Source organism: Triticum urartu, chromosome 3, assembly GCF_003073215.2.
Source record: "Triticum urartu cultivar G1812 chromosome 3, Tu2.1, whole genome shotgun sequence".
In the NCBI taxonomy this organism is placed as follows: Eukaryota; Viridiplantae; Streptophyta; class Magnoliopsida; order Poales; family Poaceae; genus Triticum; species Triticum urartu.
In genome coordinates, this window is record NC_053024.1 from 202,371,247 (window position 1) to 202,443,335 (window position 72,089).

The window sequence follows — 72,089 nt, forward strand, 5'->3', positions numbered from 1 at the left end:
CAAGCAGAAGCCTAGCGAGGTGTCGGCCACGACCTGACTAACCACACAAGTCTCTCATCCAGGTTTATCGCCTATTCGGGTTCCATCCGCAAGGAGATCTGGCCGGGGTGTCGCTCACGGCCCCAAACGATGTGAGCAGGGTTCCCAAGCCCACCATCCGGGTGCCACTTGATACACCGTGCCACTGTGCCTAGTCTGTCCCAAGCCCACCTGGCCGGGTGCCACTTGGTAGACTACTAACACTACCTACACACACCAGAAACTAATTGCAACTCCTGGACAGAGATCAAGTTGGCTAAAAAGTCGAGAGGGGCACTTAAACAGTCCAATGTGTGGTAGTAGCTAGTCATTGGACAACATACACAGAACTCAGTGCTTAAGGACGGTTTAAGTGAGACAACCCACCATGTACCCCTACATGGCCTCTCACTACTAGCTTTACCAAATCATGTTCACACGCTTAACTCTCAGCACCAGAACATAACGTAACACTCCAATTCATTCCCGATGAATCAGACCCGACATACTCTAAGCAATAGCAGGCAATGCATGGTAGGAACACAACATGGCTCAATCAACTCCTACACATGCTAGTGGGTTTTAACTATTTACCGTGGCAATGATAGGTCATGTAGAGGAATGGGTTCAACTACCGCAGCATAAAGTAGCAGTTCAATCGTTGTTGTCCTAATGCAATAAATGAGAGCAGGAGCGAGAGAGTAGGATTGTATCGAAATGAACAAGGGGGTTTGCTTGCCTGGTAGATCAACAGGGGGGCACTGCTCCTCTGACAGGTACTCTGGATCGGTCTCCGGAGCAGGACCTATCGAGAAGGAACGGTGTCGACAATCAAACACAAGCATATGCAACAATATGATGCATGATCATGGCATGAGTATGTGATGTTTGTTTGAGTTAATGCATCTAACATTCATTTGCATGAAGTCCATTGGAGCCAAAGTTCCAAATGCAACTCTAAAATAAGCCTTTATAAATGCAATTCACGTGTTTCCTCATATACAGCATGTATAAGTTGGTTTTTCATGCATGAAAATGGTACAGATGGATAGATTGATTTTTTCTGATAATTTTTCATATATAAATTATTTCAATCTGAGCTACGGTTGAATTTCTATGAATTTTTGAAGTTTATATCATTTTTTGGAATTTCCTAATTTATTTTAATACCAGAAAAGGATATATTGTGCCAGCATGACAGCAGCATTGCGTCAGCAGGTCAAAGGCGGCTGACCAGGTCAAACCTGACGTGTGGGGTCCACACGTCAGTGTCCGTGGCTAATCCTAAATTAAATTAAACCTAAACTGGTTTTGTTAATGGGGTTGGACCCATGCGTCAGTGACTCAGGGATTTAGTTAGATGGTGATTGGCCTTAAGGTAATCACCTGACCCATGGGGCCCACCTGACGGGCCGGCGAGGTCAAAGGGTCAAACCCCACCGGTGTTTAGCCGCCGGCGAGGCCGAACGCGACGGAGGGGCTCGGGATCGCGTTTCAGGCGACCAAAAGAGCCGCTGAGACCTCGGGCGAGGAGCCGGGGCCTGTTCGCGTCTTCTGGAGTAAGTGGGAGAGGCGGGGATGACCGGAGCTCACCGGAATCGAGTTCGAGGCGGCGGCCGGAGCACGGCTTCGAGCGAGAACGGGCTACGGGGCACGGCAGGGGCTGCGGAAGGCGTCTACGGCCTCCTGGCGTTGCGCTGAGCATGGTGGCAAGCTCGGGCGCTAGCTACGGTGGCCCTGGACACGGTGGCGACATGGCCGGCGGCGAGGCGCTCGCGGTTGCGACGGTAGCAGGGCTACAACACGTAATCGAGCACGGGGAAGGAGGGGAAACGGAGGAGAGCTCACAGCGGTCTCGATGGCGTCAAGCGCGAGCTCGGGGGAGGTCCAACGCGCGCGGAACGGCGACGGCGATCTCCAGCGGCCGGAGGTGAAGAAGACGGCGGTGACGGCTCCACGGGGCGTCCCCGATTGCTTGGCTTGACAAAGACGGAGAAGGCGACGTGGAGGAGCTCGTGGACTCGTCAGAGGGGCGAGGGAACGGCAGAGAGCGTGTGGGCGGCGACGGCAGCGCTTCGGCTGTCATGGGAGAGGTGACAGAGGTGGGAAGGAGGACGGGAGAGAGTGAGAGAGGCCTGGGGGGGTCGCATAGCGACGTTCGGGACGGCCAGGGCGTTCGAGGGAGAGGCCAGGCGGGCAGGTGGCGTGGCGCCCATGCGCGTGGGCGGCGAGCGCGTGCCTCTCGTCCTCCTGGCGCCAGGGGGACGACGACTGGCGTCGGCAGAAGGTGCGCTGAGCCAGCCTGCTGGGTCTGAGCAGATGGGCCGCCAGGTTAGTTGGCCCAGGTAAGCGCAGGTAAGTGTTCCTCTAATTTTGTTTTCTTTTCTATTTTTCTGACATTTGTTTGGTTTAATAAGAATACTAAACCATCTTATTTTTTTATGCCAATTTTTTTAGGGGCTGGTGGTATTATTCCAGAGCTCCTCAACTACTGGCATAATTTTTGGACAATATTATATATATATATAATAATAATATATATCCAAAGCAAATAATTACTGCATTAATTCCAAATGCCCAAAATAAATAATTATGAGCTCCTAAAAATGTTGGTTTGATTTTTATCTCTATGCAATATTTTTAGAGGGCAACATGAGCATTTTCTTGGACCTTTTGGAGCAATTTTTTTATTTGGGTCATTTCCAGAATGATTCTGAGGGTTTCACAAATCCCCATTTCAAATTCCAATGAAATTTAAACATGATGCAAACATGAAGGCTAGCCTAGGTCATACCAGAACTAGGGATGTGACATCTGGATTCCAATGCCAAGGCAATTGCACCAGTATGATCACAAAAGATTTTCATTGGACCCGATGCACTAGGTATGACCTAGATCGGATATGAACTCCTTCATCCAGACTCCTTCATTTGCTGCTTCCGAAGCAGCTATGTACTCCGCTTCACATGTAGATCCCGCCACGGTGCTTTGCTTCGAACTGCACCAACTGACAGCTCCACCGTTCAATATAAATACGTATCCGGTTTGTGACTTAGACTCATTCGGATCAGTGTCAAAGCTTGCATCGACGTAACCATTTACGAGGAGCTCTTTGTCACCTCCATGAACGAGAAACATATCCTTAGTCCTTTTCAGGTATTTCAGGTATTTCAGAAATGCACACATCAGGTCTGGTACACAACATTTCGTACATGATAGAACCTATGGCTCAAGCATAGGGAATGAATTTCATTTTCTCTCTATCTTTTGAAGTGGTCAGGCATTGAGTCTCACTCAACTTCACACCTTGTAACACAGGTAAGAACCCTTTCTTTGCTTGATCCATTTTGAACTTCTTCAAAACTTTATCAAGGTATGTGCTTTGTGAAAGTCCAATTAAGCGTCTTGATCTATCTCTATAGAACTCGATGCCCAATATATAAGCAGCTTCACCGAGGTCTTTCATTGAAAAACTCTTGTTTAAGTATCCTTTTATGCTATCTAGAAATTCTATATCATTTCCAATCAACAATATGTCATCCACATATAATATTAGAAATGCTACAGAGCTCCCACTCACTTTCTTGTAAATATAGGCTTCTCCAAAAGTGTACAAAAAACCATATGCTTTGATCACACTATCAAAATGTTTATTCCAACTCTGAGATGCTTGCACCAGTCCATAAATGCATCGCTGGATCTTGCACACTTTGTTAGCATCCTTTGGATTGATAAAACCTTCTGGTTGCATCATATACATCTCTGCTTCCAGAAATCAATTCAGGAATGCAGTTTTTACATCCATTTGCCAAATTTCATAATCATAAAATATGGCAATTGCTAACATGATTCGGACGGACTTAAGCATCGCTACGGGTGAGAAGGTCTCATTGTAGTCAACTCCTTGAACTTGTCGAAAACCTTTTGCAACAAGTCGAGCTTTGTAGACAGTAACATTACCGTCAGCGTCAGTCTTCTTCTTGAAGATCCATTTATTCATGGATCCCATCTCAGATTTCATGGCCTCAAGCCATTTTGCAGAATCTGGGCTCATCATCGCTTCCTCATAGTTCGTAGGTTCGTCATGGTCAAGTAACATGACCTCCAGAACAGGGTTACCGTACCACTCTGGTGCGAATCTTACTCTGGTTGACCTATGAGGTTCGGTAGTAACTTGATCTGAAGTTACATGATCATCATCATTAGCTTCCTCAAATGTTGCCATGAGAGTAACTCTTAAATATCAAGAGATTTTTTTAGGACCCCGATAACGAACTGACATTCGGTATGGGGAGGTGTCACCCCGAACAATTTTGTTTGGACCCCAGCCAGTTGGGATGGACCAAATACCTTGCTAGGAGTTGTTCGCGCTACCGCGCTTTCCACCCGAACGGCCAGCCAGCTGGGCTCGGTAGTCCCGCGTCTTCCGAGCTGGGCCTCCTGGTAAACCTGCAAAAACACATTCTCCCTCCCGAACCACCTGCTCCCTCCCTCCAGCAGGCCAGCCCAATGGTACCAGCCCAAAAACATGATTGCCTTCAAGAACTAAAAAACTAAAAGAAATACAAAATTCTAGGCCCGAAACTGCTTCTGTCCCAACAAATAGAGAAAATTCAAAAAGATCAAATTCCTACGATTTGATTAAGGGGATAGTATCTGAGTTATGAGTTTGGCAATCACTTAAGACTATGTGGAATCATTTCACAGTTGACGCCACCTGAAACACCACAGTGTAATGGTGTGTTTGAACGTCGTAATCGAACCTTATTGGATATGGTGCGTTCTATGATGTCTCTTGCCGATCTACCGCTATTGTTTCGGGGTTATGCATTAGATACAACTACATTCACTTTAAATAGGACACCATCTAAATCCATGGAGACGACATCGTATGAACTATGGTTTGGCAAGAAACCTAAGTTGTCTTTTCTTAAGGTTTGGGGCTGCGATGCTTATGTCAAAAGGCTTCCGCCGGAAAAGCTCGAACCCAAAGCGGACAAATGTGTCTTCATAGGATACCCAAAGGAGATGATTGGGTATGCCTTCTATCTCAGATTCGAGGGTAAAGTGTTTGTCACTAAGAACGGGTCCTTTCTCGAGAAAGAGTTTCTGTCGAAAGAATTGAGTGGGAGGAAGATAGAACTTGATGAGGTTGTTGAACCTTCACTTCAACCAGTGAGTAGAGCAGCGCAGAAAGATGCTTTCTATGACACCTATGCCAGTTGAAGCGGAAGCTAATGATAGTGATCATGAAGCTCCGAATCAAGTTACTATCGAACCTCGTAGGTCGACAAGGATATGTACTACTCCTGAGTGGTACGGTAACCCTGTCTTAGAGGTCATGTTGTTGGACAATAGTGAACCTACGAGCTATGGAGAAGCGATGGTGGGCCTGGATTCCAACAAATGGCTAGGAGCCATGAAATCTGAGATAGGATCCATGTATGAGAACAAAGTATGGACTTTGGTGGACTTGCCCGATGATCGGCAAGCCATTGAGAATAAATGGATCTTTAAGAAGAAGACAGACCCTGATGGTAATGTCACCATTTATGAAGCTCGACTTGTCGCAAAGAAGTTTCCGACAAGTTCAAGGAGTTGACTATGATGAGACTTTCTCACTCATAGCGATGCTAAAACCTGTTGAAATTATGTTAATAGTTGTTGTATTTTCAATTACGAAATCTTGTAGATGGATGTCAAAACAAAGTTTCCTTGACAGTTTCCATGATGAAAGGTTGTATGTGATACAACTAGAAGGTTTTGTCGATCCTAAGGATGCTAAAAGGTATGGAAGATCCAAAGATCCTTCTATGGACTGGAGTAAGCATCTCGGAGTTGGAATATATGCTTTGATGAGGAGATCGAATCTTTTGGGTTTATAAAATGTTTGCAAGGAACTTGTATTTACACGAAAGTGAGTGTCGGTGTTCTGGGAACGGGGGTACTCAGCTTGCCTGCCTGCGGCCCATGGTGTGGCTCCATCGACGGCCTGGTACGACCCAGCTTCAACATCGACAACTCAAGACCCTCGCGAGGGGCCAAGCTGTCGGTGGATAATGACACCTATGGGATCACAAGAATCCCTACTGCGGTTGCGGGGCACGGGGTTGAGAGAAGAGCGGATCTAATAGAGAGCACGCGGTTCGTTTATCCAAGTTCAGGCCGCGAGGATGCGTAAAACCCTAGTCCTGCTTTGGTGGATGTATTCTGAGTTCTTGAACTAGCTACGGAGTGTAACGAGCTCCAAAAAGCCGAATCCTTCTCCTCGTCTCCTTGGGCCTCCTTTTATAGAAAAAGGGGTTGCCACAGTGGCACACAGGAGGTGGAAAGGCAACAGTTTGCGAGGTTATCCTTCGTATTATAGGACAAGACGCATTTAATGCATCGTGCATGTGTCCCTTTGCTTTATCAGGGATGGGGGTGAGGCCCGTCCCATCCGTCGCCGCTCTTCTTGCTTCGACACGCGCCCTGGCAAGTGATGCGTGCGGCGCCATGTAGGCAGGCTGGCAGCTGAGGTGGCGTGGTGGTGGAGCCATCGCGAGGATCTGCATGCCGCCACGCAGGCGCTTGATGGGTTGGCCTGGGAGCTGCATGTCGCCACGCAGGCGCTTGATGGGTTGGCCTGGGAGCTGCATGTCGCCACGCAGGTACCTGCCCAGCTGGTTGGGCTGGCAGCTGTATGCGAACGGTGGTGGAAGCTTGGTCGCCGGCGGACCTGGCGGTGGCCCTGCTTGCACCCTTGGTAATGGCCTTGCCGGGTGGCCCGACAAGGGTCTTGTCCTAGCACGCCGCCGTCCCCGGAAAGGGTCTTGCCGTGGCACGCCCTCGTCCCCGGCAAGAGTCGTCTTCTAATCCTTGTCTATCCTTGGATATGTCTTCACAAAGATCTGCATGCCACCTCGGAGGTGCCTTCCCGAGCCCTGGCTCCACGCGGATGATGGCGTTGGGGATCGTGGGCTCAAGGGTGGCTCACTCTGTTGGTGTGGGGCGAGCTGCCCCGACAAGGATCTTGCCGGGGCTGCTGGGGGAACCTGCTTCGTCCCTTTGGTCTTTGTGGCCTTGGCCTTGGTGTTGCTCTGGCCATCTTGGGCTTCGGTCTTACCTTGGCTCACCCCCTCGCTCTGCTTGGTGTGGTCGCGGGCGCGGCTCTAACTACCCGTGCACAGGTAAAGAGGTAGAAAAACGTGCCCCTAGTTCTGTACACTAACAGGAGCCCCCGGGTCTGGGCCACAAATAAGCGTGACACGTTGTTGGGTCAGGCCCAAAATGGTGCGCGGGCAGGCGGGGCGGTTTTTACCGTAGTAAGATTTTTCGCGCGCTGTGCTTCCCACGACCCGCGCGCGCGGCGCAACATGGAGGGGCGTGCGTGACGTGGTCGGCATGCGTGGGGCAGTTTTCACACGCATGCGTCACATGACAGTAAAGAGGCAGCTCGCGCCTTCCCCGTAAAGGGAGGGAGGCGTGGAGGCACGGCCCATTTATTGAATGGGGCCGGGGCGCGGTCTTCAAGGCATCCACTCCCCATGATCACGGGGTGGGGATAGGTCGCCTCACCTGTCCCCTCGGTTCTGCACGTCTGCCACGCGTCTTTCATGCGCTCGGGGTGGCAAACGGTGGAGGCGGGAAACTTGGCCATCGCTGGTTGGGGCAGCAAGTCGGTCCTGGTTCCCTGCGCCTCCTGTGTCTTGATTGGCCGAGCGGGGCGTCCGAGCCCCAACCCCATTCCTTTATAAGGATGGGGAAAGGGGGATGGCGTCCCACACTTTTCTGTTGTCTATCTCCTCTTGCTTCTGCTTCTTCCTCTCACCCGCCATGGAGAAGGGGACTCCTGGTCCCTCGACGGTGGCGGCGAGGGTCGCCGCTCAACAGCGCGTCCCTCCTCCTCCTCCTCCTGAGCCCGTGGTGGTGGAACCGACCGCGAGGGGAAGGGGGAGGGGGCGAGGCCTTGGGCGAGGCCGGGGCAGAGGCCGCAGCGCTCGGGGAAGAGGAGGACGGGGTGGTGCGCCGGCCTCGCCCCCGCTAATGATGCCCTTCCCGATGGTGGGCCACGTTGAAGACCAGCCTTGCGACTTCTTCATCAGGCTCGGCCAGCCCCCGCATCATCGTCTTCGTCTCCCAACCCCATTCGCTCGCATGATGGAGCGTGCCCCGCCCCAGACCCTCAGGTCACACATGAGGGGCTGCGGGAATGGAGACACGCGGGTTGACATCGACTTCCCGGCTCCTCGAGTCATGTACCTCTGTCGTGGGTGGAAGACGTTCGCTCGCATCCACAGCCTGACGGCGGGGCTCGTCCTCTACTTCAATTTAGTGGAGGATGGCCTGCTCTCCGTCAGTGTCTTTGGAGAGTTTGGAACTCGCCTAAAGTGCTGCGTGGAGAGCTCCTCTGATGGAGATTCTGACGATGGAAGCTCATCCTCGAGTGAGAGTGACGGGGAGGACAGCGACAGAGACGATGGGAGTAACAGGCGGGCGGATGACGGGTCCGACTAGGTGTCAGATCTGCCGTCTTGGGGCTGCGTCGGCAGCAGTAGCATCTGCACTGGGCCCCTTGAGCCTCTTGGGGTCGCCTCCTTGGGCGGCTGGCGTAGGAGGCCCGGGGAAGGCGAAGACAACGGATGGCGGGCCGTCAACTCGGAGTACGTGGGCACCGACGCCTTCGTCGCGTACTGCCTGTCCTGCCGCCTCGTCTTCCAGCTCTTCCCCCATCATCATCATCACTAGCCTCTCGTCGGGGTGGCCACTCGGATGTTCTCTTGGTGACTTCTGCCGTTCGCGCCTCGCCTAGGCGCCCCTTTCGCCCTTTCGCCTCCTTGACCTGCCTCCTGAGGAGAGGACAAGAAAGGGATTACGGGCATCTTATCTCTTTTTTTGCTTGTAAGCCTGCGGGCCTTTGTTGAATTTAAAACTTGTAATCCCCTTGTTCATGTTTTTCATCTCGCACAAACTATACCTGTATGGGATGTTTTTTTAATGAAATAGGGATGTTTGTCGGGTTTTTCGTTCGCGGGTAAATCCTATGACAAGGAGCGAATCCTTGTTATTGTTTAAGATAAACGTTTTTCGCCCGGCAACAGGCCTTGCCGTCCCCCCCCACTCCACTCGACCGTCCTCGCGCTCTTGGTGGAGGCAGGGATGAAGTGGGCTTCAGGCTCCTCGTCCCACCTCTTTGCCGCCGCGGCTACAACCAAATCCGGACCCAGGAAATAATCCTTAGGTATAGGAAAAAGGGGAGCACGGCAGCCTAGAGATAGAGACGATGTTTCACATACCCCAGTCCGGTTCCGAAATGCATGACAAAGGATAAAAGACTTATCTGGATCTGCAGCCCCCGGCAATCTTATCTGGATCCCTGTGCTTGCAGCCCCTAGGCAACTCTGGTTTGCCGGGGCCGGGGCGTCGGTCCGTTTCCTTCATTCCGAGTAGCTCAGCAGAAATGCTCATGTGCCCTGCAAACCAAAGGAGGACAGGAAAGGAACAGATAGATGCGCACACGACCTCTAGGCTAGGGGTTAGTCGCCGCTAAGCACTATCAACCCTAACCAAGGACGAGACTCAACCTAGCATGCATGCTATAACTTAGGGCACCAGCGCTTCATTTACTTATGCTAAGGGTCTGCGCCTGGCTTTGTACAAGGCCACATGCCTTGTCGGCAAAGCTCGTACAAAATATGGCTTGCCGGGAGGCTCGGCAAGCCGTGCCTTATGGGTAAAACTTTTGAAGATGCTCGATGTTCCAGGAGTTGCTCACTGGTACGGCATCCTCGGTCTCCAGGCGGACTGCACCAGGCCTGGTGACTCGTATTACCCGATAAGGGCCTTCCCACTTCGGCGTCAACTTGTTGGAATTCTTGGCTGACTGAATGCGCCGAAGAACAAGGTCGCCTTCCGCAAAGCTTCGGGCATGAACCTTGCGGCTATGGTAGCGGCACAAGGCTTGCTGGTAGCGTGCCGCTCTCACAGCCGCCCAAAGACGATCTTCCTCAAGGAGCGTCGCATCATCTTGGTGCAACGGCTCTTGATCAGGCTCGTCATAAGCGAGCACTTGAGGTGACCCGTGTATGAGTTCCGTGGGGAGAACTGCTTCCGCCTCGTATACCAGGGCAAAAGGTGTCTGGCCGGTGGCTCGATTTGGCGTCGTCCTGATCGACCAAAGAACCGCCGGCAACTCATCAATCCAGTGCCTTCTACTCTTGTGCAGCTTGTCAAAGGTCTTCATTCTCAAGCCTCACAACACTTCAGCATTTGTCCTCTCCACTTGGCCGTTGCTCCGTGGATGTGCCACAGAAGCAAAACAGACCTTGCTGCCGAGGTCTCGGATGTACTGCATGAAGGTTTGGCTTTTGAACTACGTGCCGTTGTTGGTGATGACTCTATTTGGCACACCAAAACGGCAGACCAGTCCTTTGAAGAATTTGACGGCTGACTGAGCAGTCACCTTCCTCACTGCTTCCACCTCTGGCCACTTTGTGAACTTGTGGATTGCAACGTACAAGTACTCAAAGCCCCCGACAGCGCGGGGGAAAGGGCCCAGTATATCAATCCCCCATACCGAGAATGGCCAGGAGAGAGGGATTGTTTGAAGGGCTTGAGCTGGCTGATGAAGCTTCTTTGAATGGAACTGGCACACTTCACACTTGGTGACTAGTGTCGTTGCATCCTGGAGGGCGGTGGGCCAAAAGAAACCTTGCCGGAACGCCTTCCCGGCAAGGGCCCTTGACCCTATGTGGGAGCCACATATGCCTCCATGTATCTCTGCCAACAGCTCTAGTCCTGCCTCCTGGGGGATGCACTTGAGTTTCACACCGTTAGGCCTTCTCCGGTACATGACGTAATCGACAAACTGGTACAGGGCGGACCGACAGGCTACTTTCTCCGCTTCTTCCTGCTCCTCAGGAAGTTCCCCTATTTGGAGGAATTGGACGGTATGCTGCGCCCATGCCGGATCCTGAGGCTCGACGGCAAGGACCAAAGGCATCTCTTCCGCCATGGGAGCAGCTGTCTCTATGGCCAGGGCCAGATGCCCCGCCGGAGCTAGTTGCTCTTGGGCAGGTTTAGCGTCCGCGGCAGTACCCTTGCCGGTAGCCCCGGGGGCTCAGTAGGAAAGTACTTGCCAGGACCTGATTTTCTCTGCCTGCTCTGCCCTGCTCATGGATCGACGGATGGTTGAGTTAACCGGGGCAAAAAGGTACGTGGTTCCACAGGTAGCTTGAATGCGGCACGCTTTGACAAGTAATCGGCGATGTCGTTCTCCGCTCGGGGGACGTGCTCCGCCTGGATACCATCAAAGTGTTCCTCCAGCTTTCTCACCTCATCTACGTATGCTTCCATCAGTGGGCTCTGATAATCTTTGTTGACTTGCCTGACAACGAGCTGCGAGCCACCCTTGACGATGAGCTTCTTAACCCCGAGGTCTGCCGCGATCCTGAGACCGGCAAGCAATCCCTCGTACTCGGCGGTGTTATTGGTGCACATCTCCCTAGGGAAGTGCATCTGGATCATGTACTTGAGGTGCTCTCCAGTGGGTGCGACGAGCAGCACACCGGCACCGGCGCCTTGCAGCGAGAAGGCTCCAACAAAGTACATGATCCAGTTGTTGTCTGCTTCCTTGCCGGGGAGAGTAGTCTCCTGGATTTCTTCATCAGGCATCGAGGTCCATTCCGCGATAAACTCCGCCAAGACTCTGCTCTGAATTGTGGAGGTACTTTCAAACTTTAAGCCGAAGCTGGACAACTCCAAGGCCCATTCCACAATCCTTCCGGTTGCGTCTGGGTTGTGCAGTATCCGTTGCAACGAGAGGCGGGAGACGACAGTGATCTCGTCTGCCTGGAAGTAGTGACGCAGCTTCCTCGAGGCCATAAGGAGGCCGAAGAGCAATATTTGCACACCGGAATACCTTGACCTAGCCCCCTGCAAGAGGGAGCTAACAAAGTAAACCGGGTGCTGCATCATCTTTTTCTTGGGCACCACTTCACTCGACCGCGCGGGCATCGCCTTGGTGGCACCAGACTCTGCCAGGGGCCGCGCCTTCTCGGCGCCAGGCCCTGCCGGGGGAATCTTCGGCTTGCCATCCGCTGGTCCTGCCGCCATTGCTGCCTCCTCGTCGACCTCCCTCTGTGGCACTAGTGCGACGCTGACCACTTGATTCGCTGCCGCCAGATACAGCAGTAACGGATCTTGTGGTTTAGGCGCAACTAGTATTGGCTTGGAGGAAAGGTATTTCTTCAGGTCCTGTAGTGCAGACTCGGCTTCTGGGGTCCACTCTATTGGGCCCGCCTTTTTCAAGATCTTGAACAAGGGAAGGGCGCGCTCAGAGGACTTGGAGATGACCCAGCTCATGGCGGCAACACAGCCGGTGAGCCGACGCACATCCTTGATCCGCTTGGGCACCTCAATCTGCTCAATAGCCTTGATCTTGTCTAGGTTTGCCTCAATCCCGCGCTGTGAAACGAAGAACCCGAGAAGCTTGCCGGATGGGACGACGAAGACGCACTTCTCGGGGTTCAACTTGAGGTTGATCTTGCACAGGTTGGCAAATGTCTCTTCTAGATCTTGCACAAGAGTCGTCCCGTCCTTGGTTTTGACCACTATATTTCTATGGAGCTGAGGTTCAAAACCAATTTGGACTGCTCTTGCAAACGTTGAGCCAGCACTCCTCAACCCGAAAGGCATCCGTAAAAAGCAATACGTACCACATGGGGTGATGAATGATGTCTTCTCTTCATCTTCTCTTGTCATGAAGATTTGGTGGTAGCCTGAGTAGGCATCGAGGAATGATAACAGATCACACCCGGCCGTGGAGTCAACAATCTGATCGATGCGCGGCAATGGGAAGGGGTCCTTAGGACAAGCCTTATTGATATCTGTGTAATCAATACACAACATCCACTTCCCATTCACCTTGCGCACCACCACCGGATTGGCCAACCACGTCGGATGGAGCACCCCTCTCACCAAACCTGCCGCTTCTAACTTCCCGATCTCCTCTGTGATGAACTCTTGCCTCTCCAGAGCCTGCTTTCTGACCTTCTGCTTGACGGGCCGTGCGTGGGGGCAGATAGCTAGGTGGTGCTCAATCACCTCCCTGGGAACACCGGGGATGTTGGACGCTTGCCATGCAAACACGTCGACATTTTCCCACAGGAAGGTGACGAGATTGCCTTCTTTTTTGCTGTTGAGGGAGGAGCCTATAATGAAGGCCCCTCCTGTGCCGTCCTCCACGACGGCCACCTTCTTGGTCTACGGCGACTTGGCTCTGGACCTCTTGCTCTTGTTGGCAGAGCTCTCTGGCACGTCCTCAACGGTAGCACAACACCCCGAGGAGGTGCACTTGCCGGAGTGGGTGCGAGAGGTCTTGCCGGGCTCCTTCTTCCCTCCTGGGCCTTTGGCGGCAGGAGCAGGTGCCTTGACGGCAGCTGCTGCAACCGCTTCCTGGTAGAGTTGGTCAGCACAGATTAGCGTGTCCTTCTTATCAGAGGGGACAGAGATGATGGTCAACGGCCCGGGCATCTTTAGCATGTTGTAGGCGTAGTGTGATGCCGCCATGAACTTGGCTAGTGCCGGGTGGCCAAGGATCCCGTTGTAGGGCAAGGTGATCTCGGCCACGTCAAAGAAGATCCTCTCCGTCCGGTAGTTCAACTCTCCTCCAAATGTCACGGGCAGTGTGACCTTTCCCTTTGGCTAACTTCTCCCCGGATTGACCCCCTGAAACGTGCCCGTTTCCTTGAGGTCTCCATCAGGGATTTGCAACCTGTTAATCATGATAGGCGAGACCAGGTTCAGGCCGGCCCCGCCTTCAACCAACATCTTGTTCACCCTGAGGTTGCATATTGTTGGCGAAACCAACAATGGCAAACACCCGACCGCGGTAGTGCGATCAGGGTGGTCCTCGACGTCAAAGATGAGGGGCGTGCTGGACCACTTTAGTGGCTTCTGAGCGTCGAACGACGGCTCTGTTGCTGTAACCTCTCACGCCCACTGCTTGAGCTGGTGGTGAGAGGCATGCAGCGAGGCACCGCCATCGACGCACATGGCCTCCATAGCCTTCTGGAACCCTTGCTCACCGGACTCGTCGTCCTCGTCATGATCGTCGTCTTCTTGTTTCTTATCGCGGCCCCGGGCGGGCCTCTCTTGCTGGTTGTCCTTGCGGGGCGGCCTACTTGGCCACCACGCTTCTTGCCTGACCCCTCAGCACCATCCTGGTCCTTCTCCTTGTCCCGCCTTTCATACTCAGCCTTTTGCTTCTCAGCAAGAAGCTCGACTTGTCGGCAGTTCTGGAGATCGTGGCCCTTGGTGCGGTGGATCTTGCAGTATTGCTTGCCGGAGCTTCCTGGCTTGTCGGTAGCCGCCAAGGCCCGGCAGGCGGCGCACCCGGCAATATCCTTGCCGGGGGTGTCTGCCTTGACCTTCTTGCCAGCACCAGTATCGTTAGATCCCTCAACAGCAAGCACGGCCTTGCCTTTGCGTCTCCTGTTGCGACGCCGGCCCTTCTTTGTCAGGGCGACGGCGTCCTCATCGGTAGAGTAAGTTTCCACGCCGGCGTCTTCGTCGGGGTACCTCCTTCCCTCTTCAGCCCGGGCGCACCTGTCGGCCAGAACGTAGAGCTCGGCCACATCCTTATCCTTGGTCATCTCTAGCTCCTCATGCATCCTGCGATTGCGCATGTTCTGATGGAACGCCCTAATCACAGCAGCAGGATGAACATCGGGGATGTTGTACTGCACCCGGCTGAATCACTGGATGTACTTGCGCAGGGTCTCCCCTTCCTTCTGGGGAATGATATGCAAATCACTGGCCTGACCATGAGCTTGGTGGCCTCCTATGAAGGCGCCAACGAACTCATGGCACAGATCTGACCAGGAAGAGATGGAGTCCGCCAGCAAGTGCATCAACCAAGACATTACATTGGGCTTGAGCGCCAGCGGGAAGTAGTTGTCAAGCACCTTGTCGTCGCGAGCCCCAGCGGTCTGCTTCGTGATGGTGTAGATGCTGAGGAACTCGGAGGGATGGGTCTTGCCGGTGTACTTCTCGCCAACGTCGGGCTTGAACGTGCGGTGGGACGGCCACTAGAACTGCCACAGCTCACGGGTAAAAGCCGGGCAGCCTACCTCATAAGGTAGGCGACCGGGGCCCCCCCGGTGCCGGGTGGTCCGTAGCGGGTCCCGCCCGCTTGTCCGACTAGCGGCGCGTTTCGCGCCGGCGCTCGATGGTGGTTCGAGCGTCTTTGTGAGCTCGCTCCCGAAGGACTTGGCGCTGGTCGCGGAGGGTCCATGGATCGGACGACGCTATGGAGATGTTATCACCAGCGTCATCGCGATGGGCCGACGCCCACGGCGGCTGGCGAGGAGGAGGAGAGTGGACCGTGGCCGCAGCTCCCCCGGTCCTCCTAGCGCCAGCATGTGGTGGTTCGGTGGAGTGCCAACCCGAGGGCCCCACCGGTCGTGCATCGTCTTTGTTCGCGACGGCGACGAGGCTCCGGATGGTGGCCCTCCACTCATCGAGCTTCTCTGCAACAGGGGGGAAGTCGAGGAGCAGCTGCGCGCGCGCCAAGGCTTCCGCTGGCGTGGGTGGCGGTGATAGCTGAGTGGATCGCGGCGCGCTTCGACGTCTAACTATGTTAGAACGAGCTCTGTCACGAACCATCGACTGCGTGCCATTTTCACCAGTGCTTCGGCGAGCGTGTTGAACTCCTTCGTCTTGCTGACGACGCACAAGGCTCTTCCCACGGCGGTTTCCAGGGTCACCAACGTGGTGACGCTGTTCGGCATGCACACCATGGGAAGAACACACGATGGTCGCCAGTGTATGCGTCCTGTAGGTCGCCACGCCGCCCGGAGTTGGCACAACGACAACCCCGGAAGGCCTCGTGCCGCCGACAGAGGGCCCAGCTCCGTCTTTGGGTCTGGTGGCGTGGGGCCGATCATCTGGTGCACGAACGACGCCGCTCTCCAGGCTCCGACTGCCTGGGTGGTGCTGGTGTTTGCGGGCCACGGCCCGAGTCCTATTCACGACCGGTCCGCTGCTCGTCCGCACCGGCACGGGCCGGTCGGCCCCCAATGAGCCGATCGCCATGGCCGTCTTCTTATTAGGGGCCATGGCGACGAAGAACCGCTAGGCTAACTACTAGACCAGATTCTCAGAAACGCGTCCCCTACCTGGCGCGCCAAAGATGTCGGTGGATAACGACACCTATGGGATCACAAGAATCCCTACTGCGGTTGCGGGGCGCGGGGTTGAGAGAAGAGCAGATCTAACAGAGAGCACGTGATTCGTTTATCCAGGTTCGGGCCGCGAGGATGCGTAAAACCCTAGTCCTACTTTGGTGGATGTATTCTGTGTTCTTGAACTAGCTACGGAGTGTAACGAGCTCCAAAAAGCCGAATCCTTCTCCTCGTCGCCTTGGGCCTCCTTTTATAAAAAAGGGGTTGCCACAGTGGCACACAGGAGGTGGAAAGGCAACAGTGTTGCGAGGTTATCCTTCGTATTACAGGACAACACGCATTTAATGCATCGCGCAGGTGTCCCTTTGCTTTAGCGGGGATGGGGGCGAGGCCCGTCCCATCCTCCGACGCTCTTCCTTGCTTCGACACGCGCCCTGGCCAGTGATGCGTGAGGCGCGATGTAGGCAGGCTAGCAGCTGAGGTGGCATGGTGGTGGAGCCATCGTGAGGATCTGCATGCCGCCATGCAGGCGCTTGATGGGTTGGCCTGGGAGCTGCATGTCACCATGCAGGTACCTACCCAGCTGGTTGGGCTGGCAGCTGTATGCGAACGGCAGTAGAAGCTTGGTCGCCAGCGGACCTGGCGGTGGCCTGCTTGCACCCTTGGTAATGGCCTTGTCGGGTGGCCCGACAAGGGTCTTGTCGTGGCACGCCGTCGTCCCCGGCAAGGGTCTTGCCGTGGCACGCCGTCGTCCTCGGCAATGGTCTTTCCGGGGGTCGTCGTCTTCTAATCCTTGTCTATCCTTGGATATGTCTTCACAAAGATCTGCATGCCACCTCGGAGGTGCCTTCCCGAGCCCTGGCTCCACGCGGATGATGGCGATGGGGATCGTGGGCTCAAGGGTGGCTCACTCTGTTGGTGTGGGGCGAGCTGCCCCGGCAAGGGTCTTACCGGGGCTGCCGTGGCTGCCCCTGGCAAGGGTCTCCTGCCAGGGGAACCTGCTTCACCCCTTTGCTCTTTGTGGCCTTGGCCATGGCGTTGCTCTGGGCATCTTGGGCTTCGGTCTTACCTTGGCTCACCTCCCTCGCTCTGCTTGGTGTGGTCGTGGGCGCGGCTCTGACTGCCCGTGCACAGGTAAAGGGGTACAAAAATGTGACCCTAGTTTTGTACACCGACACAAGCCTTGCGAGGCGGACGACATCAAGACCTCTACATGGGGCGGCCTCCCCAGGCTGGCTCCCGAGGAGCGGAGATATCTATGCAAGGTGCACCTCGCGAGGTTAAGATGGCGTGAGCCATGACGACCAAGGCCAGGCAGGCGCCAGCGGGCGCAGTGTACTAGTTTCCTCTTTGGTGCTAAGGAGGCAAGTGCAGGCGCGGAGTCGCGACGAATCAAGCAAAGGTTTCCATTCCGGTGCAACAAGACCAAGACCGCTAGTACGGTAGGACGGAGGTCATCACCGAGCCCACCACAGCGTCACCACCAGAGACTTTTGCAGGCGAACACTACTTTTGTCAGGATAGCATGTACTAGTTGTCTCCCTTCAAATTTGGGAAGAGGACCAAGGCCCCTATAAATAGGACCTAGCCACCACCATAGAGGAAGGTGATTCAGATCATCCTGAGAGAGGACAGGTCATTCAGGTCATCCTCACATCCATCAGCTCATCGAGCACAAGAACGCCTCTCCTCCTGAGGTTGTTCTCCATGTACTAGTTCATCCTTAGTGCGTCGAGGCCAATCCACAAAAAAGCAGGAGTAGGGTTTTACACCAAAAGGTGGCCCGAACCTGGGTAAACTGTTGTGTCTCTTGTCCATTCAGTTCGTCGAGCTAGGCCATGAGATTAGCGAGCAGGCAGACTGGGGAGGACGAGTTCTTCGCACGCACCCCAGAGTTCAAACCTCTCAAGGGTCCGCGGAACCCGAAATCCGACATTTGGCGCGCCAAGTAGGGGTGCGTGGGAGCCTCTCTTCCGCCGGTCGACTCGCCACCACTCCACCGCTTCCATGGCTGACGCCCGTCGAGCCCATGCTGAGCGTTGGGCCGTCCTTGCTGCTCACGTCGTCCAGACAGCAGGCCTCCTCGTCGTTCTCCATCACCTGCTGCCAACGCCGCCACCGGCCCAGCGGGGAACGATTAGCAAGCATCGTCGCTGCACCCTTCTATGCGGCATGATGGGCGCATTGCCACCCTGTCGCTGACTCGCTCCGGTTCATCGTCCCATGCTCGTCGCGGCCCGGCAGACATGCAGGCTGCGCTGCTCATGGCGCGTGATCTCCTGTGCTACCGCTCTGTCAACGACCTCTACGGAGACTGGCTGGACTGCATCGCCGAGCTCGTCAGCTCTGCCGGGGGCTCTCCTGCACTATCTCCCTCGTTGCTTTGCCCGTCGCCTGCTGCGGGTGACGTGGCCCACGCAACACCTCCTCCACCTCCCCGTCAAGAGGCCATCGTCGAGCCAAGGCGCAAAGTCCTGCGGTGCGACTCGCCGCGCAGGGCGCCGACGCGTGAAGAAGAAAACTGCTAGGTGGTCCAACGGCCGCATGAAGATGCCTGAGTACTCCCAGCGCCGCCACGTCAAGACAGCGTGCCGCCTGCGGAGGTGGCGCATGAGCGCCAAGATCAAGCTCCACCTCCACGATGGGCCCCTGTGACCACAGCGGGCTGTCGCGCCTTCACTCTGGAGTTGTGCAGCATCGTCTGGCCGGGGAAGTTCAAGGCGGACCTGCCTCCACACTACGATGGCACCCCCAACCCTGCTGAGTTCCTGCAGCTCTATGAGCTGAGCATCGAGGCGACCAACGGTGATGAGAAGGTTATGGCGAACTGGTCTCCCATGGCCCTCAAGGATGGCGCGCGCTCATGGCTCCTGAACCTGCCCGTGGGGTCGATCTCCTCCTGGGGCGAGATGCGCGAGCGTTTTGTCACCAACCTCTAGGGCACCCGTGACTAACCGCCAGCTGTGAGTGACCTGCGGCGCATCAAGCATTAGCCAGGAGAGACCCTACAGAAGTACATCCAGCGCTTCAACAATGTTTATCTCAAGATCCCCAAGGTGTCGGACGAGGCCATCATCTCCGCGTTCGTTGATGGCATCCGCGACGTCATGATGAAGGAGCAGCTCGCCATACACGAGAATCTGTGCACGGCCCTGGAGATGTTTAACATGGCGACCAAGTGTGCAAGAGCTAAGGAAGGACGCCTCTCCCTCCTCGAGCTCCCGGAGGCAGATCCAGAGGACAAGAAAGCCAAGGCCAAGGACGTGAAGCGCAAGGGAGCAGCCATGCTCGGGGCCGAACCAGAGATGAAGCGCGTCTGCGACCACCCGAAGACATCCAAGGGCAGCCGCCCGTTCCGCGTCTGTTGGTGTTCTAGGAACGGGGTCCCCAGACTTGCCTTCCTGTGGCCTGCGGCATGGCTCAAGTGGGGGCCCAGCGCGGCCCAGCTATCAGCTCAAGCTCAAGACCCTCGCGAGGGGCCAAGCCTCGCGGGGCGGACGACAGGAGCTTCCTCAGAAGTAGCCTCATCAGACGGGCTCGCGAGGAGGCGGAGAGATCAAGGAAGGGGTGCCTCGCGAGGAGCCCGTGACGCAAGCCATGACGGTCGAGACCAGGTGGGCGCCAGGCGGGCGCTGGCCTGCGCAGTGTCCTTGTTTCCCCTTCGGTGCAAAGGGGGCAAGCATAGGCCAAGGCATCGGGCAAAGGTTACCATTCCGGTGCAAAGAGACCAAGACCAACAGAGCAGAAGAACGGAGGTCATTGTGGAGCCCAAGACGGCGTCATCACCAGTGCTTTTGGCAGGCGAAGACCACCTTTGGTCAGGATAACTTGTACTAGATGTTCCCCTTCAAAGTGGCCAATTGTTGGCGCCCTTCCCGCTCATTATTTGGGGAGAGGCCCAGGCCCCCTATAAATAGAGCTAGCCAACAGAGAGTAGAGGCATCGGATAGAGCCAGAGAGAGATCTAAGGAGAGAGACCAAGACCAAGTAGAACACACCGCACCAGCTCAAGAACACCTCTCGCGAGGCTGTTCTTCCCCTGTACTATTCATCATCAGCCCCTGAGGCAATCCACCACACCACACACTAGAGTAGGGTATTATACCACAACGGTGGCCCGAACCAGTATAAATCTTGTGTCCCTTGTGTTTTCGTCTTTTCCAGCTTAGATCACGCGAGGAGATCGAACCTTAAGGGTGTGCCGGAACCCGAAATCCGACATTTGGCGTGCCAGGTAGGGTTGCGCCGGAATCCTTCTTCCTCCGCGTCGCGTTCCGTCGCCTTGCCTTTCAGATGTCAAGCGACCCGGCTACCAATGCCGACCGCTGGGCAGCGTGGCCCGCCCACGCCGTGCCGCCGGCCCAGGGCGACCTCAACCTTGCGCCTCAGGCAGCCCGCGCTCCGCAGGGCGCTGCGGGGCGCGGGCGACGCGGCCAGACGCCGCCTGCCCTCACGCTGCGACATGTGCGGGCCGCAGTGAGGGACTCAAACCATGCCGCGGCCACAGCGTCGTACACCCGACGGGAGCAAGCGAACTCTAGGGCCGCGCTCATGGTGGTCCGAGAGCTGCTACGGTGCCGGCTGCTGGAGGGCGGCCGCGACGTGTTGTTGGAGCGAGTAGCCAAGCTCCTGGACGCCGCCGCCTCAGGAGCACCTCCTTTCTGCGTCCAGCTGCCACCCCAGACCCAAGGCGGGCAGTAAGGCGGCATCGTGCGCGCGCACGCAACTTCAAGCGGACTCCAGGGCCTGTTCGACGCCAACGCCTCCGTCGGCACCGGGCGACAAGTCGCGCCAGCCCCTTCTCAGGCCAGTGAAGGGGTCCACGCTGCGGCCTTCGGCTTCGGCGGACTGCTGCACCATCATCCCCAAGATGGCGCTCCAGGCCAGACTACGTGGCATGCGGGGCGCTACGGCGAGGCCCATGGGGCGGTGGCCCCGGAAGCTTATGTGCCCCACATGGTGGATCACGGGTGCACATTGGAAGAAGATCATGGCTCATTCCTAAGGCCAGGCTAGGGCGAGGAGACGCCAGAAGATGAGCTCTTTCAGCAACCCCAAGAGAGCCTCGACAACCGCATCGGCGGCAGCAACTATCGGGTACCACTCGTCCCTCAGGAGCAAGCTTACGCTAACCATGGGTCGTAGGAGATACAGGTCGCCGCAGCAGATGGCTGCCCCAATGCTGCAGCCTCATACCCCTCAGAAGGAGGGCGCAGGGGGCTGCAGGAGAGGGGCCGAGATTCGGGTTCGTCCCCACGGCGGTCGGAGCAAGGCGCTCTCAGGAGATAGGCCCTCTGCCGGGGAGGTGCCCCAGGGCCTGCCCTCGGTAGAGGACCCGTGGTCGTTGGGGGAACCGCTGGTGACCGCTCTACCCCATTGGCGTCGTCCTGGTTTCCGGTCGCCGTCAATGGCGGCAGAGTGAGGCGCTAGGCGGGGCCCTCGTCTGGCGATATGAAGCAAGGCCGGTACCTGTGAAGAAGGCCTAGTGCCTATGAAGCTCGCTGCCCGTGAGACTCTAACGTAATAATGAGTGGGGCCGTACACGCCCCGGAGTCTCCGTAGAGCCGCCCTCGGGCCTCGGGGGCTCCCGCCCACACCCAGTGGCAGCACTTAGCTCTGCGCTAATGACAAGACGTCGAAGACTAGACTAGGTGCCGGACGCGGCCTTTTGCTTTTTGCCTTTTCCTTGTTGACAAGGTTATTCGATTTGGATTTAAGTTGGATTTGAGCTCGAGACTTGCGTGTGTTTGGGGAAGGGGTGTTTAGTCTCGTTCGAGAAATCTCTCGTGTTCCGGTTTCGGCTTTGCGTTCAAAGTTTGCATCGGCTGCCCCCTCCCTCGCGAGCCCCTCACGAGTCGGGCCGGGCCAGGCACGCCTACAGCCAGGACCGCTATCACCACACCCTCTCCGGAGGTTCTCATCGCAGGATCAACAAGTTAATCAGGAGGCACCCGAGGCACGACGGCCCCCGCAGGCCCGCTCGGTACTCATCGAGGTCGAAAGGTAAACAAATCAGCTGACCCGTCAGCGGGCTAGCGGCTAAGGTCACACGCAACATTATGCTTACCAGGGTACCGAATGCGAACCTTTACATGAGGGGCCTCCCCTCCCAAAATGCTCTTACATTCTTCAGGGCCAAGCCCGAACCTCCTTCGTGCAGGGTAAACAGCAGCGACACACGGTCAGTCAGACATATCACTCACCGCGTCTTCTGGGGCCTCCCCGAAGGCATCGCTGGCATCGCTGACATTGTCGCCGCCACCGCCGGCATCTCCGTCAGCGCCAGGTTAGTCCACAACACCGCCTTCATTGGCGGCCACAACCACATCGTCATCATCAGACGTAAAGGCCCTGACGAGGGTGTCCACGTTGTCCTCCACCCATCGCGCCAGGTCGCCCTGGACGGCTATGGGCACGGGTGGGATGGCAGCGTCGAAGTCGAAGTGGGAGTCCCTGCCCTGCAGATAGCTGAAGACATGGGAAAAGGCACGCCCGAGCAAGGCTCGGCTCCTCTCTTCGACAAGCCAACGGGACCTCTCGGAGCGGTTCTCCAGAAGCATCACCACGTTGGTGAAAAACTGGAGGTTGCCGGCATAGCTGGCCTCGTGCGGCTCCTTAGCGGCAGCCTCGCAAATGTTGCCCAAAGCCGTGTTAGCCCTTTCCCTGAGCGTTTGAAGCATGGGGGCATACTCATGCTCGAGAACCCGCCACCGATGGGTCTCATCTTCACTTCGCCGTGCGACGGCCTCAGCGTCATCAACCCTCTGTTGGAGAAGAAGCAGCTTGACCCGGGAAGAGGCCAGCTCCGCCTGTGCTACGCCAAGGGCGGCTGCGGAGGAGTCTGCACGCCGCGTCACTTCGGCCAGTTTGGCCCTGAGGGCTGCAGTCCTGCCCTCAGCCTCGGCCCTGATCAGCCCCAACCTCGTCTCGTACTCACGCTCGAAGGCCGAGCGAGCTTCCGCCACGCGGCGATCGACTTCTTCCTAGGCCCGGGCTTTGCGCGCAGCAACGTCATCCTCCGCTTGAGCCACCAGGTGCTCCCTTGTCTCCAACCGCTCAAGGTCAAGGTTGCACTCGGTGGCCTCCAGCGTCAGAGCCTCCTCGCGCTTCAGAAGCGCTGCCCGATCAACAGAGGCCCCCTGCATCGACTCAAGGGCCGCCTGGCGCAGTTCCACTTGCTGCTCTAGGGAGTTGCTCCAGGCTTGGAGCTCCCATGCGCGCTCCTCCGCTTCCTTGCGCCATCGGTCTGCTTCCCTAGCCTCCTCGACAGCCTGAGAGCAGGCCTCCCGCGAAGCCGCCAGCGATGCTTCAGCCTTCGCGTTGTCGAGATCACGTTGGTGGCGCGCGAGGGCGACGGCTACCTTCAGCTTGCGCCTTTCCTCAGCAAGGCTCAAACCTTCGGTCTCGAGGCGCGCATCCTCGCCAGCAAGCTCTGCCCCGATCCGGCTCACCGCATCCGCCGCCCCTGGATGAACTCTTCGCGAAGGGCACGACGCTCCCATGCATGCCTAAGCACATCTTCCGCATCGCCCTCTGCCGACGGAGTGTGTGGAGGGCCCCGAGGCGGCACGCCTCCTCCCGGCGCAGGGCTAGGGGCTGGCGCCCTAGCCACCGCCGAATGGACCTCTCTGGAAATCCTGCCTGGCGTCGGTCCACCCATGGAGGAGGAGGCAAAGACAGACTTCAGCCATTCACCATCAATGATCAGAGGAGGAACGCGGGGCAAGCCGGATGTTCTCTAGGAGGACTTATGAAGAAAGGACAGCGGGTGCGCAGGCTCGAGGTGCCCTATGGAACAGACCACTCCACCGACTGGTCCGACAGCAGGGGTGCCGCTCGAGCTCAGCGTGCCCGGGGCCAGCGGAGAAGGCGAAGCTTGGGAGGCTGGCTCTCGGGCCGACACGGCGAATTTGGCAGGGCAGGGCCTTAAAGGCCACAATCAGTCGCAGGGATAGCAAAGTAAATGAGCAGAGAAAGAAGAAGACTTACTCGTCCATGGCAAAGTACTTCCTGCGCTTCAACAAGCGGCAGGGGCGGTCGTCGCCACCCAAGGCCTCCTTCCTCTTGCGGAGGGCCTCAAAGTCTACGGGGAACCAACTTAAGTGTGCGGCGCAGGGGTCGGCCTGTGGCTCGGAAGAAGCGTCAAGATGATCAGTGCCGGAGGAGTCTGCCTGGGGGGCACCGTCAGGCGTCGCCTCATGAGGAGCGGCAGGGGCCTCGGGAGCCCCCGCCTCAGGAACCACAGGCCGCAACTCCACACCTGCTGCTGCTCCAGGGCGGGCCTCGGGAGACGCCGCCTTCGGGGCTTCTCGCGGCACCGGCACCACGACATCAGTCGCCTCAACTCTTGCCGGTTCTCGTCTCCCCGCCCTGTCGCCTGAGGAAGGACCGCTGTGGGCGGCAGGGGGAGCAACCATGGCGGCTGGGTTCTCGCGGGGCCCCGTGAAGCCAGCCGGGCGCAGCCCCCACTCATCGAAGCTGGGCATCTTCCTCACAAAATCGGCCCTGCCGGAGCAAAGATACAAGAGGACACCGTTACTCCGAAGGCTGCCTAGGGAAGGATCACCGGCCAAGACCCTGAGCACCGTCCGCAGCACTTCAGGCACCAAGTCCTCCTCCTGAAGCCGCATGCGGTCTCTATGCCCCGAAAAGTCCCACATCCGGCGAGAGTGGCGCAGGAGAGGAGCAATGCGACATTGGAGGAACTCCTTCACCACCTTGGGCGCTGTCACATTGAGCGCCCTCAAATTCTGGAAGCGGCGCCAGACAAAGGCGAGCTGGGGGCTCGCGAGCATCTCATGATCCCAACCCGAGTGGGGCACAACAGGCGAGGTCGGGTGCGAGAGCAGAGGGTTGGGCACTCCGACGTCCACATACAGCCACCGCTCTCTGAACCTAGCCTCAGAAGGAGGAAGGCCGAAGTCGATCCCTGAAGCGGCCGTCTCTGGCACGGCGAAGAAGCTCACACACCCTGAGCACTGAGTGGGGTCGCTCAGGCGCAAAGAAAAGAAGTGGCACAGCAGGGCAACGGAAGGAGGAATGCCTATCATTGCCTCGCAAACAAAAGCAAAGACATCCAGAAGTGTAATGGACTCCGGCCCGAGGTGCATCATGCGGATCTGATAATGGGAGAGCACCGCATTGAAGAAGGCGGAAAAGGGGGGAACCAGATCCGTGCATAAGGCATCGGCGAAGAATTGGACCTCCGTGACAATCCTATCAAGGGAGGCATGGGATGCAGGCCAGACCATGGTCCTACAGCACTCGTTGAAGATAGTGGCAAGGGCGGAGCGGACCTTGTTCAAAGCTTCTAGATTGAGTATGATCAACCGATCAACGGCGGGGGCCGCCACCGGAGGTGTGCGGGGTGAAGACGCGGGCTTCTTTCCCTTTCCTTTCTTTGTCGGTGCCATGGCGGTGGAGAGAGGGAAGAACTCGAGCCGGATTGGCGGTGGAGGTTGGAGCTCGAAGAAGAAGGAAAGGAGGCGAGCGAGCAGCGGAAAGGAGGAACAACTATGTGCAACTACGGGTCCGCTTAGCTAGGCGCGTAACAAGGCGTCGTGGGGAAGCGCAGACGCCCACATCCAATCAATTGCCACGCGGCACCCGAGGCTGCAGGCTTTTGGGGCCCGCGGCGCTTCGCGCTTGCCCCTTCGCTTCTCTGCTAGGCCAAGCCTGGGCGCGCCTTGGGCTCGGGGGCTACTGTCGGCGTTCTGGGAATGGGGGTCCCCAGACTTGCCTGCATGCGGCCTGCGGTGTGGCTCAAGTGCGGGCCCAGCACGGCCCAGCTTCATCAGCTCAAGCTCAAGACCATCGCGTGGGGCCAAGCCTTGCAGGGCGGACGACAGGAAGCTTCCTCAGAAGTAGCCTCATTAGGCAGGCGCGCGAGGAGGCGGAGAGATCAAGGCAGGGGTACCTTGCGAAGAGCCCGTGACACAAGCCATGAGGGTCGAGACCACGCGGGTGCCGGCCTGCGCAGTCTCCTTGTTTCCCCTTCGGTGCAAAGGGGGCAAGCACAGGCCAAGGCATCGGGCAAAGGTTACCATTCCGGTGCAATGAGACCAAGACCAGCAGAGCAGCAGGACGGAGGTCATCGTGGAGCCCAAGATGGCGTCATCACCAGTGCTTTTGGCAGCCGAAGACCACCTTTGGTCAGGATAACTTGTACTAGATGTTCCCCTTTAAAGTGGCCAATTATTGGCGCCCTTCCCGCTCATTTTTTGGGGAGAGGCCCAGGGCCTCTATAAATAGAGCTAGCCAACACAGAGTAGAGGCATCAGATAGAGCCAGAGAGAGATCTAAGGAGAGAGACCAAGACCAAGTAGAACACACCGCACCAGCTCAAGAACACCTCTCGCGAGGCTGTTCTTCCCCTGTACTGTTCATCATCAGCCCCTGAGGCAATCCACCACACCACACACTGGAGGTGGGTATTACACCACAACGGTGGCCCGAACTAGTATAAATCTCATGTCCCTTGTGTTGTTCGTCTTTTCCAGCTTAGATCACGCGAGGAGATCGGACGTAGATCGGTAGGGGAGAGATTTCTGCGCGCACCAAAGTGTTCGAACCTTAAGGGTCTGCCGGAACCCGAAATCCGACAGCATCTTCCACAACATGCATAACCACAACACCAACTACTGTCAGGAGCTCAGGGCCATCCTTGTTGGGCGCCTCGGTCGCTGCCCCGAGCACCATGATCGAGGATATGGCCACGGAGGAGGCTGAAGTGGAGGACGCTGGGACGATCGTGGCCCCACTAGGAGTGGCGCGACCAGCCTCGTGAGGACCACTGGCAGGGCCAGCTTCGCGAGGGCCCTGGAGGGACCAGCCTCGTGAGGACCGTCCTCAGGGAAACGCTGGCCTCCCTCCGCTGCCACCACAACCAAGAAGGAATGATGACCACCACTAGGACGAGGGGGCTGGGGGTTTCCAGGAGCCTCGTGCCATCGCCTGCATCCTGGGCAGCGCTTAGGCCCCTGCCTCTCATCGCATCTTCAAGAAGTTTGCCTGTGAGGTCAACGCGGCCCTCCACAAGCTCAAGGCCACGTGCCCGCTCAGGTGGTCCAAGTGCACCATCACCTTCAGGTCGTCCGACCAGCTCAAGTGGGCGGCAACCGCCAGCGCCCTCTCGATGCTTTGCTCGCCCGTCATTAGCAACGTCCTCGTCACCAAGACCCTCATTGATGGCAGTGTGGGGCTCAATGTTCTGTCCATCAAGACCTTCGATTGACTCTAGGTGCCATATGACCAACTACAGCCCACCAAGCCGTTCTCAGGAGTGACCGATGGCTCCACCACCCCGATAGGGCAGATCCGCCTCCCTGTCACCTTCGGCACCTGCGACAACTACTGCACAGAGCTCATCGACTTCAATGTCATCCACATCCGTCTTCCTTACAACGCCATCCTTAGGTATCCGGCCCTAGCCAGGTTCATGGCAGTGACTCATCATGGTTACAATGTCCTCAAGATGCCAGGAAGATGCGACGTTTTCCCGGTTGCCTGTGAGGAAAAGGACGCGGTGTGCACTCTCGAGCGCACCTACCAGGCTGCGGCAGTCAAGAACCCAGACGATGAAGGCGCCATCTGCCCTCTTGAGGCTATCCCCAAGAAGAAGAAGAAGCTGCTCCGCCAAGAGCCTTAGGGGAGCGGTATGTCCAGCGGCACCACCTCAGGATCAGCGCCCAAGGATTGGGTGCCTCCCTCTCTCTCATAGGAAGGCGCGCTCAGTGCCCCTCTCATGCTAGGCTAGGAGGCTCTCCTCTGGAGGGCCTCTGACCTAGCCAACATCACGAGGGAGGCGCTCGGGCACCACGTGGAGGCATGCTTCAGCGCATGTCTCCGCCAGGAAGGCACAAGGCACGGGGCGCCAGGTGCTCAGGAATTCATCACCAAGGCAACCGAGGAGCTTCAAGAGGCGAGAGCCATGCGCGACGCCCACCGCCCACCACCCACCACCTGGCGGCTCCTTGTCCTGGCAAGGGCAGTGAGCTGCGCGCCTGCGTCAACATCCCTGGGCTCAACAGAGCCGCATCTCAGGAGCGCTTCTGGCCATCACGCACTAGCTGGTGCGAGGGTCCCCCTCACAGCTACATTCGCATGCCTTTTGGCTTGCCGAACGCGGCTGTCACATTCCAGAACCACATGCGGAGCATCCTGGCGGCTCAGGAGGCCAGACACCAGGCAGTCTTGTCGTAGATGGTGACAGTTCTTCGCGAGCCTGCCGGGCCCCCAGAGCCTCCTGAGGTTTAGGGCCTAGATAGCTCATGAGGAGCTACTTCCTCAACACGCGTCTATAGCTACCTCAAAATCTCTTCAGCAATGGTGCCAGGTGGCATTTTCTGGTTTATTCAATTAGGGGTGCCCCTCGAACTGCATTACCCCCAGATCGCGTGGGTCTATCTCTGCGACATGTATCCTACTTGCATCTTTTAGTCATTCAGTTGGGGGCACCCCTCAGGCTGCATCATCCCCAGGCTACATGGGTTTGTCCCTGTGGCATGTATCGTTTTTCCGCGTCCATTAGAGCTGGATTACCTTTATCCATGAGTTAATTTATGTTAACACCCACTTGCCTGCCATTTATCGCCCTTTGCTGGCTCCCGCGTTGCTGACCGGCCTCTTGCTCATCCCGCAACGGGGGATACACATGTTGGCACGGTGCTTGTGCTCGGGTCCGTCCCTGCAACATTGACAAACCTGAAAGGTTGAGCTCTGGCTCGTGGCCTGCCCCGTGCACGTCACCTCACTAGATCCTCAGTGCCTTCATCTTCTTGCGGAAAGATCAGCGGCAGGACATCAGGTGTGAGTAGTGCTCTCTTCTTGGACTAACCCACAGGAATCCCTAGAGCTTGGCTACAGGCGGCCCCGCTGGCCATCCCATTTTCACGCAATTCGCTTGCATGTTAAAGGAGGGGCTCCTGAGCACCGCGCCTCAGGAGCTCCTGCTGACTCTCCAGCCCTCACCCCCTGGCCTTGATCAGGACATCGCGACCTGGCAAAACAGCGGCGGCTGAGCCTCGCTCGAGGGTCGGGACCCGAGGACGTGGAGCACTCATATGAGCAAGGAAAGGGGAGGCCGGCGTGAGCCCTGCCTGGAAGCATCATCATTAAGGCGCTAACATGCACTACGCAAAGGAATCAACGCAGGCTTATTAAGATAAGTCACCTATACATGTCAGCACGAATTTCATCGTCCTATGCTTTCAATCCCCGTGATCTCACTCCGACAATGCCACTTCCCTTTTCGGCCTCCAGGGAGCTGCTTGCACACCAAAGGGGACCTCTTGAGCATAGCGCCTCAAGAGCTCTCACTGGACCTCGGGCCGCTCACCTCCTGGTCTTGACCACGGCATCGTGACCTGGCATCCCAGCGATGGCTGAAGCCTGCCTGGGGACTGGGACCTGTCGGCATAGAGCGCAAAGCTGCCGCAAGAACAAAAAGGGGGAATGATGCCAAAGCAAGACACACAACTGCAACCTTACACTAGGAGTAATAAACTTCGGAGCAAAAGCATTATAGTTCTTTTTACATACCCCCACGGGGTTTGTCACGATTTTGCATAGGAAAACAAAAGAAGAAAGCCTCAAGGGACCCCAGTTGTTGGGCATCATCGACGACGCCGAGTGGATGCCGCGGCCATGCTCCGGGCATGGCGTGAGCTCGAAGGCACATAGCTGTCATCACTGGACTCCGGGGACTCACTGGGCTCGGGAGAGTCGCTGGAGTCCTAGGAGTCATCGTTGCTGCTGGAGGAGCTGTCGGCGAGACCGGGGGCGGGCTCGACACTCGCAGCCGCGCCACATATATTGCTTCTCCCAGGGCAACACTCCCCGCGACGGCCCTCCTCGTCGAATACCTTGAAAAACAGCATGGAGGCGCCATCGTACTCGAAGTGGATGGCGAGGGGCCCCTCCGTGCAGCAGGCGCGGGCGACCTCGACCCATCCTCGGGTCATGAAGATGCCACCGGGGGGGGACGACCTCGACCTTCGCCCCTGTGGCCAGGCTGCAGCGCCCGGCGTGCTGCAGCCACAACTCAAGCGGCCCCCTCGGCAGCATCTCCTCGGCGAAGAACCACGGGAATCGGATCCACGTGCGCGGTGGCTTTGCCACCCACACCATGAACTCGCGCGAGGAGCCCTCGGCATGGGTTCTTGGGCCGGCTGGCCGTATAGCCCCAGTCTGGCCACCGTGGCCGTGGCCCGCTCGGTGCTGGGTGCTGCCGCCCTCTCCAGAGTCCTGCGCGTGGGTGTACAGAGGGAGCGGGAAGCCAGGCAGCGGCCGCTGGTACCAAGGCAGCGTCACCTCCCGCCTTTTGCCGGCATCACAAGGACGGCTGAACCTCTTCTTCGGCGGAAGCGGTTCAGGCTCCTCCTGAGGGGCCTTTCCCTTTTCCGCCATGGAGAACCTCCTGATCGGTGCCATGGGAGCTACATCAAGATGGCAAGGTAGAGAGGAAGAAGAAGAAGCGGGCAGCGAGAAGATGGAGATGAGCAAGGGGGGCTCCGCCCCTCTCTTCATTTATAGCCCGAGGGAGGCCAACCGCCAGCCTCCACGATCTCATGCAATGATGGTTTTTCCCTGCATGCGCCGGAGTCTCGTCAAGTCGAACAGTTGCCGAGGCAGTGTGGGAAAGCGGAGGTGCCCATGACCCATCAAACGCTACACATCAACCAAGGCCACATGGGGTTAGGGCCCATGGCGCTCCCCACTTGCCATTTGGCTTCGCCTCGGAGCAAAGTTCGAGGGCACCTTGGGCCCGGGGGCTATTGTCGGTGTTCTGGGAATGGGGGTACCCAGACTTGCCTACCTGCGGCCCACGGCGTGGCCCCTTCGATGCCCTGGTATGGCCCAGCTTCAACATCGACAACTCAAGACCCTCGCGAGGGGCCAAGCCTCGCGAGGCGGACGACATCAAGACCTCCACGTGGGGCGGCCTCCCAGGCTGGCTCCCGAGGAGCGGAGATATCTATGCAAGGTGCACCTCGCGAGGTCAGATGATGTGAGCCATGACGACCAAGGCCAGGTGGGTGCCAGCGGGCATGGTGTACTAGTTTAATCTTTGGTTCTAAGGAGGCAAACACAGGCACGGAGTCCCAAGGAATCAAGCAAAGGTTTCCAATCCGGTGCAACAAGACCAAGACCACAAGGATGGAGGTCATCGCCAAGCCCACCACAGCATTACCACCAGAGACTTTTGCAGGCGAAGAATACTTTAGTCAGGATAGCATGTACTAGTTGTCTCCTTTCAAATTTGGCCGATGTGGGATATCCTCCCGCCTTCATTTGGGAAGAGGACCAAGGCCATAGGACCTAGCCACCACCATAGAGGTAGGTGATTCAGATCATGCCGAGGGAGGACGGATCATTCATATCGTCCTCACACTCATCAGCTCATCGAGCACAAGAACGCCTCTCCTCCTGAGGTTGTTCTCCACTGTACTAGTTCATCCTCGTCCCCTCGAGGCCAATCCACCAAAAAGCGGGAGTAGGGTTTTACACCGCAAGGAGGCCCGAACCTGGGTAAACTACTGTGTCTCTTGTCCATTCAGTTCGTCGAGCTAGGACATGAGATTAGCAAGCAGGCAGACTAGGGAGGATGATTTCTTCGCACGCACCCCAGAGTTCGAACCTCTCAAGGGTCTGCAGAACTCAAAATCCGACAATGAGTGGGAGCACTACAACATTTTTGATAAGTATATGTGGATGACATATTGTTGATCGGAAATGATGTAGAATTTATGGAAAGCATAAAGGGTTGTTTGAAAGGAGTTTTTCAAAGGAAGACCTTGGTAATGCTGCTTACATATTGGCCATCAAGATCTATAGAGCTAGATCAAGACGCCTGACAAGACTTCCACAGAGCACATACCTTGACATGATTTTGAAGGAGTTCAAAATGGATTAGTCAAAGAAGGAGTTCTTGCCTGAGTGCTAAGGTGTGAAATTGAGTGAGACTCAAAGATCGACCATAGCAGAAGAAAGAGAAAGGACGAAGGCCGTCCCCTATGCCTTAGCCATAGGCTCTATACGGTATGCCATGCTGTGTACCGCACCTACGGTGTGCTTTGCCATGTGTCTGGCAAGGGGGTACAAAAGTGACGCAAGAGGGGATCACTGGACAACGGCCAAAATTGTCCTTTGAAGAATAAGGAAATGTTTATCGGTTATGGAGGTGATATAGAGTTCGGCGTAAAGGGTTACGTCTATGAAAGCTTTAACACCTATCTGAATGACTTTGAGTAGCAAACTGGATATTTATAGTGGAGCAACCATTTGGAATAGCTCCAAGTGGAGCGTGGTAGCAACATCTACAATATTACATAGAGATATGCGAAGTACACTACAAAAAAAAGACATATCCGTGACATTTTGGGCCGAACGGTTTTTTTTCTGTCATGCTTATGAAACTTCTATACACTTCTATGACGATAATTGTGACAAAACCCGGTATCATCATAGATGTGGAGGGCTCCTACTTCTATGACAAAAAATCATATCAGAAAATGGGATTTTCGTCCTAGGTGGGCCGGAGACGTAGCTACATGACATTCTTTGGGCCGTCCATGACGGAAAAAAATGTGGTAGAAGCGAGGGCAAGGAAAATACCGGGGAGTTCTCGGTTACAGTGGGTGGTCGGGGCCGAGCGATGCACAGAGGTTTGCGCATTTCTCTCGTACACATATGCGTGTGTGTGCGAGGCATTGCGCTCTTACTGAACCCGAGCGATCGCACTAGCCTCTTATTGAACCCCGATCGATCCCTTACTATTAACTGAACCTGAGTGATTCATTCATTACTGCTGCTAACTGAAGCTGATTGATGTTGCCTCTTGATGAACAGTGATCATTGTTGGGGGGGGTGGATGAACAGGACCCCGTGGTAGTAGAGGCCGTTGCCGCTGGATGAACATGACCCCGATCGAGCCGGTTGGGGGTGGATGAACAGGACCCCGTGGAGGGCTGGATGAACAGGAGCCCGTGGATGGCTGGCTGAATAGTAGCCGGTGGAGGGCTGGATGAACAGTAGCCTGTGGAGGGGTGGTTGAACAGGACCCCGTGGAGAGGGCTGGTTGAACAGTAGCCGGTGGAGGATAGGTGGAGGCTGTATGAACAGTCGAAGGTGGAGGCTGGAGGAGGTCAACGGTGGATGGACAGTAGCCCATGGAGGTAGTCGACGGTGGAAATGAACAGTATCCTGTGGAGTACCTTTTGCGGTACGCCACACCCCTCCTGATGAACAGGCCGTAGCGCTCCAACACAAGTCTGTTTCCTCCGTTTTGCGGTAAGCCACACCCCTCCCGATCAACAGAACCCCGTTTCGACCATAGGAGGTCCAGGAGAGGTCTGGTTCCTCTGTTTTGCGGTACGCCAGACCCCTCCCGATGAACAGGCTCCCGTTTCGACCGTGGCCGGTCGAACACAAGGCCGTTTCATCCATTCCGCAGTACACTAGGCCTCGTTTCGATCGGCTGTTTCGTCCTGGCCGGTTGGCTCTCGATGAACACGACGCATTCCGACCCAGTCAGTTGCCTCTCGATGAACAGGACGTTGTTTCTCTGTTCCGACACAGCCGGTTCGCTGCCCGATGAACAGGACGCCGTTGCTGCCGTCTGTTACCTCTCCATGTACACAAACCCTGGCCGTCTGTATATATATGCGTGAGTACGCGCTCGAGACCTCGGCCGTATGTACATATGTGGCCATATATTTTGCCCTGTGGCTGTACGTACGTGTACAGGACTTAGACAGGACTGCGTGAACTGCTATGTCGGGTGCTCTACAATGATATGTGCCGCTACTTACTCAGCCACAGTTCATACTTGCAGAGAGACTGACCGACCAGTATGTATGTACATGTTCGCGACGACAATGACAACTCTATGTACGCTTCGACCAGGTGGGTCCCAACTGTCAGGGAGGATAAGAAGGCACTTCCTTGCGTGCAAAGATGTAGCTGGTGGGTCCCAGCAGTCACGGGGCATATCATTTTTTGCCTGTAATATGGATGCTCTTCCTTGCGTGCGAGGATGTAGCTGGTGTGTCCCAGTTGTCAGGGGGGAAACGTTTTTTGCAAAATACGGTGGCTCGTTCGGTGGATCCCAGCTGTTAGGTGGAGGAATCATTATTTTCTGTGTAATAAGGAGGCATTTCTTTGTGTTCGGCCGTGGACCCAGCTGTCAGCCTCTCCACGTACAGTCCACTTCCAGTGGATGTCATTCATTGACCATGTTGACCATGCCGCGCGGAGAGCACCAGGGTGGTGGATGACGGCGAGGCCTAGGAAGGGGACGACGCAGAGCCGGGAAGACGCGGCAGTGGATGCCCACGCAGGGAGGAGTACGAGGGTTCACTGGTTCGGCTGCGGTGTGAGGCTGCCGTCGCCGCAGGGCCTTGCCAATGGTGGGAGTAGTAGGGGGTGGTGAGGCCTCAGCGGTAGCCCAACCGGCCAATGGAGGCAGGAGCAGGCGGTCTCGTCGGCGCTGGTTTGGGTGGTTGTTGCAAGAAGAGCAACGATTGAAGAAGCAGCAGGACCGTTCGATTCAAATCCATCAGTCACTGCTGCTAGAATCGTTTGTTGACTAACTTGACAAAGCCCTGCATACGCATCAACTTAGTAGGCCCACAGGTCAGCCTCCGAACTGGAGCGCCCCAGATGTCAGTGGGAGGAATCATTTTTTCCACATAATAACGAGGCAGTTGATTGCGTGTGGCTAGGCCAGCGGAGGGAGTAGGGTGGGCCAGTTAAGCCTGTGCGGCATCACAGCGGGCCACAAGAGGAGGGACCAGGAAGTCCCGCCAGTGCTCGTTTAGGCGGATGGAGCAGGAAGATCAGAGATTGAAGAAGCACGTCGGTCGTTGGATGGATATCCAACTGTCACTGTTGCTAGAATCGTGTGTTGACTGACAAAGCCTTGCGTAAACAAGTCAGCCTCGAAATCTATGGCGTGTACAACCCATTTTCTATTATTTTTATAATTTTTACTCATTTGCTAATTCATATGGAATTTATTGTAGCCCATTTTCCATTTTTAGAATTGCTGTCCATTTTCTGGTTAGTATGAGGGTTAAAAAATTGAAATAAAAAATGTGCGAAATTTTGAAAATTCGGAAATTTTTGTTGGGGAACAAAATATTCTTAATCCAAAAATTAGTAGCCATGCTAAAACAAATTTAAAAATAAATTAGTAATGTGTCATGTTAAAATCCAATGAAATATAAAATATCAGTGAAGAACAAAAACAAAAAAAGAAACTAATTTCCCATTTATTATAACTTTTTTGGAATTTCCAACCCCTTTGATATTACTTTTAATAGATACTGACCATACTCTTTGGCCAGGCCGGAATGCATCCCTCCTCATCTTGAAAGATTTGCACCCTAGAAGTCGAAGAAAACAAATAGGCCTAAGCTCTTGGGTATTCTTCAAAAAGAAATAGTGGGCTACCTATTTTCCCAAAGAAAAAATTGTTGGGCTGGTCATGTTGTTAGACGGGCCACAAAGACCGCACAACCCAGTTTATAGCCTGCTCCTCTGAACAAATCCTAAAAAAAGAGTTATGCAATTCTATCGTTAATTGACTATACGTTGAAAATGATGTGGGTCCCAGATATGAGCAGGGTGGATTAGAGTAAAAAAATGAGGGGTGCATCTGAGTAGTAAAAGAGGCGCTTGCTTGTGTTCGGGAGTGAACCTGGTGGGTACGTACTGTCATACTCACAACTACAGTCCTCTCCCGATTCACTATGCTGATCGGGGTAGACGGTGGCACCGTGGAGAGCGCACCAAGGCGGAGGATAAAGTGTTTTCGCCAATGTGCTGGGATGGGTTGGGCATTCTTATTGAAAAATAAAAATGGACCGGAACTATTTACGATGTTGACTACGATTTGCATGGGTCCGCTGGTTGCAGGAAGAAAATCGTGGGAGAAAGAAGACTCATCGCTATATTTGCCTAAGAATAATATCGACTGAATGTAACGACACTATCATAGGAAATAATATCCTCCTGTTAAATCATGAATCTAAAGAACTAGTGCATGATCATTTAGCTTTATTTATTTACTTATTTATGTTTAGGGGACCATGAGCATGTACATGGGCCGGCTTCATGTGAGAGCCTCCCTTCTAGTTAATTATGGGCTCGTCTATTGGGCCTTCATCAGTGGGCTGCATGTTATCGACAAGTGGAAAATGTGTTCCGTACCAAAAATAGTATGCACTACATACGGGGAGGGGCACTAAAGGATCGGACCATGCAACAACTTCCAAAACATTGTGTTTGTCATTCTAACAACACATTTATTCAACCAATAGATGAAATATACTACTGATTGTATATTGAAAACAGCAGCTGCAACAACCAGGGCTTGGGGTGCAACAGAAGCAGTAAGTAGGCCAGAAGAGTAAAGACCCAACTCTCTCTTCCAAACAAAACATCAGCCATCATCACAAAAGGGCTACCAAAAAAGAACAAGTTTATGCATCGAACTAAATAAAGATCATACTACACCAAGTGTACGCATCTAACTAACTAGCTCAGTTAGACGTTACTATTTATTAAGCTGTGGAGATTGGTTGACGGCTTGAACCAGATGGGTGCTGACGGGGGAAACTCCAGCCAGCAGGTCGAAGTCTGATACTTGCGACCCTCTCTCCTACTTTGGGCTGCAGAGCATGGCGACACATATCATGGTATGGTGCATGTAGAGACGCATGGTATGCTGTGTACACACAATTTTGCCTCATGAACTAAACTGCGCTACCATCATGATCCTTGCCGTCAGTTATCTCTTGGTTAATCGAATAATTCAGTCCAAGAAACAAATTAGCATATACCAAGGCTACTTACTAGCCTCCATTCAAAAATTCCTGAAGGCCCAGAGAAGGTGGGATCCTGCTCAAAGACCTTGCAGTGACTGTGATTGTATTCCGCGAAACAACACGTCCGGTACGTGCGAACGATCATCAATCATTCGTTGTCGTCTGATCGAGCCAGGAACCACCTGCAACTACCATGCCACTTTTCTTTGGAAGGTTCTAGGATTAGGAAGGGTAGGGACACCAGATGGCCTACAACATCATATCAAGTTGGAGTCAAATAAAAAAGGGCTCTTAATGTAGTCAATCTTAAGAACAACATTTTATGAGCATGAACATTTTTTTAGTAAATGTTGACAGTAATATAAGCAAGCCATAATGATATCATAGGAAAGTAACATACTACTGTAACAGCCGTTTGTAGCGATGACTGGAGTAGGCCAGCAATACGTCCAACCATAGAAGGAGTCGACAGCGTAAATGAAGCCCTTGTGTTCAATGGCATCAGAGAACCATGGAGGATGTATGATCCTGCGATGGACGTGTAGATTTATCCACTTACCGTAGTGAACTATCAGATAGGTGAGACCGCGGTTGAAGAACGCAATTAACCTGAAGTCTTTATCATTCGCAGATCTTGTGGGCACTTGGCAGATGACAACCTTGAGCAAATCAAACTTAGTATCGTGTTGGCTACTGTAAGATTCCGAGTATTCTGGGCCGCGGTGGCAAAGCAGTGCAGTGTTAATCGAAGGAAGGGGGATCAATCGCCGGGTATAGACCTCCACGAGCATCCAGCTATCGTGACGGTTGACGAGCACCATCCAAGACGTGTTCATGCCGACCCAATACATACCGTTAATGTAGCTGAGGGTGACGGGGCTCGGATCGCAGTCAAGGGGGTTGATGCTCGCCACCATATGATCGTTATGCTGCGTGACATGCTGTTTCTGAAGATCAGGCGGCATCAGCAAGCAAGGAGCTGGCTTGAAAAGCTCCGGCCTGAGGGCTTTGAGTAAATGATACAACCTCGATGAGCACGCGGCGAGCGGCATGGTACTGAGATTGTCCACACGCGAAACAATGAGCTTGATTACCTCTGTGGGGAGAAAATTCTAGCCACTCTTTCGGTGGACCCTGCTCGGTTCTGCCATTGTTAGTGCTTGGGTTTCGGAAGACGGGGGAGGCGCCTTAGCGGGGATGGAAGATTGGACGTTTATGTGCGGACAAAGATGGAGAAGCGAATATGTGCTGCGGGAAGTGGACAGGTGATGATGACTACAGCACGCCGCTTGACTTACGAGACACATACCGGTAGCGTAGGGTCATATCGATGCCAGACAACTTGCTTGAGTGATCAGAATACTGGTACTCCCTACAGTACCTACTACTATGCCCTAGTAGTGGAGTAGGACTATGCTCTACTACTAGCACCAGAGGAGTAGTATATTCTAATCTAAAATAGTTACAAACTTCAATGCCCAAGCGTGGAATGACTACCAACTGCCATCAGTGCTAACTCCAATCCCCAACAATTGTTCGCTGGGAGACATGGCAGTTGCAAACACCCGTGATGCAGTTACAGTACATGTGTAAGGGTGGCAGTTTTGTCAAATACTATGGCATAAAAACAGGCCACCATCGGATGGAAATCTGATGGTTACATGGGACTCGTCAGGATTGTGCTCGTGGCGAACAATCGCCAGATATCATTACTAAAAACAGGGTTAACTTGCACCGGCTGACCACTAACAATGATACTAACATAGTTGTAAAATGGTCAAAGACCGTGTCTTCATGGTGTTTGGAATTATATGCAAAAAACTAGCAAGATGCCCGTCCATTGCGTGGAACATAAGATGCATTTTTTTACAAAACACCTGTTGTGATTGACCCATGCAGGAGTAATCCCATGTGTAAGAACTAATGATATCTCGAGAATGTTATCGGAAAAATGGTATCTCGACCATTTCATCGAAAAATGTTATCTCAAGAAAGATGATAGATAAGGTGAGGAGGAGTGGGGCGTGGTGGTGACTGGTGGTCGGACTGGGCGAAGGCATGGGGATGGACGGCGCCGGCAGCGGCCACCATGCTAGATTGTTCCACAGACTTCCTTTTTTAATTTCTCAACAATGAGGTTGTGGGAGATAAGGATGAACGAGGCAAGGCCATATCTATAAATGTGGAGAGAGGTGCGGATATCTTTTGTAAAATTGTCATAGTTTGCTTTCTATCCATTAGATATAGATCGGACGGTCTATATTATAAGATGGCGGGCAGACCATCATCACGAACTCGGTTTTTTCTCTACTCCTACTCCTATAAAAGACTCAGTTGGTGATGATGGTGTGTCTGCCATCCGCCATTTCTGACCATTAGATCTGCATCTAAAGGTTGTGATGTAAGTTGTGGCCTTTTGCAACGATTCCCACTTCTCTGCTCCAGTTTACACAAAACCCCTTAGTATCTTGGAACCAACCACATTCCTCCATTACCTCATCAAAACAGCCCAAAGAATATATTTGGAATGAAACATAAGATATTTTATAGTGATATGTATATCAAAACTAAACTGTTTTCTTTTAAATTTGTGAATGTGTATTATTCTACATTGGATCCATTGCAACGGACGAGCTCATTGCTATAAAGGTTCATCTCTTGCACGTCTGCAACGAACACCTGGTGTACTGGTCTGAGCCGGATGCTCGCAGCGCGATGACTTGAGTTTGAATTATGTCCTAAACTTCAGCTTCTTATATTATTTTTAATATATACTTCTTTCGCTACTGTACTGGCTGTGGAACCCACAGAGTACTTAGAATAAAAGGTTAAGGATGGATTTGTTTCTTTTTAACTTTCTGTACGAATCTGTAGCCAGCCTGCAAGTCATGTACACTGTACTGATAGTGGAACCCACAACATACTTAGAATACAAGATTAAGGGTGCAATTAACTTTTTATAGAGGGAGAATCATACACGCAATTAACTCAAATGGATTGGACGTGCCTCTATTATTCTCCAACGGCAACCGGCAAATTTCCTCCCGTGGGCCGGAGTAGGTTTCTCGGTTTGCATGCGGGTTTAACGGAGGCGTTTGATGGAGGCGAGGAGGCGTGTTCAACCGGGCGTGTAGCGGGCGGTGCAGTACTATTCAATTTGCCAGCTACTAGTATATTATAAAAAAGAAAGAAGAGTAGTAGAGATAGAGATAGAGACTAGGGAGGAGCACCATCTACTGCTTCGTGTGCTACTCCTGCTCTCCATTCGGCGGCCGCAACGTCCCCTACAGCCACTCCCTCCTGCGCTCCATTCAGCGGGCGCTGTTGAAATTTGGGGAGCGCACTCGCGCAACTACTGGCAGCGACGACTTCACCGACGACAACTTCTTCCCCAACCTCGGCAACCTCTTCTTCAACAACATGGGCAACAACCTCAATGCCAACGGTGCTGCTCCCGTTGCACAGTATGTGTTTTTGTGCTTCCTGTTTGAAATCGTGGTAGAATTCATGTTTCTAGTATGTGTCCTAGATTCGATTTGTTCATCTACTATGCTAGTCCATGCGATTAGTTTAATCTCTGTTATAGCCATCATGATTTATTTTGTGCTTATTCGGATTAAATCTCGTAGTAACTTACTCATATATTCAACTGGCGCAACGTCCCCTTTAGCCACTCCTGTTTCATGGATGGCCTGGTCGATGCCTCCAAGGAGCGCTTCGTCTACTGCTATGAGTGCCTGTTGCCATTTTGGGGCTCGCAAGAGAGCATCATGCATCACCTCACGCAAGCGTCCATCTATCACTACTGGCCCATGGTGAAGAACATAAAGTACGAGATGTGCTACCCGTTCGCCGTGCCGGAGTCGCTGGAGGATCACCGCCGCCTGCTAGTCTCGAAGGAAGATGGCAACGTCTTCCTCTTGATCGTGTGCACCGGCGAGGCCCGCGCAGGTCGCCGCCCCGTCTCTGTAGTGTGCGTCAGGGGCGACGCTGCTGATGCTGACACTGACACGAGGCCGATGTACGGGTGCGTGCTCACTGTTACTGCCCCTCAGAGGTACGTGGGCGCCCACACCAACTCCATGACGCTGACTAGGACTGTGCCAAGCTGGGACCTTCCCGCCGATGTGGACATGGAAGACGCATGGAATGATTTAGCCCCCAACATGGTGCACCGGGACTCCAAGGAGGTTCACCTGGACATATGCATTACCAAGTTAAATGATGATCATTAGTCTTCTCTCAATGTAATCCGCTTATTTATATAGTATAGAGCCTTCCATGCATGATCTTGCTCTATTAGAGTGTCGTGCTTGAATAAAAGTTTATCCATTTATGGTTTAGTCTAGAATCTTCCATGTATGATTTTGCTCCATTCGAGTTCGCACTTGCCATTTATGAGATTAACTGAGAATTTTTAATACAGTACTGGTGAAAGACTTATGATGAACCATTTCTTACATCTCCTCTTCCCCCTTTGAAGTCATCCTGATTTAATCCCTCCATCTAGGTGTATAAGAGCATGGTTAATACTTAATAGTATAGCCAACTGTTGACTATAAGAAAGTGCCATGTCATCTGTAGCCAACATGTATAACAATCGATACTCAAAAACTAATTCTTAAAGATCATTTCTTGCAAAGCACAATAGGTGTTATTTCTTCACAAGTTTTGGATGCAGGTTGAATAGTTGAACGCTTTTGTTTGCAAATGATACTTCTTTATCTATTTCACCCGGATGTTTGTGAGCTCTAGAGATGAAATAATATCCGAAGAAACCTATCGATACCCATTACACATGATATGACCCCCACATCCTTTGTCAAAATAAACAACTCCCCGATCAATGCCTTTCACTGTTCCGTGCAACGCACGGGCACCTTACTATAGATTAGTACGACTAAAAATTTAACTACTCCCTCCATCTAGGTGTGTAAGTCACCTAAGGTGGAGCAGCGCGACCTAGGTGGCTGTGGATTGGAAGAGGCCAAAGAATCAGCAAAAATTCTTCCAATCACCGCACCACTTTTTTCCTCCTAAACAAAACAGAGATTAGCAATGAATCCCTAATTAATAGGGCTACCGTTTCAGCCAACCCATGTAGGCCCGTTGACGTGCGCGCAAACTGGGGTCAATCCCTCCCCTAATCAAGGTGTTCCTTCTCTGCATGCATAGGTCGCTTATTCTCTCCCGCATTAATTTCATTCCTCGCATGGTTCAGCCAAAAAAATCGCTCGCTGATGAACGAGGCAGTGAGGGGAGCGAGGACGGAATGTAATGCATTGCGCCTAAGTGTTTTGGGAATATGTCGGCGTTCTGGGAACCCTTGCCTGCCTGCGGCCCACGGCGTGGCTATGCCAGCAGGCCGTATGGCCCATCTTCATCAACAATCCAAGACCCTCGCGAGGGGCCAAGACTCGCGAGGCGGGTGACGCAAGACCTCCTCAGGAGCGGCCTCCCCAGGTTGCCTCATGAGGAGTGGAGATATCAAGGTGGGGCAAACCTCGCGAGGCTCTCGTGATGTGAGCCATGACGATCGACACCAGGCAGGCTCTAGCACGCAGTGTCAATGATTCCTCTTTGGTGGTAAGGCAGCAGCCGCAGGCGCGGAGTACCGAGGCATCAGGCAAAGGTTACCATATCAATGCAACGAGACCAAGACCAGCGGGACGCCAGGACGGAGGTCACCATGGATCCCAAGACGACATCACCGAGGGCCTTTTGCAGGCGAAGACCGCTTTTGTCAGGATAGCTTGTACTGACTGTCCCCTTTCAAATTGGCTGTCATTGTTTGCTCCCTTCCCGCTCAATATTTGGGAAGAGGACCAGGGCCTATATAAGTAGAACTAGCCACCGCAGTAGAGGCAACTCATCTGGGACTGGATCCACTCCATCCTCACACCCGCAAGTTCACAGAGCACAAGAACACCTCAACCTCGGGAGGCTGTTCTTCCCCTTGTACTGTTCATCATCAGCCCAAGAGGCAATACGCCACCACCACACTTGAGTAGGGTATTGCACCACATCGGTGGCCCGAACCAGTATAAACCTTGTGTTCTTGTGTTGCGAGTTCGTCGAGTTCATCCACGAGATCTTAGCGAGCTAGGTCCTAGATCGGTAGGAGGGAAAGAACTTCGCGCGCACCCCAGAGTTCGAACCCCAGATCCGACAGAATATGATTTTCGTAAGGTGACTTACACACCTAGACGGAGGGAGTAACATTATCTATAGTACGATAAATGCTCATGCATGTCACCTAAAATCATATCGTTGAAAACTATGTTCAAATACGAATCCAATGATATAGTTTTTGTTGACATGCACTAACATTTTGTTAGTTAAATCTTTAGTTGAATTCAATGGGGGACAAATAAACCACGACCAATGTAGTACTAGTGTAGAGGGCGGCGCTGCACAGGAGTCTCACCCCGCTTTGGCGCGGCAGTAAAGCGGTCATATCACAAAACCCCACCACTCCTAGTAATAAGTGGCCAGGTAAAATAAACGGACAAGCAACCATCACATCCCTCCGTCTTTTTTGCATTTCATCTCTCTGCATTTACTTTCTTCGGTTAATCTTGCACACTCGATCCCTAGCTACTACTCCTAGTATCCCTAGCTACTACTCATAGTATACCTAGCTACTACTCCTAGGGCCAGTTCTTTTGGTGGCTTAATAAATAACCCGTCTCTTCCCCAGCTTTTCCCATAAGACTAGTCACAGTGGAGAGTAACATTAAGGTACCTCCGTCCTGGTTTATTCGTCACCATTGTAATTTGTGCTAAATTTTGACCAAAGATTTAACTGATAACATGTCAGTGCATGTGACATGCACAAACATTTCATTAGTTAAATTTATGGTCAAAATTTGACACAGATTACAATGGGGACCAATAAACCAGGACAGAGGTAGTAGTTATGGGATTACTAATCTAGAAGCCTAAAAGAACTGGCCCCTGGTACTCCTAGTAGTAGTAGTCAAGTTGGAATTCCAATTGCACGGCAAAACTTGTTAGGCAAAAAATTTGATACTAGGTGTAGGAAGCGGTTTGGGAATTTGCATGCCTCCCCGACCAGTGAGATACTCCGTACAAAGTACGATAGAGAAATAACCACAGAGAAGGAAGCTAAAAGTAAACAATCAAACGAGCATTTTTGCATTTGTTTTGCATTGAATCGTTTCTCAAGCTTGACTAGTGTTGTTTTTCTACTTTTACAAACCGCATTGTAATGTTAAAACGTGCATTCGCACGTACATAAGTAATAGTAGTACTCCCTCCGTCTAGGTGTATAAGTCTTCCCTCCTTCTTGGTCACGGTGCACAACCAAAGATTACTTGTTCACGTGGACGGAGGGAGTAGCACGGTCTACAAGCATATATATAGAGAGATGTGTAGTGCAATAGTATATATAGTAAAGTTTGTGCTATATGCACGTACTTACGAAATGCGTACAGATACACAAGGTTTCCAAACTTTTCCTTTTACATACTTAATTAAGGAAGCTAATAATTCCCGAACGTTCGGGATTTAACATTTGTGTCCCAAAACTAATGAGATTGTCTTATGAAACTAAATTATATTCCTAATAAAAGCCACGGCGGTCGCAGGAGCACTTGCGGCACACCACGACTGCCCTGGTGCGCGGCTGTTTCCCAGTGCGCCGACACAACGCTTCTTCCTTAGCCTCACAACTCGCAGGTGTTGATTGGCGGCTTGCCGGTGGGCGAGCGCGATCTCACCGGTGTGGTGATCCGGCACCAACAAGTACTCCTCCTCACTGGAAGCGTGCACCCGTTCCACATACCGTCAAGCGTAGATGAGGCGCTTGGGCCCGACTGCACTCAGGGCTTTGGCACGAGCGTCCTCCGCCACCCTCACGGTCCTCGCATGAGCCTTCTACCAAAGAGCCAATTGCCTGACTCTCTCGGACGCGACATAGGCCTGCCACACAGCTTGCCCCGCGGTGCACTTCTCTTCCTCGACCTTCTTCTCCGCCTCTATTTTGGTGCGCTCTGCCAGAGGCAAAGCCTCCCATAAGGTGACATCCATTTCTTTCCAAAGCTCCTCAAGGCTGGGGGCTCAGTGGGCGGCGTGACGTTCTCCTCGTAGCGGGGAGCTGACATGTCCTCCGACGCGCGTGCTGGCAAGATTGGGAATGCTGATGCGTCCACCTCGACGCATCACGGCGAGGAGTGGAATGCCGACACATCCTCCTCCACTTGTGGCGGCGAGGAAAGGAATGTTGACACGTGACCGTCTGTGCGTAGTAGCGAGGGGCGCCTAGGGCTTGGTAGGGGTGATGCCATGGTGGTCGACGTGAGAGGGAGGGGGAGGAGATAGCGATGAACGTGAGCGTTCTTCCAAATGCCATGGGAGGCGCAGTATTTATAGTGAGCAATGGCACACCTACGTAAGATATGGACTAAGCTTCACTTACTTAAGTGCAGGTCCAGTTGCATCACTGACATGTGGACTAGATGCCTGTTGGGCCCACATGTCAGTGACCCAATGCACCTGCAGTTAAGTAACTGAAGCAGCGTCCCGTAAGATATATTGCATGATTAACATAACAACTACGTGGGCATATTTGTTGGAGTAAATTACGGGGGAGGGTAGGGGTGGAAATATTGCTGGTCACAACAGATTGGACAAGCGCGGGGGGAGGAGAGTCATGCATGCTGTTGTTTTTCCACACACGGGGTGGAGTGGTGGGACTGCCGGAGGGAGAAGGAGAGCGAAGTAGGCGTTCAGATTTTAGGGTGCACTAAATTATTGCATGTGATGATTAAGGCTGGCCATAGTGGTGGTAATGTGGTACTGATGTGGCAAACATACTGGAATATCAAACATACTGATGTGGCAAAGAATTAAAGAAGAGAGGGGGGTGGGTCAGAGTAACATAGGTAGATACAGTATCATGTTAAATACTATGCTACTTTGTGTCATACATGGAACTATAAAGGTAGTCCCGTATCATACACTAGTATCATGCACATGATACTAGTATATGATACTTTCTACTATGAGTAGCCTAAAGAGAATATTGACAAGTCTCTACTCTCAATCTGGACTCTTATATCTATTTTCTACTCTATATCTATATATCTATATACTCCTATATATCTTGATGCGGCTATATCTCCCACGTGTCGAAGCACAACTTAGAGGCATAACCGCATTGAAAGCAATGCCGCAAGAGAGGTAATCTTCACACAACCCATGTAATACATAAGGGAAAGAGATACATAGTTGGCTTACAATTGCCACTTCACACAATACATGAATAAAGCATTACATCATCTAGATACAATCAAGGTCCGACTATGGAACCAAAATAAAAGAAGACTACCCCAAATGCTACACAGATCCCCGATCGTCGCGACTGGGCTCCACTACTGATCAACTAGAATGAAACAACACAAAGGACAAGATCTTCATCGAGCTACTCCTTGAGCTTGGTTGCGTCACCTGCACGGTTCAATGGCACCTGCAAGCTGGTTTTGGAAGTATCTGTGAGTCACGGGGACTCAGCAATCTCACACCCTCGCGATCAAGACTATTTAAGCTTATAGGTAAGGGTAAAATGTATGAGGTGGAGCTGCAGCAAGCGACTAGCATATATGGTGGCTAAACATACGCAAATGAGAGCGAGAAGAGAAGGCAAAGCACGATCGAGAAACTATGATCAAGAAGTGATCCTAGAACAACCTACGTCAAGCATAACTGCAACACCGTGTTCACTTCCCGGACCCCGCCGAGAAGAGACCATCACGGTTACACTCGCGGTTGATGCATTTTAATTAAGATAATCTTTAGGTTTTCTACAACCGGACATTAACAAATTCCCATCTGCCCATAACCGCGGGCACGGCTTTCGAAAGTTCAAAACCCTACAAGGGTGTCCCAATTAGCCTATCACAAGCTCTCACGGTCAACGAAGGATATTCCTTCTAGCGGGAAGACCCGATCAGACTCGGAATCCCGGTTACAAGACATTTCGACAATGGTAAAACAAGACCAGCAACACCGCCCGAATGTGCCGACAAATCCCGATAGGAGCTGCACATATCTCGTTCCCAGGGCACACTTAGATGAGCTCTCCATACAACGAAAACCAAACCTCGAGTTTCCCCGAGGGGGCGCTGCACAGGGCTCTAGTTTGGACCAACACTCAGAGGAGCACTGGCCCGGGGGGGGTTTAAATAAAGATGACCCTTGAGTCTGCAGAACCCAAGGGAAAGAAAAGGCTAGGTGGCGAATGTTAAAACCAATGTTGGGCATTGCTGGGAGAGTTTTATTCAAGGCGAACTGTCAAGGGGTTTCGATTATAACCCAACCGCGTAGGGAACGCAAAATCCGGGAACATAACACCGATATGACGGAAACTAGGGCGTCAAGAGTGGAACAAAACACCAGGAATAAGGCCGAGCCTTCCACCCTTTACCAAGTATATAGATGCATTAATTAAATAAGAGATATTGTGATATCCCAACAAGTAAACATGTTCCAACAAGGAGCAACATCTCCATGTTCCAACAAGGAACAAACTTCATCTTCACCTGCAACTAACAATGCTATAAGAGGGGCTGAGCATAGCGGTAATATAGCCAAACAATGGTTTGCTAGAACAAGGTGGGTTAGAGGCTTGACATGGCCATATGGGAGGCATGATAAAGCATGCGGTAGGTATCGCAGCATAGGCATAGCAATAGAGCAAGCAACTAGCAAGCAAAGAGAGAAGTGATTTCGAGGGTATGGTCATCTTGCCTGAAATCCCGCAAGGAAGAAGAACGAGTCCATGAAGAAGACAAATGGACGTAGTCGAACGGGTCCTCACAAACACAACGTTATCGGAACCAACCCGAAGAAGCAACACCGGAAAGAAGCACACAACATAGTAAACAACCAACACATGAACATGATATGATATGCGGGATGTGGTATGTGATGCATATGCATGATTTGGAAATGAAAGATTGAACCTGGCCTCAACTTGGAAATCCAAGAGTGCCACTGGAAAGGGGAGGTGATTTCGGTTGAAATCGATATAAAGATCACTGGAATCGGATACACGGTTTGGAAATGGCAAGCAAAACAAATATGGCACCGGTCTGCGATTAACGTCAAGTAGCCATCTAAATGCATCAAGATAAATATGCTACATCACTCAAACATAACAACAAAATACATGGCAGAGATCCACTCAAGAATGTTAACAAAAGATGAACACTGAGCTACGGCTAATTCACTCACTAACAGGTTCAAACAAGCATGGCAAAAGTGCAAATGATAACAGGTTTCAGACTTAGTGAAATTAACACAAGTCTAGAATTTATCATCAAGAAGCAATTTTTAGAGCATGAAAACTACATGCTACAAGAACATATCATGGCAAAGAAAGCCATGGCATGAAGCTACTCAAAGCACTTAACAAAAGACCCTTAGTGACCTTGAGCCAAAAGGGATCATAAAATACAATTGCAAGCATGTGAACATGGCAAAAACATAAACAGATTCAGACTTGGTGAAAAACTAGAGCATGCAAATCAGTTAACGAGTACGCATGTTTACGAGCTCGATGAACTCACTACAGAGCATGGCATGACAAACTAAGCATACACCCATCAAGAAGACATGGCATAGAAGCTAGGCATGGCAATAAAAACAACATAGCATGCACGGATCAGTAGCAACCTCCTCGGCAAAATTGCTAAACATGTCAACGATCTGCCAGGATTCACTTTATAGCAAAAGTAGAGCTTGATTGACTTAAGCTAAGGCGCTCCATAAATGCAAAAAAAGACATGGATGGATAGAGAACCACAATATTAACAAAACATCCTTACTGATCATCATCAAAAGAGGCACGGATCACTAGGAAACAACATGAACGTATGGCATAATAACAAAAACAGGACAAGGACTTGGTGAAATTCTAAGTCCCTGAAATGATGTACTCATCGAGACGAACATTTTGATATGCTACACGCGTGAATCTGATCTACAATGAGAGAGTTATGACATGATGAAGATGGCAAAATAATTAACAGGATCTGGGACTTAGAGATATTTCACCTCGCGGGAAAAGTCACCCCGGGACGGGGGAATCCGTGACGAGGTGGATCCAGATTGGGATGGCGGCGTTTGGTACGGGGGAGTGGTGGATCTCATCCCACTCCCAGGATCCATCCGGACTTCGAACTTCGGCAAGGTGGATCTTCTCTGGCGAGGCGAGGGCGAGAATGGACCGCGGCGGGGTGGCGCTTGCGCCGGCGATGCGGTGGCGGAAGATGGCGGCGGTCGACGCCGGTGAACGGAGGCGGTGGCCGGACGGCGTGCCGCGGCGGACGGCGTCGGCCGGCGAGCTCGGGCGCCGAGACTACGCGGCGGCGATGCGGAGCGGCGAACTCCGGCGAGGGCGCACTGTGGTCGGCGAAGGCGGCGGCGAGAGACGCGGCGGCGTCGGGCGGCCGGTGCCGAAGGAGGCGGCGGCGCGAGCGGGCGCGGGGCCCGGCCCAGTTGGCGGCGGAGAGGGCCTGCCCTAGGCCGGGACGGGCCGGCGGCGGGAGAGGCGGCCGGGCGAACCACGTAGTGCAACATGGCGTTGGCGGGGCAGGTCGGACGTGTCCGGCCTGGCGGACCTTGTCCGGCGGCGCTAGGAGGGGGGAGGTTAGGGTTTGCCCGAGATTTTTGGAAGGGGATCTATATATAGGCATAGAGGGAGCTAGGAAGCTCCAAATGAGGTGCGGTTTACGGCCACGCGATCGTGATCTAACTCTCTAGACGATGGAGAGGGTTTAGGTGGGTTTTGGGCCAAATTGGAAGGGTGTTGGGCTGCAACACACATGAGGCCTTCTCGGTCCCTCGGTTAACCATTGGAGTATCAAACGAAGTCCAAATGGCATGAAACTTGACAGGCGGTCTACCGGTAGTAAACCAAGGCCGCATGGCAAGTCTCGGTCCAATCCGAGAACGTTTAACACCCGCACAAGAAAAGAGGTAGAACGGGACACCGGGTGACATAGGAGCGCCGGATTGCAAAACGGACAACAGGGAAAATGCTCGGATGCATGAGACGAACATGTATGCAAATCAAATGCACATGATGACATGATATGCATTGCATGACACACAAGCAATGACAAGGCAACAACAGCGAATAACTGGAAGACACCTGGCACAACGGTCTCGGGGCGTTACATCTTAGTTGGTGGTGATGGTGTGTTTGCCTTTGGACAATGTGAGCCGTTCGATCTACTTGGAACCAACGGCTAAGATGTGTGTGCATAGAGACATGGCCTTGCCACTGGAGGTAGCAGATATTTACCCACCTCTGCCACTGTATAAAATATGGAACTACTAATTCCAGCCATTTCCTTTCTGGTTCATATCCTTGCATTCTTGCTAGCGGCGGCGAAGGTTCCTGAAGACGGAGTCCAGACTCTCGAAACCACTACAAAAACTATTCCACCGCCTCTATCTTGTTAAGGGTAGGTGCATTTTTTGAATCGAGCCCTTTAAACTAGAAGGGATGTAGTAGTACTCTAATAGCTAACCTTGTTATGATGACTAGATAGGACATGGCAAGCACCTGGACGGAGGAACTAGTCTGCATTGTGCATAAATTTTTTGTCTGAAGTCAATGTACCTCTACTTTGACCAAACTTATAATAAAATGTATCAACATTCACAATGTCAAATCAATATTTTTATACTCATTATAAAACATAGTTTCATAAATATATATTTAGTATTGTAGATATTGATATTTTTAGTATAAATTTGGTCCAAAACTTTGCAAACTTTGACTTGACACAAGTCTTATGCGGAGTAAAAAGGACCAGAGGGAGTATCATGCACGCGGAGTAGGCAAAAAAATTGCTCATTTATAGCCGGTCGAAGTCTCAAAGGGCGCGACCGCGTGAGGGAGGCGAAGGTCGTGGGAGGTGCGACGGTTGACAGAATTATGTGAAGTTACATCCACGCGCCGGTATGGCATGCGAACACGCATAAGCTATACCGTCAGGCCTATGATATGGGTCTAGTTGGCATGACATCTAGTGGGCCCCGCATAGTACTCGAGAACTCTTTGGGGGCATGCAACCATTTATCCACCTAGCAAGCCAACAACCCCATGTCGTTCGCACGCCCTACTCGTCCCTGTCTTCTACCTTACAACAATTTGCTCCCAGTCGTCCCGTCCTTTCACATTACACCAGTTCAACTTCTCCTAACCCGCCTCCAAAATCCATGGCCTCCCAATTCTCCATGCTCGCCGCTGAGTACCAGGTTAGCGCCATCACCGGCGATGAGTTCATCGTCATCTACACCCGTGGATCCGCGACGGTGAAAGCATGCCTTGCTCACTTCCTACGCATGTTCAATGGTTCAAAGGATGAGTGGGTCGCTGGGCTAGATGTTGAGTACACCACAGTCCTGGAAAGCGACAAGATTCTAAAGGAGGCAGAGAAGAAGAAGCCTGTCGTGATCCAGGTTTGCATACATAACGTGTGCTTGGTCTACCACATATGCCATGCCGACGTTGAGTGCCAGGATTTTAAGAACTTCCTCAAGGACGAAAAAGCGAAATTTGTTACTGTAGACTTTAGTAATGATAGGATTGTCCTGGGTCGGATAGGCCTCATTGTAGGCCGGCCCTTCGATCTCCAGAAGGCAAGCCTGGTGCCCTCCTCTCAGCCTTCAATGCTGACCCTGGAAGCAGCCATGATTGATCCTTTGTACGCTCAACAGAAGAAACCTCACCACGAGTATCATCAAGCATGGGAGTCGAAGACAATAGATGAAGATCACATCCTGTACACAACAATGGATGCCTACCTTTGTTTAAATATCTACAAGGGTTGGATGAAGAAGCAGAGCCCAGTGTCCGGTTCAAGCAAAGAAGCGTCAACAAAGAGGAAGAGGAAGAGGGACGAGGATGAAGTCGAGGACGTGGACTCGGACTTCGAGTAAGGTGGCAGTGCCGTCGCTCATGCTGGTTCTACTACAGTGTCAAGCGGACTAGTTGCTTAGTTTTATTTCAGGGGTGTGTTGTGCTGAGCCCCTAGCAGAACTATGTTTATGTTCTTTCTCGTTATTTGAACTCTTTAGTACGTACAGCAGTACTAGTATGTCTTACTACTATTCTTCTTGTAGTTGGTACTACAACTCGTATCTTCGTGTTCCTACTGTACTTAATATGTTTGTTCTAGTAGTATAATTTGGGTCAGTCAATTTGTGAAAGAAGTCTGACGAAGCGAAGGAAGAAGACGATAGAGAAGCTACCCCAGTATCTATATTAGGGTGGCAAGGTGCCCATGATCTATCTTATGAGTGTTGGGTGTGGAATGCAGTTCACCGGAAAAAATGGATCATGCCTGGGGTTAAACGCATGGCGAGGGTGGGGGGAGCATAGCGGTGGCAGGCAGTTCAGGGGAGGGCGGGGCGGCGGCGGCGGGTGGTTAGGCGTGTGGCGGGCTAGCGGCTCAATGCCTGAGACATAAGATGAACATTACATCAATTTCGGAGGTTGAAGAAGCTCTTCTGGACATCCATGTTGCATCCAACGACTCACAAGAGTCGACTGACCCAAATTGCTCCTTCAGATTGCAGGATCCACGTGGCATTCAGGGTCTCGAAGGTAGATTCCGCGTCCACACCCGGTTTGCGGGCTCGACGCGGGCGCGTCCGGCTTCCACCGTGACAGCCACCATGCGCGCCTCCTTCGCGCGGCCGGAGACGACAATGACACACTAGCTTCTCCTCGCCGGCGTGGTGGAGCACACACTCGTCCTCCTCTATGTACGCTGCATGCATAGACACGGCTCCACCAGCTCCTCGCGTGCTTAGCAGCGCGGCGGCATCGCGAGGAGGGACTGCAGATTACGTGAGTGAGCGAGCCTACGGCTTCATGGCACAGGGAAGGCGGCAACATGGCGGTGATGGGCGACAAATGGTTGAGTCGGCGTTCTGGAAACGGGGGTCCCCAGACTTTCCTGCCTGTGGCCCACGGCGTGGCTCTGCGAGCGAGCCCATACGGCCCATCTTAATCAACAAGGCATCCAAGACCCTCGCGAGGGGCGAAGCCTCGCGAGGCGGACGACACAAGACCTCCTCAGGAGCGTCCTCGCAAGGTTGTCTCGCGAGGGGCGGAGTGATAAAGGCAAGGCAAACCTCGCGAGGTTCTCGTGACGTGAGCCATGACGATCGAGACCAGGCGGGCCCCAGCATGCACAGTGTCCTTGTTTCCTCTTTGGTGCTAAGGAGGCAAGCGCAGGCGCCGGCTACCGAGGCATCAAGCAAATGTTTCCATATCAGTGCAACGAGACCAAGACCAGTAGGATGGCAAGACGAAGGTCACCATGGAGCCCAAGGTGGCGTCACCACTAGGGCCTTTTGCAGGCGAAGACTGCTTTTGTTAGGATAAGCTGTACTAGCTGTCCCCTTTCAAATTGGCCGTTGTTGGATCCCTTCCCGCTCAATATTAGGGGAGAGGACCAAGGCCTCTATAAATAGGACTAGCCACCACCGTAGGAGGCAGGGAATCCTCAACTGATCCTTAGCCACACACAAGCACAAGAACACCTCGTCCTCAGGAGGTTGTTCTTCCCCTTGTACTGTTCATCATCGGCCCAAGAGGCAATCCACCACCACCACACTGGAGTAGGGTATTACACCACATTGGTGGCCCGAACTAGTATAAATCTTGTGTCCATTTTGTTGTGAGTTCATCGAGTTTGCCTTTGAGATCCGAGCAAAGCTAGGGCGTAGATCGGCAGGGGCAATCTCCATGTGCACCCCAGTGTTCGAACCTCGAGGGTTTTGTCGGAACCCGTGATCCGACAGGTTGGCCGGAGCAGGCGGGTGCCGGCATGCACAACAGTGGCGGCGACATATTGATGGGTGCGCGTATGGGAGCTTAGTTTAGTTTTATATAGGGTTGGTCAAACTTAAAATAAAACCGTACTAGTACACGTAAACATTAGACTGAGGCAGCACTTACATTCGTTACCACAGCCACGATACAGAATCCTGTGCAAGCGCGTGAACCGCGACCGCGCGGTCGATCGAACGGTGCATCACCGTGTCGCGCTCGAACAACATACACCAAACCTTTTGTGTGTGTGAAAACAATCCCCGAATATTACTCAACTTTTTTTATCCTGGAAAAGTTCTTCACGCTACAATATTTACATATATTTGAATTTAGCTTCGGTTCGTGTTTATTTGGATTTGGATGTTTTAGGTGCGCCCTAGTTTTTTTAATACTGATTTTGTGTGTGTGACTGAGAGAGAACGTGTGTATGTGTCCATATGTGTGTTGTGGCGGATGATAAATGTGGAGACGGTGTGCGTGTGATAGTGACATAGAGAGGTGTGAATGTGCAAATGATCATGCATGAGTGAGACATAGAGAGATGCCGATACATTGTGTATACATGAGAGAACAATCTTCTATTTGTACTTGTGTGTGTGCGAGAGAGAGAGAGATAGAAAGAGAGAGAGAGGAGCATCCGTAACACAACAACCATCTCTCTCAATTCGTCCGTCCCTCGCATGATCACATGTAACACATGCATCAACACACACATTTTGACTCCCTCACCCAGCCCCTGCCCACCTCAAGGCCCGCACATCGCTCTCTATATCACACGCACAATCTCTTTGTGAAAACCCTATTTAACATGTAGCTTTCCGTCAGATACACACACATTTCTCTCCATATGTTTGATTTCTCTCAATATCCGACACACACACCACACACACACTCCCCCTGCCCCAAGCACACAATTCATCCCCATCCAAGGTTATATGGCGACCACTCTCGCTAGTGCTTCTCTACACCCCAGCATGCACACCACCTTAATCTTCAAAGAGGGCATCGAGGAGATCGAAGATAGCGACCAGACTGCACTAGAGAATGCAGGGCCATTTGGAAGCAGGATGATGTGACGACGGCTGACTAACTCCCCCCTCTCTCTCTCACAAAATTACCAATCCCTCTCTGCCACACAAAATTATCAATCCCTCAACCCACGAGATCCTTCCCCTCTCGTCCATGTTTTTCTAGCTCTCTCATCAAATCTGTTGTCTCTTCTCCTTCCACGTGTACAGAATCCGGATGCACACGCATCTCACATATATTACATGTCTCTATCTTTCTCATAGACCTAACTTCTTCCTCTCTCTTTCTCTCTCTATCTTTCTCTCTCTCGTTAGGTTTGTCTCCTACTCTCTCGCCCACATAAATACAATCTTTCCCGCCCTATCTGCTCCATCTTCGCAAGCTCTTTCTACACGTTTCATTCACACATTGGGATGTTTTCAAAATGTTGCTTTTATAATGGATGATGTAGAGTTATGGTTGGTTTTGTTGCATCCTACAAAGTAATATGAAATGCATTTAGATTTTCATTTGACTGGGATTATGTGAGTTTGAGCATATTGTGAAGTACTATAGACATCGTATACATCTTGGAATTCAACAATGATTGTAACTATTGAATTGTATAGACCATTACATTTGAAGTCAGTAGCCTAATATATTTATTTCACAATTGCAACAAATGATTAATTCACTAAAAACTAAGAAAGAAAATGTGTACTCCCTCCATTTTTATTTAAGTCCGCGTATTAGCATTGGTCAAAGTCAAGTTTTGTAAACTCTCAGAAAGTTTATAACCAAAAAAATTAACATGTACAATAAAAAATAAATACCATTAGATTCATTATTGAATATACTTTCACATCATACATATTTGTTATGGTAAATGTTTATATTTTTCTATAAACTTGGTCAAACTTTAGGAAGTTTGACTTTGGTCAAACCTAATATGCAGAGTTAATAAAAACGGAGGGAGTACTAGTAGTTAGTAGTACTACTCGCTAGTTTCTTAGCGCAATCACCCAACACGCCACATGGGACTTCAATGTCACAAAATTTTGAGGTCGGCGGGAAAATCTCCCGCGACCCTGATTCAAGCAGTGCGAAGTTACCATCATAGCCTTCGGAACACGCCTATGGATGACGCTTGGTAGGGGGCTGTTTTGTTAACTTCAGATTCACCCTACCCTGCCAACCCCACCCCGGCTCCCAGAGTAGTACACCTGAATACTCCCCATTTTCTATCCCCACCGCAAAATAGACTTCTCCACGACACCACAGCCTTCGTGCTCCTCCCCTTCTACATCGCCGCACTCGTCCACCGCAGCGCATCTGCCTCATCGACGACCTCGTATACCGCACCAGATCTAGTCCACCATCGTTGTCGTACACGGAGCCTCTTCCCCGGCACCGTCCTCCACGGTCCCGGATCTGCTTCCCGGAAGCAGACGCCAAGCACAGAAGCACCACCGTCATGGACAATGAACTGACTCATGTTGCCGACCATGATGCATAGAGTCTACCGCGACCATCGTACTCCGCCTCGATTGTAATGTGTGTATTGAATCTCTTAGCAGTACATTTGCAATTCCAATTTTGTTCATACCTACCCTTCAAATTTCCTGGTTGCTATTGTTCTCGTAAAAGTAATTGGTTACAACCTTCATTGTTCAACAGAATATTAGCTTGTAATTGTGCATTGCTCCTTTATCGCGATGTGCTTCGGTAGGTTCTTCATTTGCAGCCATTAGTGTGGCAAATGATGGAAAGTTTTTTAGAACTAGCAAGATGCCCATGCGTTGCACGAAACGTCAAGATGCATTTGTATGAGTAGTTCATCTTGTGGGAGAAAAGGATGAACGAGGGAAGGCCTTATTTGCAAATTGATGTAGGGTAGAACCCTAGGGGCACGATCTTTCACAAAATGGAGGGATCCTACGAAGAGCACAAAGAACACAAGGGACCACAAGGGAAAATGCGAGGGAAATCACTCAACCAACAAACTTCGGTCACGCATAAGCTAGATCCTCGGAACACAAAGAGATACATGATCCACGATCAACAAGGGACGATACAGAGGGTAACCGGTTCTTCTCCGTGAGGATGTCTAGAATCCAAGTGGATCTTATCCATAGAGGCACGGTCTCGCTCGGAGGAGTAGATCCGGATGGATGAGCAAAGCTCTATCTCTAATATGAGCTAATCCTTTGCTAACCCTAGTACGGAGCTAAGGGACAAGTATATGTAGTCCAAGGGGTAAGTTGGGGATACATGGGGTTAAATCCCCTTCATTGCGCATAGGCAGGGCGGTAGTACCGGTCATGGGGGCGGTTATACCGCTGGGAGCTCAGGTTCTGGTTCCTGGCGGTGCTTCCGGGTGTGCTCAGTGATTGTACCAGTGCTTCGGGTGGTTGTACCGTTCTGGTGGCTATTACGGGGATAAACCAACACTACCGGCCTTGCACCACTCGATTACAGAAGCAGGGCGATAGTCGAGCGGTTGTACCGGTCGGGCGGTAGTTTGGCGGTACATGGGCGGTTGTACCGGGATTTCTGCGCTGGGAAGATTTTCTTCATGCTCTCGATGTCCATCTTGCACCATAACTTCTCCATGGTTGCTTTTTTGGTACCTAAGTACACAAAGCATCTCCGTTTGAGGTAGTAGCCATGTCTCAAGTGGGTCAAAGGGGATTTCAACAAGGAGAGAGTTAACCTCGTTCTCGATAGCTCTCGCACGGGCTCTTGTCATTGGTCCAGGTGGTGTGGTGGGAGATGTAGGTAGGTCAATGGGGATGACCTTGGGATGCTCCGCATCATCTCCCCCTTGTGAAAGATCCGACCTCGGATCGAAATCTTCATCACCATGGTAGGGTGAGAGATCCTTGACATTGAGGATGCCGCTCACCTTGTACTTGTCACTTGGAAGGTCAATCTTGTAAGCGTTGTTGTTGTAGCGTGCTAGCACCTTGAATGGTCCATCGGCTCACGGTAGTAGTTTGGACTTGCTTTCGTTTGGGAAGCGGTCCTTGCGAAGGTGTATCCACACGAGATCACCAATGTTGAATATCATGGGTTGCTTGTTGAAGTTGAGCTTGGTCGCAAGTCATTGTACTTGGCGCTCGATGGTGTGCCTTGTATCTTCATGCACCTTCTTGAGATAGCTCGCTCGTGCACTCGCGTACATGTTGATGCGCTCTTGTAGTGGTAGAGGAAGAATGTCCAATGGAGACAACGGGTTGAAACCATAGACGACCTCGAAGGGGAACTTGCTGGTAGTCGAATGTCTTGCGCGGTTTTAGGCATACTCGGCGGTGGGTAGGCACTCCTGCCACTCCTTGATGTTCCTCTTGATCAACACGCGTAGTAGTGTGGAGAGCATTCGGTTTTTCACCTCCGTTTCACCATCGGTTTGTAGGTGGTATGACGAAGAGAACAAGAGCTTGATTCGGAGCTTGGCGCATAAGGTCTTCCAAAAGTAACTCAAGAACTTGACGTCGCGGTCCGAGACAATCGTCTTTGCCACTCCATGTAGGCGCAAAATTTCTCTACAAAAAAGATTGGCAACATGTGAAGCATCGTCTATCTTGTTGCAAGGAATTAAATTAGCCATTTTAGAGAATCGGTCCACAACAAAAAACACGGAATCCTTTCCATTTCTAGTTCTAGGCAAACCAAGCACAAAATCCATGCTAATATCTTCCCATGGGTGATATGGAATTGGAAGGGGTGTATAAAGACCATGAGATTGAGCTTTGGACTTAGCTTTGCGACATGTCAAACATCAGGTGGTGAAGTGTGAGACATTGCAGAACATCTTGGGCCAAAAATAGTTCTTAGAGAGCGTAGCAAATGTCTTGTCGCGTCCAAAATGTCCCATTAGTCTTCCTCCATGAGATTCTTGCAGAAGTAACAAACGAAGAGAAGACTCAGGGATGTAAGGTTTGTTAGCTCTCATAATATAATCATCCTTGACGTAATAGCATTCCCAAGATGTATGCGTCAAACATTTGGCATAAGGAATAGCAAAACTAGGATCATGCACATATAAGTCTTTTATGTGCTCAAAGCCAATGACATTCAATCAAGTTTAGTAACAAGCATGAATTTGCGGGAAAGCGCATCCGCCACAACATTTTCCTTGCCTTTGATATACTTGATGACACAAAGAAATGACTCAATGAATTCACTCCATTTAGCATGAGCTTGTTCAACTTAGTTTGTCCCTTAAGATACTTGAGAGTTTCATGATCGGTGTGGATGACAAATTCATGAGGTAGAAGATAATGTTCCCACTCACGCAAAACTCGCACTAAAGAATATAGCTCTTTATCATAGATGGGATAATTGAGTTGCGCTCCGGAAAGTTTCTCATTAAAGTAAGCTATGGGGCGCTTCTCTTGCATTAACACACCCCCTATGTCGTTACCACTAGCATCGCAATGAACTTCAAAAGTTTTGTCAAAGTTGCGTAATGCAAGCACGGGAGCATGAGTAAGCAAATTCTTAAGCTCATTAAATGCGGTATCTTGGGATGGTCCCCAAAATAAAAGGCACATTTTTCTTACTCAAAGCATGAAAAGGTGAAGCAATGGTGCTAAAATCCTTCACAAATCTACAATAGAAACCGGCTAGACCAAGAAAACTATGCACTTGTTGCAAGTTGGTTGGTTGAGGCCAAGTTTTAATAGCATTGATCTTAGATTCATCAACATGAACACCCTTAGAAGACACAACGGAACCCAAGAAAACAAGCTTATCAACACAAAAAAGGCATTTGTCCATATTAGCATAAAGGCGCTCTTTCCTAAGGGTTTGCAACACGGTTCTAAGATGGGTGACATGATCTTTGAGAGATTTGCTAAAAACAAGAATATCTTCAGAATAGACCACAACAAATACACCAATATAGGGTCGAAGAACAAAGTACATGTGTCGGTGTCAAAACTGGCGGATCTCGGGTAGGGGGTCCTGAACTATGCGTCTAAGGTGGATGGTAACAGGAGGCAGGGGACACAATGTTTACCCAGGTTCGGGCCCTCTTGATGGAGGTAATACCCTACTTCCTGCTTGATTGATCTTGATGATATGAGTATTACAAGAGTTGATCTACCACGAGATCGTAAAGGCTAAACCCTAGAAGCTAGCCTATGATTATGATTGTTGTTGTCCTACGGACTAAACCCTCCGGTTTATATAGACACCGGAGGGGGCTAGGGTTACACAGAGTCGGTTACAAGGGAGGAGATCTACAGATCCGTATTGCCAAGCTTGCCTTCCACGCCAAGGAGAGTCCCATCCGGACAAGAGACGAAGTCATCAATCTTGTATCTTCATAGCCCAACAGTCCGGCCAAAGTATATAGTCCAGCAGTCCGAGGACCCCCTAATCCAGGACTCCCTCAGTAGCCCCTGAACCAGGCTTCAATGACGATGAGTCCGGCGTGCAGATTGTCTTCGGCATTGCAAGGAGGGTTCTTCCTTCGAATACTCTGTAGAAGATTTTGAACACAAGGATCGTGTACGGCTCTGCAAAATAAATTCCACACACCACCGTAGAGAGTATAATATTTCCACAAATCTAATCTGCTAACACATTTCGTAGCGTGACATCACGCCATGCCCCGGTCATTATTCGAACTGTTTTCCTCAACCATCTACTGCACATATTGTGAGGTGGTTTTCTTGGCACATCTTGTTGAAGTAGAGATCGTGTCCCCTTATCATGGGATTCTCATCAATACGGGTGTGGGTAACCCAACCGCACCATCAATTACGGCACTTGGGGAATAAGCGAGTTTATCAGGCAGGTGGGGAGGCACATAGTTTCCTCCGTCCTTATAAAGGGGCAAGGATTCATCTTTTTCACCTGCGCCTTCCTCTTCCCCTGCCCACTCATACGCACTCGAGCTCCAGCGCCCAAGTTCTCATCCTCTTCGCAAACCCATTCCAAGCATGTCCGGAGCGGGGGGCAAGTGGATGGTCTCCTCCGTTATGGAGGAGGACATTACGAAGCTCCGGGGAGCCGGATACCTAGCCGCAAACATCGCGCACCGGCTCCCAGAAGCAGGGCAGATTGTCCCTACTCCAGAACCCCATGAAAGGGTGGTATTTCTTATCCACTTCATCCGTGGACTGGGATTTCCCCTCCACCCGTTTGTCCGCGGGCTCATGTTTTACTATGGGCTGGATTTCCATGATCTGGCCCCTAACTTCATCCTCAACATCTCGGCATTTATCATCATGTGCGAGGCCTTCCTTCGCATCAAGCCCCACTTCGGCCTATGGCTGAAGACCTTCAACGTGAAGCCAAAGGTGGTAGCTGGTCAGCAGGAGGAATGCGAAGGCACCATGGTGGGCAAAATGCCCAACATCAGCTGGCTCGAAAGCTCCTATGTGGAGACCGTGAACGGGTGGCAATCGGGGTGGTTCTACATCACCGAGTCGCGCGACACCAACTGGGTGGCGGCCCCCGAATTTCGATCCGGCATCCCCATGCGGCTCACCTCCTGGAAAGAGAAGGGTCTGTCCTGGGGTTCGTCGGTGGAGCTGACCGGACTACAGAAATGTATCAAGAATATGATAAGCAAGAAAATCAGGCTTGTCAACATGGTCCAAGTTATGCTCTTCCACCGGATCCTCCCGTGTCAAATTCGGGAATTCAATTTGTGGGAGTTCGACTCGGCTAAGCACCAGACGCTGCGAGAGCTCTTCGACACGACGCAGAAAGATGTCTGGAAGGTGCTGTTCAAGGGCGCCGAGGTACCTCCTCCTCTTACCGAGGATCACGGACTCAGCGCAAAGCGCCCTGCCAATCCGGTAAGTATTTTATATCTCACAAAAATTTTCTTTGCCCAACATAATAGGGTGAGGGGTCTGAGCCTCCATGTCATTTTAACAGGACTGAGTAGCGACAGCGGAGCAGATCGACTGTCCTGCCCCCTGCCCGAAGATCCAGCAGATGCTCTCCTAACGGAGATGCTGGTTCCAGCGCCTTATGAGGCACCGGAGAAGAAGGCCAAGAAGAAGGCCACGGGGACCAGGAAAGGTCTCCGGAGCAAGGTCATATTGGACTCATCGTCCGAAAATACCGAGGCGCACTCCTCCCACGAAAATGAGGAGGAAGAGGAAAGTTCTCCCCCCAGTCGGGGGAGACAAGAAAAGGAAGGCCGCCCCATCTCGGGAGGCCGAAGGGTCCAAGAACGGAAGGACCCTCCTTCCGGACTGCTCCACAACAGCCGCTTTTAGCGACGATGAGTGGTTGCCCAGGGACAAGCCCCTGGCAAAGTCGTAAGTATTCGGATACCATAATAGTTCTTTGTATGTTTTATTTTATTGCTTCTTATCATGCCGAACATGGTTATGCAGTCCATCCAGAGCTCATATCGATGTATCCTCTTCGGATGATTCTCTTGGCCCGTCGGATATGAACATCGATTCACTCCCGACCGCCTCCTCCCCCCGCCCTACGGACGACGCTGAGGTGTTGTCTCAAAGGGTATTGATCTAAGGGGAGATAGTCCTGGAGGCGCCCCAAGGCGACATCCCGGACTCTAGGTGCATGGGGGGCAAGACTCCCATGGGTTCTAATGACGGGGGCAACAAGTTTGGCCACCAGCCGAACACTGCGCCGGAACCTCCAGTGGTTCCGGATTCTGTCAGGCGGCCCCTCGTAAAGGGGGGTAAGCCATCTATGCCGGTTGCCTCTGTCCATCCAGAGGCATCACACAATTTGCTGGAAGCGCTTCGCAGCGCTTCCATTGATGAAGAGCACCGCACTATCATGAGTGCGGTGGTCAAGAAGGTTCAGTCTGCCAAAAGCGGATTGACTGTAGCCTGTGCCAGCCTCCTAACAGGCTTTGAGGTAAGTAATCAAATTATAAGAAAATGTTATAGCATAGATAGTAGCCCCTGATGCTCTGTTTGGCGTTAGCAAAGAAAAGCCGAACAGAGGATCAAATGATAATCATAGGAGTCTATTCAGAATATGTCTATGTGCATAAGCAGGCTTCACTGTTGGCCGCTGCCGCACGTACTGTGGAGGTCTCCTACTGAAGCGGGACCTTGAGCGGTCCAAGGAAGAGCTCGGCCTTACCAAGAGGCAGCTCGAGAAGAACAAAGGTAAGTAGTACCCCATCTGTTTATTGATAAAGAAAAAGAAGATGGTTGTTAAACCATACGATCGTCATGAATTTTGCTAGGGGCCACGACCGAAGTGGCGGCCCTGAAGAAGGCGTTGTCCGAGGCTGAAGGCAAAGCGGCCAAGGAGCACACCGAGCGCGAGAAGCAAGAGGCCCAAGTCGGCGAGGTGCAGCAAGAGCTCCAGGACTATGTCAAGAAGTACGAGTCCTTGGAGTGTAACTCTAAGACACAAGGGTCCGAGCTTGCAAAGGCCCTTGAGAACGCACAAAATGCCAAGGCCGCAGCCCAGAAAGCGCTCCAGGAAATTGAGGCAGTTAAGAAGATAGCGGCGGGTAAGGCATTCATTATGCAAAGCAAGCATGTGAAGGAAACTTTCCTTTTACTTACCCGAATTCGGAGCTCTCCAGGAGCGTTCGCAGATCTACCCCGCGGTGTGTCGGATGCCGCGGAGTTCTACCGGGCCGAGGAGGGGAGCTTGATGGTGAAGTTGATCTGGTCTCAATATACTGGGACCGAACATCTGATGCCATTGAGCGACCAGTTGAAGTAACTGGTCGAGCTTCACAAGGCGGCCGAACTGGCCATGAGGGGCCTCATAGTCGGATGTGGCCTGGCGAGCCCCAGCCTGGAAGCTATTTCGGCCTGGTAAGTCGACTTGTGAATGCCTGCCCACGGCTTGAAGTCATAAAGTGGTCCGTCTGCATTGAAAGAGCGCGCAGGGATTTTGCCTGGGCAAAGGTGCACTGGGCGAAGATGGACGCCGAGAAGGTGGTGAAGGAGGGGCCGCGGAAGGGCAAGGAGCATCGCCACCCCAAAAAGTATTATGACAGTGTCCTGAAGGGTGCTCGCCTTGTGGCAGAGGAATGTGCTAAGGATGTAATATTTGAATGAATGTACTCATGTGATCCTATAATATGAAACGAGTTCATGTGTGCTATGTAACGCTTGTGAATTTAAAATATTACCTTTTGTGCGGCCGTTTATAAAATCTAAGAGTTGGCCAGTCGTCGGCTTCTGCCCCCATGTAACTAGTACTGAGGTGTTCGGGATAAACCTGATCACTCTTTATCCCAGTTTTGGGTCCTTCGAAGGAGGTGTTCAGCACAATGAACCAGGCAATCGGACTGTAAGGCTTTATCACTCCCACTTAGCCATAGAAGTCTACAATTTTAAATTTTGGCGAAGCCCCTAGTATTCGGAAGGCCGAACTTGGGGCGCTATGTACGCCTAAATCGGACAAGGCCGATTCCTCGCCCGAAGCGGAAAAAATCTTTAATGATTTGAGACCTCCCGAACAGCGACCAGCTCTCGCCGCTTCATGACAGTTAGTTTTCGGCTTTCTCTACTGAGGTGCTCGTCCGGAAGAATCGGGACACAATCGCAGTAGTTCTCCCACTGCTACCTTAGCCGATATAGCGGAACGTAAGGTACCTAAACATGGGAGCCGGGTAAACCCAAGTATTGACCCAAGACATGATTCAGAGCTGATGCATATAATGCTATAAGTTCAGGGTGCCGCACTGTCGAAAGTGTTCGGACTTTTCGTGCCGTTTTATGGGGTACACTGAAGCCCCTGGCGCACTGGTCGTACCAGAATGTACGAGTGCCATTTGTCGTAAATAAGCAGACAAGGAAACAAGGAATGCAATAATAGTTTAACGCTATACATTGTTATTTAAATAATACGTCAAAGCGTACGTATACAATTAGTGCAATAAGCAAAAAATAGGACTATTTGACATGTCCTATCCAAGGGCGAGCTGCGTATGGGTATGTAAAAAAATAGGTACATCGATCGTTATCAGAGACCACCTGGGAATTCCCTTGTTCGTCAGAGCTTCTTGCTTCCTCGGTATTTCCTTCCCGTAATGGGTCCAATAGTCAGACTGCCGGAAAGGGCTTCCAGAGAGAAGGTCCTGAAAGAGAGAAAATGATAAAGGTATACAACCCATGGGGCGGTTGAGCCGCATTGTGGGACATGCCATAGTCGTGCCTCCGCCTATGCCCATGGTATCTTGAGTGCGTAGTTATCCACACGCTGCACAAATTTCACCGCTTGACTGGGACTATGACGGAGGCCGAATTGCTACCCGAGCTCTGAACATGCCTGGAGATCCTGTTGCAGGTTACTCCAAACTCGCTTGAAGGTGTCTGGGGGCCTTTTCGCCGAATTGGCGGTTGGCCTCAGAAGGCTTCTTTGTACTTCTGTTGTGAGGGCCGCAGTGTGCTCCTCCATGCGGAGCGAGTGTTCTGTGTTTCCATTAACTATTATAACTCCGCGAGGTCCTGGCATTTTGAGCTTGAGGTATGCATAATGCGGTACCGCATTGAATATGGAGAATGCGGTTCGTCCGAGGAGTGCGTGATAGCCACTGTGGTAAGGGACGATATCGAAGATTAACTCCTCACTTCTGAAGTTATCCGAAGATCCGAAGACCACTTCCAGTGTGATTGAGCCCGTGCAACATGCCTCTACACCTGGGATGACACCTTTAAAGGTGGTTTTGGTGGGTTTGATCCTCGAGGGGTCTATACCCATTTTGCGCACTATATACTGATAAAGCAGGTTCAGGCTGCTGCCACCGTCCATAAGGACTTGAGTGAGGTGAAATCCGTCAATAATGGGGTCAAGGACCAATGCGGCAGAACCGCCATGACGGATACTGGTGGGGTGGTCCCTGCGATCGAAAGTGATCAGACAAGAAGACCATGGGTTAAACTTTGGGGCGGCTGGCTCCATCGCATAGACGCCCCTCAGTGCATGCTTCCGTTCCCGCTTGGGAATATGGGTTGCGTATATCATGTTCATCGTTTTCACTTGGGGAGGAAATTTCTTCTGTCCTCCTGTGTTCGGTGGCCGGGGCTCCTCCTCGTTGTCGCTGTGCAGCCCCTTTTCCTTGTTTTCGGCATTCAACTTACCGGCCTGTTTGAACACCCAGCATTCTCTGTTGGTGTGGTTGGCTGGTTTATCGGGGGTGCCGTGAATTTGACACGAGTGATCGAGTATGCGGTCCAAACTGGACGGGCCCGGATTGCTTCTTTTGAACGGCTTCTTCCGCTGACCGGATTTAGAACCACTGAATCCGGCATTGACTGTCGTGTCTTCGGTGTTATCGCCGTTATTGCGGCGCTTGTTCCTGTTGCGATGTAGCCTGCTGTTGCTTTCTTTGGCATCTGAATTGCCAGGGTTTCTTAACGTATTGTTGCTGCGAGCCAGCCAGCTGTCCTTGCCCGCGCAGAAGCGGGTCATGAGTGTCGTGAAGGCTGCCATGGACTTCGGCTTCTCTTGGCCGAGATATCGGGCGAGCCACTCGTCACGGATGTTATGCTTGAATGCCGCTAAGGCCTCGGCATCCGAACAGTCGACGATTTGGTTCTTTTTAGTTAGGAATCGAGTCCAGAATTTCCTGGCTGATTCCCCTGGCTGTTGTGTTATGTGACTCAAGTCATCAGCATCCGGAGGTCGCTCATAAGTTCCTTGGAAGTTGTCAAGGAATGCGTCTTCCAAATTCTCCCAACTGCCTATGGAGTTTGCGGGAAGGCTGTTGAGCCAATGCCGAGCAGGTCCTTTGAGTTTTAATGGGAGGTACTTGATGGCATGTAGATCTTCACCGTGGGCCATGTGAATGTGGAGGAGGAAATCTTCAATCCATACCGCGGGGTCTGTTGTACCATCATATGATTCAATGTTCACGAGTTTAAAACCTTCTGGGAATTCGTGATCCATTACTTCATTAGTGAAGCATAAGGGGTGTGCGGCGCCTGTATGCTGGGCTATATCACGGGGCAGTTCATACGAGTCTTGTCTGCTGTATTCGACCCGGCTGGATTTGCTTTTAGTATATCTGGCGTGACGGCCATCGTCACGCGTTGGGGCGTGCCCCCGTGATCCGTAATCGATCTTGCACGCCCTGCTTTGTTTTCCAATACGTCTCGCAGATCCTGCGTGTTGCCCCGGGCCTTGGTATTTTTGTTTGACTGGCGGCGGGGTGCGGGCTGGACTTCGGCCTGATATGCCGCTTTGTCTCGGCCACGAGGTGGCCGGTCAGCCGCATCATATGCTGGGAGCGTAGGTTTTAATGCTTCCTCCTCGAGTTGGGGTAGCAACCTGCGCTTTGGGTAACTTTTGGTTGGGCGTTCGAGTTCATATTCCTCGGCCGCCAGGACCTTAGTCCATCTATCCGCTAGCAGATCTTGGTCAGCTTTAAGGTGCTATTGCGTTTTCTTCAGGCTTTTTGTTGTGGCTATAAGCCGGCGCTGAAAGCGCTCCTGTTCGATGGGATCCTCAGGCACGATAAATTCTTCGTCGCTGAGGCTGAGCTCGTCTTCAGAGAGAGGCACGTAATTGTCATCCTCTCATTCTCCGTCTGTTGCCTGTTCCTTAGGGCTAGGTGCCCATCCTCCGCCTCGAGATCTGGCTGGAGGGGATTGTCTTCGTCTTCGGCACTATCCGCAACGTTATTGTTTCTTGTGCCGGCATCATCTGGCTTAGAGCGGCGCCGTTGACGCCGGTGCTTAGATTGCTTCTCGATTGGATTATCCTCTGTTGCCTTATTGCCGTCGCTTTTTTGGGGGTGTCCACCATGTATATATCATATGATGAGGTGGCAGTCCAGCGCCCTGTGGGCGGTGGTTCCTTTTCGTCTCCTGCATCGTCGTCCATACCGTCGATGTCTTCGGAGCCGAAATCGAGCATGTCGGTTAAGTCGTCGACAGTTTCTATTAAGTGGGTGGTGGGTGGGGAACGAATTTCTTCGTCGTCCACTTCCGACTCAAGCCAGACATAGTTCGGCCAAGGGTCTCCTGACAAGGAGAGAGACCTTAATGATTTTAATACGTCGCCTAGGGGTGAGTGCTGAAAGATATCCGGGGAGGAAAACTCCATGATCGGTGCCCAATCAGATTCGATAGGCACGGACGCAGGCGGTTCGGAGCCCGTGGCCGGGGACAAATCCAAGTGTCCGGCAGCATAGGTCTCATAGGGGGTGAAGTCAGCATTCGGCTCCATCGCCGCTGAGTGCGCATCCTCCGTGGTGGGGTCGATCCACCCATCCTCGGATAGCGCAATCTGCTCCGGATTGAGGGCCGAAGTAGCCGCAGGTGTGATCTCCCGAACACTGTCCGACGGCAGAGCTAAGTCATGCCTGTCGTGACTGTGCGGCGCATGTGACATGGGCTCAAATCCGTCGAAGATCAAGTCTTCGTGGATGTCGGCAGTATAGTTTAGGTTTCCAAACTTGACCTGACGGCCGAGGGCGTAGCTCTCGATCTGCTCTAGATGGCCAAGCGAGTTGGCCCGCCGTGCGAATTCGCCGAATACAAAGATCTGTCCGGGGAGAAAAACCTCACCCTGGATCGCATCATTGCCGATGATCGAAGGAGCCATCAAGCCTTATGGCGACGGCACAGTGGAACTCTTAATGAAAGCACCAATGTCGGTGTCAAAACCGGCGGATCTCGGGTAGGGGGTCCCGAACTTTGCGTTTAAGGTGGATGGTAACAGGAGGCAGGGGACAGAATGTTTACCCAGGTTTGGGCCCTCCCGATGGAGGTAATACCCCACTTCCTGCTTGATTGATCTTGATGATATGAGTATTACAAGAGTTGATCTACCACAAGATCATAGAGGCTAAACCCGAGAAGCTAGCCTATGATTATGATTGTTGTTGTCCTACAGACTAAACCCTTCGGTTTATATAGACACCGGAGGGAGCTAGGGTTACACAGAGTCGGTTACAAGGGAGGAGATCTACAGATCCGTATTGCCAAGCTTGCCTTCCACGCCAAGGAGAGTCCCATCCGGATACGAGACGAAGTTTTCAATCTTGTATCTTTATAGCCGAACGGTTCGGCCAAAGTGTATATAGTCCGGCAGTCCGAGGACCCCCTAATCCAGGACTCCCTCAACATGACTCTCATAAAAGTACTGGGTGCTTTGGATAAACCCATTGGCATAACAAGCCATTCATATAAGCAAAATTTTGTCTTAAATGTGGTTTTCCATTCATCACCTTCTTGGATGCGTATTTGATAGTAGCCACTTTTAAGATCAATTTTGGAGAAAATGGTAGCTCTGCTAAGCCCATCTAGCATATCATCTAGGCGTGGAACAGGGTAACGATAACGCACAGTGATAGCATTAATATGATGACAATTGGAACACATGCGATATGTACCATCTTTCTCGGGAACAAGGATTACTGGGACGGCACAAGGGCTCAAACTTTCTCGAACATGGACGTTTTCGATGAGTTGTTGTACTTGCCGTTGGATCTCCTTAGTTTCCTCGGGGTTGATGCAGTAGGGAGCCTTGTTGGGAAGGGGTGCTCCGGGGATGAGTTCGATTCGGTGCTCGATGCCTCGTAGAGGAGGTAGACACAGGGGTAGCTCGTCGGGGAAAACGTCTTGGAATTCCTGCAAAAGAGAAGATAACACTAAAGGTAGATTGTGAGAGGTGTTAGCTTTTGGTGCCTCGTCCTTGCACAAAAGGACATAGTGCATGACACTTGATGGGTTCTCACACACTTGTGTCATCTCACATTTGGTGGCAAATTGGACTCAGTTCTTCTTGTCGCTCATCATGGAGGCACTCAATTTGGGCTTGTGGCGCTCACTCTCTTTTGGGTGGTTCGCTCTCTCACTATTTTCTCCATGATGGGTGGCTTGCTTGTCGGTGATCACTTGGCTTGGAGACATAGGACGTAGCACATACTCCTTGCCCTTCATCTTGAAGCTATAGTGATTGGTCTGTCCATGGTGGATGATGCCTCGGTCAAATTGCCATGGCCGTCCAAGAAGTAGGTGGCAATCAGACATAGGAACAACATCACACTCCAAAGTGTCTTTGTATGCTCCGATTTTGAAGGAGACTTGGACCATGTGCTCGACTTGGATAGGATTCGCTAAGCCATTGAACTTTGTAGGGATGTGGGTGCTTCATCTTGACCAATTGGAGCTTGGAGCATAGTTCTTCACTTGCTAAGTTATGGCAACTCCCTCCATCGATGATGACCTTGACGGACCTTCCATTGATGCCGGCCTTGGTATGGAAGATATGGCATCTTTGGTCTTCCTCTTGTTAATGTTGAAGTGTTAAGACCTTGGAGACAACGAGAGCGGGGCTCGGATCTTCGTCACAAAAGACGTGATCATCTTCATCTTTGTTCGCTTGCCCGTGCATGGCCACTTGCTCAAGTTCTTCCATTTCTCCTTCACTCACGGAGTCATATGTACCATTGTCGTTAAAAATCATGGTGCGCTTGTTTGTACACTCGAAGGACTTGTGGCCTCGGCCGACGCATGTGAAGCATTTGAAGGAACTTGTCTTGATGGTCTCATCGGTTGGGGTAGAGGATGATGAAGCTCTCGTCTTGAAGTTGCTTATAGTAGGAGGACGACTTGAGGTTGTCGAAGTTTTCTTGTAACTTGACTTGTCGCTGTTGCTTGTTGATGACTTGGTAGAGGTAGAAGGTGTTGGAGTCGTTGAAGCTTGAGAATTGGAGAAACCATAGGACTTGGATGAGAACTTGGCATATTTGAAGTCAGCTTGCACTTGACGTTCCACTTTGGTAGCTTGATGTACTAGCTCGATGAGGTTCGAGTATGGTTGGAAGTCGGCGATCTTCTTGATAGGATGATTGAGTCCACTCAAGAAACGTGCCATAGTTTGCTAATCATCTTCCGTGACATTGGCTCGTATCATGGCAATCTCCATTTCCTTGTAGTACTCTTCAACGCTCTTGGTTCCTTGCTTGAGGAGTTGGAGTTTCTTGAAAAGGTCTTTGTTGTAGTAGGTTGGCATGAAACGTGCTCTCATGACATCCTTCATTTGCGCCCAAGTAGTGATTGGTGGTTCACCTCTTGCCTCACGGCGCTCAGTGACTTGTTCCCACCAAATGATGACGTAGTCTTGGAACTCAAGGGATGCCATCGTGATCTTCTTCTCTTCCTCATAGTTGTGCAAGCGGAAGATTTTTTCAACCTTCAATGCCCATGAAAGGTACTCTTTGGGATCATTGCTTCCAGAAAACTTGGGCATGGTGAACTTTAGCTTGCCGTAGCATTACTCTTCATTGTGTTGGGGTCGGGGATGATGACGTCCTTGACGAGGAGGGTTGTCAACCTCATGTTATCTTGTCTTGGAGGATTTCCATTGTCTTCATGCTCTTGGTGAACTTGATGTTCTTGTCGAGCTTGTGGAGGAGCTTGTCGAGAACTTGTGGAGGAGCTTGAGGAACTTGATGATGCACGTGAGCTTGATATATTAATTCTTCAACTTCATCGCGAAGCGCTTCTTATTGCTCACGAGCTTGCTGGTTGCGCGTTGCTACGGCTCGACTTCAATCTCGTAGGGCACATTGCGCCTCAAGTGCTTGAGCTGCTTGTTGTTGTTGTTCTTGACGTTGTGTCTCGACATCTTGTGCATCTTGGTGTTGACACGCTCGTGCTTCCTCTTCTTGTTGGTGTTGGCGTTGCCATTCTTGTGCTTGCGCGAAAGTAGCTTGGTTTTGACGGTGTCGATGTTCTTGTGCACGAACTTGCACTTGAGAGTCGTAGTCGTGTAGAGGATTGCGCTTTGCTTGACGGTGGCGCGCGGCCCGTCGAAGAGTGTTCGATGTCGGAGTACTTGAGCCGGAGATGGTGTCGTCGGAGTGTCGACTTGAGCGGGTCCGTCTTGAGTAGGGCGAAGAGGTAGAAGAGAGGTTGACCAACAAGGCACGAATCTCATCCATTCTTGCATTACTCTCTTGCTTTTGTTCGTCGAGCTTGTTGTCGAACTAGTCTCTTGTACGTTGCTCGCAGAGTCGCCAGTCAGTGGCGAGATGATTGATGCGGTCGCCCATTGCTTGTTGATCTTGATGCAAAGCTCGTTGTGCACCAAAGAGGTGGCTCTTTGTGACGTAGGAGGACATATCGTCGTCTTTCTCGATGAAGAGTGGGTTGGTAGAAGTACTTGGTCTGTCCATTATTGCAAACAAATATGTGAGTGGGAGGAAGAGAAGAACTTATACCAAGTGTACCTTGAGCTATGTTGAAGATGGATCAATGATCACTC